Raw genomic sequence first — 72,089 nt, forward strand, 5'->3', positions numbered from 1 at the left:
CATGGGTCTTAGTTTATTGGATTTAGACTTTCATACAATTTATGAGATCAATAACAAGTATATCGATAACAGAAAATGTTTATCATTTTACAAACTGCGAGTTTTTAGGACATAAAACCCAACACGTTTAAGGCCTTAGACTTTCCAAGAGAAGCTTCATCTTCTTCCACAGTCCACTCAACTTCTGGCTTGTGCTTAATTTAACCTTTCTCATTCGTAACTTGAGGATGTGACCTCCAATAATAATGGACTTTCAGGACTTGCTATCCAAAGACTTCAGAAAGGCAAGTCATCCGTGCCCTCCAATATGCATAGTTGGTTCCATCTAGTACAGGAGTGATGGAGTTACCATGCAATTAGCGGAAGAAATCCAGAATCAATAAGCACTGTAGTTAATCAATTTTAGCAAATAAGACAACATGTTGATATAAGAAAAGAGGGATTCAGCAACATACCTTTGAAGATCTTCTTCAAACCACGAATACAGCTTTAACCTTCAATCCAAAAACTTGTAAGCCACCACTTGATTTTTCCTACTATTCTCTTGGACCTTAGATTGATTTGTGGGAATCAAAATGAGCTGAAATCTTGAAAAATTTTGGAGAGTTTATGGTTTTTCAACTCAAGCATGAAGAATACTTCTTCTACAACCTTTTTCTTAGAAAATCCAGACGCATGGCCATGTCTCAGTCAAATTAAGTTGTCCTTTATTCAGCTTAATCATGCAATTATATTGTAGCCAACAATGACAGCTCCTACTAGAGAGATTTAGTGGAATCAAGGTGTTTAAAGTGGGATAAACCCATTAAGTCATATTTTTCCATTTTTCCATTTTTCCAATTTCTATTTAATTAAAAATCAATTAAAAAATTGAATTTCTAATTTCTAATTTCAATTGATTTTTAATAAATTAATATGAAATCAAATTTCAATTTTAGAATTGCAAAATTAATTTTAACCAAAATTAATTCTAATAAAATTAATTCTAAATAATTAATTAAACTATTTAATTAACTAAATTAATTTAATATCTAATATTAAATTAATTAAACACCAATTCCATAGACATGAATCTCTATTCTTGTAATTTAATATTCAAATTGAATTTAAATATTATTCAGTTCTCCAATTTTGTTTAGTTCCATAATTAAACGTGTAATTACATCGCATATAGTTACGAATACCCTAAATAAGGATTTAAACGTTTCAAATTAAACTCATCACTCTATTCTAAGGTTTAATCCATTTGTGAGCTAGTATGGGGACCTAATGGTCCTACAAATCATGTGCTCCAACGATCCGAGATTAATTGGTTAAACTCTTTAAACTGAATTAATCAACATTCGTTACCTACCGAGTCACTCCACTAAAGCCCAGTAGTTACACTCCCCTCAATGTAGATATACTTCTGTCCACTTGATTTAATCGTAATCAGTAAGTTGACCCTTCACAGATTGTACGTAATAACAGTTGGGTCAAATGTTGTTTACCCCTGAAATTACATCTTGCTCCTTAAGTCCCACTAATTCTCTAACGACAATTAGTTTGTGATCCAATCACTAAATCGAGTCACTCTCGAGTCAATGAGAGGTTGGGGCCCTTTGCTCAAGACTTGGAATCAGTACTTAAGCAAACAACTTCTTTATTAACCTTAAAAGTGGGTAGGAGTGAATTTCATCTTGCACCCTACCTTCCCAACTATCTATCTGGTCTTACCCCTAAAATGGAAAGCTTACTGAGCCAGCGTTGTTGAGCCAATACTCACCTATGCAAATCTAAGGATAATCCCGAATAAACAAAAGTTCATAGCTAGCTCAGGATTAAGGTCGAGTTACATAGGTTATTGATTTGAAATAGTCAGTCTTAATAGTAAACTACGTTATAAATTAAGAGTGACTTATTTCTTGGTCCTGGTCTTACGCAAACTCATTAGATAGGACGCCCCTACTCGCATGTCTCCATATGAATGATCCAAGATCACATCATTTGTACTAAATACAAAGTGAGTCGCATCCGATAGTGTTAGCAGAATAAGGTACCCAGCCTTATTCATATACTATAGACCGTTTTCGCTATTTACTTGCACTTGATCCATTTTTATGTTTCCACATAAAATCTAAGTATTCATATAATAGCAATGGATCTTAGTTTATTGGAATTAATCTTTACAAGTGTAATTTACATATTCAATAATAGTTTTATTGAATAAACCTCAATAATATATTTATTGTAAATAGAATATGTTTAATATTACAAACTGCAAGTTTTAGGACATATTACCCAACAAACTCCCACTTGGACTAAAACTCCAGTGAATTTACAAATATATACAATGTTGAGTAATGAGAGAATAAATATAATAAACTAGGGTACTAGATACTCAGTATTTCTCCCACTTGCCCTAGATTTATCTATCTCGTAGTAGTCTCAGTAGGTGACCCTCGAACACTTTAGCTGGGAGGGCCTTTGTAAATGGATCAGCTAAGTTGTCTTCATGTAATTTAATTCTAATAATTAATTTTAAATAATTAATTAAATTAATTTAATATATAATATTAAATTAATTAAACACCAATTCCATAGACATGAATCTTTATTCATGTAATTTAATATTTAAATCAAATTTAGATATTATTTAATTCTCCAATTTTGTTTAATTTCATAATTAAACGTGTAATTATATCGCATATAATTACGAATTCCCTAAATTCAAATTTGAACGTTTCAAATTAAACTCATCACTCCATTATAAGGTTTAATCCGTTTATGAGTTAGTAGAGAGGCCTAATAGACCTACAGATCATGGGCTTCAACGATCTGAGATTAATTGGCTAAACTTTTTAAACCGAATTAATCAACATTTGTTAACTACCAGGTCACTCCACTAAAGCCCAGTAGTTGCACTCCCTCATTGTAGATATATTTCTGTCCACTTGATTTAACCGTAATCAGTAAGTCGACCCTTCACAGGTTGTTCGTAATAACGGCTGGGTCAAATGTTGTTTTGCCCCCGAGATTACATCTTGCTCCTTAAGTCTCATTGATCCTCTAATGAACAATTGGTTTATGATCCAATCACTAAACAGAGTCTCTCTTGGGCCAATGGAGGGTGAAGCCCCTTGTTCAAGACTTGAAATTAGTACTTAAGAGAACAACCTCTCTATTAACCCTAAAAGCGCGTAAGAGTGAATTTCGTCTTGCACCCTACATCCCTCATGAAGGAACTCTTATAAAAAAGTACCTCTGAGTGGAAACGGATTTTTCCAAAGACATTATGACAGAATTACCACATTTACATTCAAACAGACATATATGCATCATACTACAAAATTACTGGTATGCTTACAACAATTGACAACAAAGAGAAGAGATACATATCAGTTGAAGTACTATTCTCCACAGAAAGTCTCATTCTCTCCAAACGAAAAGGTGCTCTCGCTCTCACTGGAACGTCAAGCAATCGTTCACCAACACCTGGTCGTCTACTCTCGAATGGCCTCCACACGAACAGAACAAAGATGGGGATGATACCACCACTTAGAACCCTTAGTATTCTCGGTGTGAGAATCCAAAGAGTAGGCTCTGTTGGGATTTGGTAGAGGGGAGGAGGATATAAAGATTATATACAACAATCAAAGCAAGTGGGAGAAGGGCAGGGTCTATCGTATAGACCGTGCTTGATTGTTTAGAAGAAGTACACGATCGTGTAGGAAAAAGGCAGCGATCGTCTTGACAATCGTTTAGTAAATGCTCGATACTAGGTGATCGTTTAGGAAAACGGCGCATGTGTATATGATCATGAAGCAACTTTAAGCTATCATATAGTCTCTCGGTTAGCTAAGCGATGGGCAGTCACACTATGCCCGAGCGAATTACGTGATCTCTTGCAAAATGAAAACGATTTTCATTTTATTATTTAGTTATGAAAACTGAATCAAACTTCCCACTAACACACGGTTACGGAGAAAACGGCGACTAATTATCCTATAATTGTACAATTAATAATAATATTATATTCATTAACCTATAGTTTAATATCATATATAAACCATAGTATTTTCTCCTCCACTAGATATAAATCATATTTATATCCATTTTCGTTCATATCTCATACATAAAGTCAATCATATCATATATAATTAACTAGTTCAATCATATCATATATAATCGAACTCCCTCTAGTCAATTTGAACATTTCAAACTGACCCAAAAACTGATTCTCAACTTGAATCCATTAAGCTACCAAGGGGACCTTATGGACCTATGGCTTGAAGCTCTAACGATACATGAATAGCTGACTAAACTCTTTAGGCACGATATCCACCATCTGTTAACTGCCAAACATTCCATTAAAGACCGACAACTAAACTCTCTTTACCACACATATATTTCTGTGTCCATCAGATATAACCAATCAACAGTACGATAATCCTTCATAGATGCTAGTAAGTACAGTTGGGCCAATTTACCATTTTGCCCCTGTAGTACATCTAACTCCTTAAGAACCACTAATCCCTCAAATGAACAATACACATAGTCCTACTATGAGTGGACACCTCTCGGGCCTTGAGAAGGTGTATGGTGCTACATCATTCAAGCCCCGGTATCAGCCCTTAAGAGAGCAATCTGTCTACTTAAACCTGCTTCAGGGAAGAGTGAATTCCATCTTATGTAGTTAAGTTCCCAACTCCCAAATCAGACGAATCCCCAAAGTGGTAGGTTTGAGTCGGTGACCTGGCCACTCGCACACATGCAAATCAAAGGACCACCCTCAAAGGCAAGAGTTTTCAACTCACTCAGGATTGAGGTCATCTTACCTATGGTCATTCTAGTGAAGTGAAGTCTCTGTCATGAATGACGTTATATAACAAGACGTTAACACTTCGTGGTCAGGTCTTATACAAACTTTTTATATAGGATGCCCCCACTTGCACGTTCCTACATGAATGATCAGGATTAGACCAGGGAACGATCAGGATCAGACCATTTATAGCAAGTCATAACACTTGTAACTATTCTACAAAGCAGGCCGCATCCGTAGCGTTACCAGGATAATGTTTTCCTCCTATATCCATATACTACAAACCATTTTGGTTATCACTTAAGACATGATCCACTTGTATGTCTCCACATACATGCTTAAGTTATATAATGACAACCAGAGATTTTAGTGTACTGGTTTGTGGTAAAGCAAACAAAACATCCAATGTTCAAAGATAATAAGTGAAGAAAATATCATAACTTATACATCACAAGCGTTCATACAAAACTGTGTTTACAAACTACAAGACACGAGAGTTTAGGGCATCATTCCCAACACCCAAACTATCTACCCGGTCTTACCACTGAATTGAGAGGCTTATTAGGCCAGTACTGTTAAGTCAACCCTCACCTATAAAAATCTAAAGATAATCCCGAATAAACAGGAGTTCATAGTTAGCTCAGGATTAAGGTCGAGTTACCTAGGTCATCGATTTGAAATAGTCAGTCTTAAACAGTAAACAACGTTATGAAGTAAGAGTGACTTATTTCTTGGTCTTGGTCTTACACAAACTCATTGGATAGGATGATCCCACTCACATGTCTCCACATGAACGATTCAAGATCACATCGTTTGTACTAAATACAAAGTGAACCATATCCGATAGTGTTACCAGAATAAGGTACCCAACCTTATTCATATATTATAGACCGTTTTGGAAATTTACTTGAACTTGATCCATTTTTATGTTTCCACATAAAGTCCAAGTATTCACATAATAACCATGGATCTTAGTTTATTGGATTTAGTCTTTACAAGTGCAATTTACATATTCAATAACAGTTTTACTGAATAAACCTCAATAATATCTTTATTGTAAATAGAATATGTTTAATATTACAAATTGTGAGTTTTGGGACATACAACCTAACAAGGACCGCGTGAGATAGAAACTTTTTCTTTTATTCCTTCCATGAAAACAAGACAGGATCACAACATCAAAGATAATGGTGACTTGCTCCGATACCAATTGAAATAATGGAAGGTAGATATTTTACTACAAGTTAAATGTTGCGAGCAACGTTATAGTGTTCCACAGGACAAAAAATAAATATATAGAACAATAAATTAAGACTAGAGATTGGTATCCCAGTTGGTGTAAATCATCTACGTCTGGGGGCAGTGCCCAGGAAAGATAACTTCACTAGTATCAAAAGGAAGTGATTACAATGCAATACTTATCTATAATAGATGCACGATTACAATTACACTCGTACAGCTTCTGTCATTAAACTAATCACTTAGATTTTCCCTAGGTGAGAGAATCATTCTCTTGTTATCTTAGGCTCCCCATAAGAAGTATTATCAGTGAAGTAAATCTTATACTCCCCTAAGATCAAGACTCCCTCTCTATGAGACTTGAGCTCCCCCTCAAGTTCAGACATATCTTTCCTCTCAAGAATAAAGTCCCCCTTGCTCGAATGGCTTAGGTTTTCCCTAAGCTAGAGAATTTCTTCTCAATAAAACTCATTACCGTCGATGTGAGGAACAAAAACTATATCTCTCAGAAACTCAATTCTTCCAATACAATGTAAGAATGACAAAAGCACAAATCATTCTATCAATTTTAAGCTTCACACATAACAAAAGTGGTGGCCACCTGAAGGACTAAATGTCCCATTTAAATATGCACAGTGGAAAGACAAAGAGCAATCCTAACTTCCATAGTAGTCGCATACTAAAAAGGAAAAGATATGATAGAAAATAATCAACTAGGAAACCACCAATGCAGAGACAATTTCTAAAACATCTGAAAAGCTTAAATAAATATTGCCAACTACATGAAATCAAACAAACCTCTTTCAAGGGTGAATTCTCACTCTACACATGCTCTTACGGGGTAGGGATGGCCTATATCTAAGGTTCTTTAGAGGAACTTTTATTCTTGAAGAAATTCTAGATGAAACGAGTGAGATCTCTTTCTAGGAGTGAAGAATGATGACTCTAGAGGCTTCCAACCCTTTATATAATCCAAAGAGGTCGAAGGGTGATGAAAAATCATGCTCTGAACAACTTTTAATCAATTTCGACATTGAAAAATGGCTGTGGACGAAAAACTAGTGAGCACAAACAACTGGGCACGATATGGAAAATTAGGGTTGAAATTTTTAAAAGTGATTACTCACACTCTATGATTGTCTCACACAAAGTCCTATGACATTCATAGACAAAAGTAAAACAATGTAAAGTAAATCAAAAGGTAAACAGGCCAAGGTTGGTAACTCAATTCGGTGATAAAACACCTACGTCTGGGGGGCAGAGTACCCAAGAAAGATAATCCACTAATATATGAATGTCAAACGATTACAACGTTGTATTTTTCTGTAAATTAACAATAATTACAAAGACACATGTTTAGCCCAATTCGTTGTGCACCTAGGCTCCCTTAGATGTGAGACTTCATCTCTTGAACTTAGGCTCCCCCTAAGTATGTGAATATTAGTGTCGAAACACCTAGGCTCCCTTTAAGTGTGTGAAACTCCCTCTCACGAGATGATATCATTCCTTCTACTTATGAACTCCCTTCACATGTGAACTTAGACTCCCTTTAAATAATGAGAACTCATTGCTCGATTAATAACACCTTAGGCTTTTCTTAAGGCTTGAGAAATCCTTCTTAATGAACAAAGTCTTAGGCCCCCTTTAAGATAGATCAACCTTCGTGGATTGTAGCAAGTGTTGGATCGTATCATCACACAGTGAAAGTGACAAGGATCGATAAGTACTCTAATTCATTAATTTTGGCAGAAACGAAAGCATGATTTAGGAGAAATAAATGGGTTTCAAGTCATACCTTTGTAGAACTTCTTCAAAGTATGCCTTTTGACAAGCATTCGCCGCAGTAGGTCGAGTGGACCAAAAACCTATTAATAGATAAGAACACATTCCAACCAATTCCCAAAAAATATAAATTTGGATTAAATTCGATCTAGTAACTAATCCCAACATTGACGTATTGAACAAACTCATATACGCAAAAAATCTCAAATATCCTTGATCATGAGACATATAATTGTCACTATAAATAAGAACCATAATTTCAACAGTCGTGATTAATATCGACATAATTCAAGTAAGTGGATCGATCAAGTAGCCCAACTCTAAAGAAAAATTATTATTGATAGTCCAAGACCATACATATTGATAGATATAACTACTATTTATTTGATCAATAGACAGATAAACTGCGAAAATCATCACTATACTTAACAATAAAATACTCGAAAAAGACCACATACGTCGAAGGTTTTTGGTTGCCATCAGAAAAAGTAGAAGTCCCACTAGTGCTTTTTCAACTCTCTCAAAATGGAATCTATTCTAAACATATATGCCATGGTTCCTTACTTCGACAGGGTACAAATATCTAAATTTTCTATTTTTAGATACTTTTTCAGACCTATTGCTGCTACTAAGTAGCAGCCAAAAATTTGTATCATAGTAACAACAAAAAATTTGTATCCATTTTTCATGATATTATGCATGGATCAGGTATATCATGGCGAATTCTTCAGAAACAATTGTGTCTTCCACAATGAAATCTGATAAATGAGATTTCGAGTAAGTATTTACATAATCTTCTTCTGTTCGAAGAAATGATTCACGAAATAATGAGTCACCATTGATATCGACACATTTGAGATCGCCAAATGTTCGGGAGTTCCTCTATTCAATCCTTTTTCTTCTCCTTGTTGTTGTATATCTCGTTCGTACACATCTTCTCTTTGTTTCTCGAGCCTATAGTGAGTATAGACAGAGTTCGAAAAGGTCAAATCTTTGATGTTTCCATCATACATGATTAAGTTGCGAAAACTTCTGGATAGGTATCCCACATCGTGAATCCAGCTGCAAATCTCTCCGAATCTTATTGTAGACCACCTCAAGATCTTCCCTATAATCCTATTGGTGTTCTAGATTGATTTGTGGGACTCAAAATAAACTGGAATCAAGGGAACTTGGAGAGGTACAACAGCAACCCACTTGAAGAACTCCTTCTTCAACCCGAATTTTTAGCAAAATTCTATCGGTTGTATTGTCTCAAATTCACTCCATTCTCTTCAATATATTGCAGACCATCATGCAATGAGAATGGCTGCATGAGATGCAGCTCATGCTTGTAGTAAATTAAGACTAAGATGGTGGGTTATGGGCGAGTTACTTGAAGATGATGATGGAAAATGCCAAATTCTATTTTGTGTTTTTCTTCTTTTTTTCAACTTTTCAAATTCGATTTCAAAAAATCAATTTGTTTTATAAAATTGAAAGTATTATTAATTTTACAAAATTAATTTCACAAATTAATTTTCTTAATAAAATTAATAAGTAATCGATCTTTGGAACATGTATGAAATTAATTTGTTTGTTTTTAGATTTTGGAGGGGTTTGATTTAGAAGTTTATTTAAATTTATGTATTTTAACTTTTAATGACTCGTTTAATTGTATTTGCATTTCTTATTTTGCGTAAAAATTGAAAAGAAAGAGCATTGCATGGGGGGAGGAAGATGAGAGAATGAAATAAATGAATATATTAAATAATCTCGAGCTAAATAAGGTACGTTGGCCATTACTTCTCTCTTAGGGGGTGTTTGGCTCACCAACATAAGTTGAGTTGTGTTGGTATAATATACCAACTTATTGTTTGACCCACCAACTTTTAATATTGGTGGAGTTGAGTTAGTATATTTTACTAACTCACCCCAACTTACCCCAACTGTCCCTTCTTTCCATGTTTTCAATGACTCCACCCATCGACCACTGTCACACTACAAGAAATAACTCCAGGCTCCATCAACTACCTCCGATGACAACTCTGATGACCAACTCCAGGCTCTGACAACCACCTTCGATGAAAACTCCAGCAACCAACTCTAGGCTTTGACAACCACCTCCGATGACAATTCCGACAACAAAATTCGGACTCCGACAATCACCTCCAATGACAGCTCCGGTGACCAACTTTGAGCTTCAACAACCTTCGCGACCAACTCTGACAACCAATTATAGCCGCCAACAACCACCTCTGGTGATCCAACTTCGACGACCATCTTCGCGCTACCAACTCCGACGAACAATTGGCTCCGACAACAAACTCCAATGACCAACTCCGACAACCACCTTTGTAGGCTCCGACAACCACCTTCGACTACAAACTTTGATGAAAATCACCTTCGATGATCACCTTTGAGCAAGTAACTTCGACGACCAACTCGAGACTTAGACACCACCTTCGATGACAAACTCCGAAAACCGACTCTAATAGCACCTTCATGTGACTAACTTCAAGATCCAACAGTCACCTCTAACTACAATCTCCAGTGAAAAATCATCTTCAATGATCAACTTCGACGACCACTTTTGCTCGACCAACTCCGGGATTCGAAAGCCACCTCCGATGACAAACTTCAACAACCAACTCCAATACACCTTCATGTGACCAACTTCAGACACTGACAACCATCTCTGACTACAAACTCCAATAAAAATTATCTTCGATAATCAACTTCAACAACCACTTCCAATTACTATAGGACTGATGACTGTTAAAATATGTTGTAGGGTTGTTGATTATATAAAAAATATTATTTTGTCTACATTAAGTGCAATATTTATATGTAATTAATTCATATATCAAATGAGTGTTAATAATATTTGGACGAAAAGTATGTATGTAGTTGAAATGTATGTAACATATAACAAAAAAAAACCATAAAATGAAAAACCTTCCTGAAACTTTTTCAGCAAGAATTAGTGAAAAATAGAAACTTGTTTTCTGATGATCTTTCAAATTTAGAGGAAATGAAAGTGAAACTGTTGAAGAAATATGGTGACATTCCATTGGCTATTACGATGGTGGAGGAGATCTAATTATAAAAGTTCATGATATAGTAAAAATACAAAGCAACAATAGAAAGATGAAGAAAAAAAAGAAGATGATAATGAAATTCATGGAGAAAAATTAGCTAAGATCTAGTTTTTCATTTTATTTAACCATATTTCTACAATAAATGTAATGAATTAATTGTTGTTCATTGCCCAAAAAAGAAAGAAAGAAAGAAAGAAAGAAAGAAAGAAAGAAAGAAAGAAAAGTTTTAAGAATTAAAAGAAAAAATTTTGATCCATATTTTATTCAAACAAAGATTAGTAGAATTATTGAATAAAAAAGTTTCAAAATAAAAATAGTAATTATAAAAGCACATTATTTAGAGTTAAAAAACTGCATCAGATATCCAAATATATGAACTCAACCCTGCACCCCAAACACAGACATATGAACTTAGACCAAATAACTCAACACTCCGAACACAGGCATATGAATTTCATAGATATATGAACTTCACGTACATATGAATTTCAGACATTCTATCTCAACTAAGCGCCCCAAACAACCCATTGATTTCATAGATTATGGGATCAAATTTTTTGTTTTATTTAATTTTTCTTTATATTTTAAAGAATTTAATTGCAATATATTTAGATATGAAGACCCACCTCAATAAAATTGATTTCATTTCATAAATTACACGATATCACTATATTTGTTTTACTTAACTTTAATTCTTTCAAATTTTCTTTTATCTAATTGCATTGTATTTTATAATAACACAACTTTTTAAAATTAATTTGATTTCATAGAATATATGATTTCCAACATATTTGTGTTGCCCAATTATAACTTTTTTAGATTTTTTTTTTAATCTTATTGCATTGTATTTACATATAATAACTCACTTTAATAAAACTCATTTGATTTCATAGAATGCTTGATCTCCAACAATTTGTTTTTCCACATCTTCATTCTTTCTAGGAAAAATTATATTAAATGACAAAAATGCTGAAAATATTTATAAATACTAGCAAAATATATCACAGCCTATCTACGATAGACTACGATGAGCTAGTGTATGTGTCTTTCATGACACAGATACACACATATAGTCTATCGCGATTTATTGCATATAGACAATGAAATTTTACTATATTTGTAAATATTTTGGTTCATTTTTCTATATTTGAAAACAATCAATTTTTTAAATTTATTTTATATAATTGCATTGTATTTAAATATAAAAACTCACTCCATAAAATATGCAACTAAAATTTTGAATTTTAGACAATATGAAATAGATTGGAGGATAACTATACGGTTTCAAATATATTTTTATATTAAAAGAACCTTGCAAAAGAGAAAAAACCGATAAAATTTGGGAAAAATATAAAAAGTATATATATATATATATATATATATATTTTGAAAGAGCACTTGAATGTAAAATAATAAAAAGTTATACGAACATGTGCAACACACATAGTTATCAACTAGCTAGTATCATACAAATTTGGGGAAATATAAAAATAGCACTTGCTATATATATATTGAAAGAGCACTTGAACGTAAGATAATAAAATTGGGAATTACCATTTTTGTCGGTAAGTTATTTTATTTTTATTGAAAAGTATTCATGCCACATAATTAAATAAGGTGGGAAGTTCTTCTATAGGAAAAAAAAGTGAAAAATTCACTATTGATTAAGAGGAAAAACAAAGTTAAAAAAGAAAAAGGAAAAGGAAAAATCAATGGCGTCGCCCGGACTCGAACCGGAGACCTTCAGTGTGTTAGACTGACGTGATAACCAACTACACCACGACACCAGATGTTGAATCGGATCTCTAATAATTAATATGATCATATAATGAGAAAGTCGGATACTTTTCGTAACCCACCTTGCAAAACTACTTCTTATCTTCATCTTCAGTGGGAAAATCGTTTATCAGAGCGGAGCAGAAATGTTCGATTCCCCGTCCCTTCAATGCCGTTTCGTCACGATTTGGCCGTCAGTGCAACACTGTTGCCATTACAATTCTCCCAATTCGACAAAATTCCGGCCACCCCATTTCAGTTTCTCTCTTGTCCATGGCTCTGGACCAATGGGGTTTCCTGTTTTCGCCATGAAGAGGTCTGGGAAAGGCGGCATGTCCCTCACTGAGCAGAGTAATTCCGACATTGAGTTCGATGATTTTTTCGATGAGGATGAGGATGATTTCCAGGACGAGGATGAAGATGAGATTCTTTTGCCGTTGAAGAATACGAGAGAGTGGCATGGGGCGAGGCCTCGTGGGTTTGGAGAAGGGAAGGCGTATGATACTTCGATTGAAGACAAATTGCTACAAGAAATGGAGCAGAGTAGGGAAGCTCAGGCTGCAAATATCAATAAGCTCAATAATCAGTCTACTTCTGAGCCCAAGTCTAGTAGAAATGCCGTAGAGAAAGCAGGTCAGTCTCAATCTCTCTCAATTTTGTAACTCTTTATTCTCTAATTCTACAACCTGCTGCGGGATTGAAATGTTTATTATTGTTTACCTCGTAGTTTATTTTTTGGTAACTTAATTTTTGTGAGTACACATTTGCCCAGATAGATTAAAAGTGGAAATATCACACCATTGTGGAGATATGTGAAATCAATGGTCTCATACCTATGGTTTGAAGTTGTGATATTTTCGGATTCCAAATAAAATTAAGAGTCTTGTTGATGAATCTCTAGTTCGGACAAAAAGTGCTTGAGATGTAGCAAGCTTTATCTAATCAAGTGGATTTGGTAGGACTATATCTTTGTTTGAGAGGAGGAGATTCTACAATGTGATTCAAGGTAGTATTTTATCTGGCTTTGCTCTAGGCCTTGATTAGAGCAAACTTTCGTTGGTGGTTAGGGAGTGGAATGGATAAGGGGAGAATTTTTAGGTGCAAACAAAGTTCCTAGGGAAGGGAGAGATTCATAGTATATATGTAAGGACAATCATCTCTATTAGTTTGAGACCTCTTGAGTTGTTCCAAAATCAAATCTGAGAGAGTTTATGTCTAAAATAGACAATATCATATCATTGTGGAGATGTGTCGAGGGTTTATTGTCTTTATGTAAGAGAATGGTGCCAGAACTTAACTTGGGACTTGGGAGAGTTGATAAAATTTTGTGACGTTGGTGAACTTCATAGTCACCAAGGAAGAAGCATACGATTGTCCCAATCTAATCAAAATCTTGAGACATCACGTGTGCCCACTGATGGGCAGCAGGGTATTCTTGGTGTAGTAGTTGGATGATAAAGGCCATGTGGAATGGTACTCTGCCCTTTATAACTCGAAGTTTCCCTAGCTAGCTAAAATGTTTATGGGCTATGACACTTGTTCATTGAGATACAATTTGCCCCCAAAAAGTTGTTTTGCTCTACTGGTGAATGTGCAGAATCCCTCGAAAGTGCGTCCAATGCTGTTATTGTACAAGTAAATAAGCCAATTTTCTTGCTTCATATGTGCCCCAACGCCTATCCTTGATTTCTTGCACTCTGTCATCAATGGTTTATGAAAGTTAGTCTATGCTAAAATTGAGGTTCAATCATGGCCGGTTTAGGTGTTGTAATGTCAAATCAGCTTCCTTTTTCCAGCCAAATCGATTTATTTTGAATTGCGGTTCTACTTTACCTAGTTAAACAAGGAACCTTTATAGTTCTTTGAAATCTTGAGGTTGACCAATTCAAAACATAGCTTAGAAGGGTTTTCTTGCACCTCTTGTTGAAACATTGGGAAAAATCTCCCATACCGCAAGAATGAGCAGAAAAATAATAGAGAAATTAAAAGAAAGCAATAAAACTGGAAACACAAGATTTAACGTGAAAAAACTCCAAACTGGAAAGAAACCACGTGCCAGAAAAATCTCTCATCGACCCTAATTACAAAAGCATTTTCTCAAACCTAATTACAAAAGCGTTTTCTCAACACATTATACAACTCATAAGGTCGTTTTATAGTGCTTGGAGCCCCATGACTTGCTTGAACTTTTTAGATGTAGGACAGCTACGCTAATGTTTTGCCAAAACCTAAAGATGATTTGGTCTGGGCTGGGTACTCAAATGTTGTTGTTGGCTGTGCAAGAAACACATTTCTTCACATTAGCATAAAAGTTATGCACTAATAAGTCTTCTAACCCCAAGCATAGATGGTCCATGTGCTACTCCAAATTTTTTATGGAGATCAAGTTATATCATCAAAGAACTATAAATCTAAGAATTAGCAATGTAAAATCTGCTGGAAGTCTCTAATTTCAATAAGAATCATGTTTTGTGTAACACTAATCTCATTAATGCACAAAATTGACCATTGTAATTCTACCAAAACCCACAAATTAAAAAAAGATAAAAACAATTACAGTGTTATTATTATTAAATTTTTTGAAATCCTATTAATTGTACACCAGACGTCTTATGATTTTCTGGGGACACATGAGTGATGAAAATATTTTTATTGGCAATTCCACTAAAGAAAACCTACAAAGAGATAAGAATTATAACACTTTTTCAAGTTTAAGGTAATGATGACAATACTTTTTTAAGTTGAGAATATAGATTGCAACAATTGTCCAAGTTTGAGGTGCAATTCTATTGAATTGGAAGTCTAGGATAAATTGATATATATTGCAAAGTTCGTTGTGTAGAAGTTGATTTTTCCCATAAATAGAAATACCACAAATCACAGAATTACACTCTATTTATAACCCTGCAATAATAATGAAAAAGAGAATTTCTTCTGATCACGTCCTGTCTGAATTTTAGCCACACTGATGTATGAAATCCACTCTAGACTTGTAAAAGGCTTAATTATTAATGAACGTTAGTCATTCTAATTCTTCTACTTGTTTATTCTTTCTAATTTGATCTAACTTGAGTATCATGCATTTCTTCATCTCCAGAGATTGTTAGTACTGGAGTTCGTGTACGCATTGTCAACCTTCCTAAAAAAAAGAACATTCACAGAGACCTGATCGTGGCTTTTAAAGGGTTTCCTGGAATAATCAATATAACTCCTGCAGTCATTGGAAACAAAAAGACTAGGGATCCAATCTGCAAGGGTTTTGCATTTGTTGATTGCAAGTCTGAAGGAGATGCCTTAAGGTATGTTTATGGACGAGAAGAAATTATAGAACCAATAGAAATTTAGTTCTAATCTTTTTCATAAGCGTTAGCTTCGAAATACCAGACTTATTTAGTAAAAAAAAAAAAAGGTAGCACAGCAGCAATAAAATTGGTGAAGTACATTTTAATTCAAAACTCTTGAATGGTTTTTGTCTGATTATTCTTTCACTGTCATTTTTTGGTATTAGAAACATTTCATTGATAATGAGAAAACCCAACACCAAAATGTGATCATAGTAAAAGTCTCCAATTGGAGATTAAATAAGATAAGCTGAAGTGAGGAAATGGGTGCTTAGTTTTACGCTAAAAAAAGAAGAAAAAAGGAAGAAAAGCAGTAGAAACTAAAAAGAACTAAATCCATAAAACGATCAAAAGAGGAAAACGAGCCTTTGAAAAGATGGCTATTACACTCGCCCCAAAGATTCCAGAAGAAAGTCTGGAAAAGAGCCTACCAAATCGCCTTCTTTGTACCACCAAAAGGATGAATGACCAGTAATGATGCAAGAATATCAAAAATATTCTTGGAGCATGGAAATGACCACCCAGCTTCAAAAATAATTTGCTTGAAAAGAGATGCAACGAAACAATGCATAAAAGGATGAGCTGGTGTCTCAGCATTTTGCTGACACGTGGCACCAATAAGGATAAAGGTGCATGAAAGGCATTCTTCTTTCACTATTGAGGGGGTTTTTATATTTTCTTGAAGAAAAGTAGGGGAAAGACATTAAGTCAGTCGATGTTTAGTAGATTTCCTTCATAGGCAAATTGCTAGTAAGACTGAGGTTTCAATCCAATGGTAACTAACTTATAAAGACACCTTTAATAACCTATGGGAAGCCATCTCTCTTTGCCTTCCAGAGTTTTGTTCTGTCCTCACCTTTTAAGTAAGAATGGCGGTAGAGTCTGGATTCTGGTAAAGATCTTTTTGGCTTTGTTTTGGACCTCTCTCTTTACAGTTCTACTTCTTTGATGTCTGCCTCTATCTAAAATTTTTACATCTTTTCTTGTCTCTTGTTCAGAAGTTGGAACAAACTCCTTTGGATTTCAGTTCCGTAGGGCTCTCCTTGATTGAAAGATTAAAGAGTCGGTTTCTTTTGTCTTTAGTTCAACCATTGGTTCTTTTACCTAGGTATAGAGACCTACGTTTGTGTGCCTCTCTCTATACTTTGTTATTTTAGCTTCTTCATGGAAGTTAGTTTCCATTATTGAAATAAAAATGTGTTAGCTATTTACATCTGTGCATTCTGAGATCATCAAGTGTTAGCCATATAAATTTGTACATTTTGAGACCATCAGATCTTTTCATTTCTTGGCATCATCTTTATGAATGGTTTCTAGGTCTCATCTAAAACATGGCAACATTTCATGCATGCATAAGCCTTGATAAATTGGTAAAAGAGTGACATTCATTTTCTTCAGTCTTTTGCAGGCATTTTCTGGACGATATCTTACGTTTGGAAGGGTTCAAAAGCAAATAAAATGTGAAATAATGAACCGAAAAACTTTGAGTTCAACTCGCAAAAGTTCAGTGGGTAGTACGAATCATTCTCAATTAAATATTCTTGAGGAGGAAGCAGAACGGTTTGTTGACATAGACGTGGATTTAGCCGGTGAATTCATGAGAACAAGGATCGAGGATATTGAAGACAGTCTGCCATATGTCAGTGAATTACATTCGGATGGTGAAGATGACAATGGTGTAGAATCAAGAACAGAGTCCAAAATTCAGTCACCATCCCAAGAGGAAGTAAATAAAATTCATGAACGGGAAGAAATTCTTGCTCAAGAAAGAGAGGAAGTTGATAGGGAAATTTCACCCATCAAAGGGAAAACTAAGGTTTCAAAGAAGAAGCAACCTAAGGAAAAAGGAGAGAAGAAATCATTGAAAGAAATTCCAGGATCTGCCAAAAGGTCTTTGCTGCTTCAAGTGATTATTTAGAACATGGTTTTACATTCTACGCTTTGAAAAAGCTAACAAAATCTGCTTTTTATGTTAATGAATAATGCAGGTTAAGGATAAAGGAGAAGGCTGTCTTAACTGACGTGTACTCAAGATATGGAAATAAATCAGCTTTGGTTTCAAAAGAAGGGAACTAAAGGGAGTGGATAATCTCTGAAATTAAGAACGTAAGAACTTGAACCCAAAAAACTCAGATGAAATGTGATTGAAATGCATACACTTCATTTTCTGGGTGGTGATTATACAAATCAAATTTGTTCAGTTAGAGGGCCCTTTTATGGATTTTGTGATACATAATTCTTGGCCCTTCTATCAAGGGTATTGCCATTTCAAGTCAAATTCCTGCCAAAAAAAATAAATGAGAATTATGTTGTTGAAATAGTTGGAATCAGCTATACTATAGAAAGTAATTTGGAGTTGATAACAGTAGAGAGTTTTTTCAAGTTCATGGTTGTGTTGGGATAATGGGTGCCTTTGGTACATATTTTTAGCATTTTTGCCTCTTACAAAATTAAGGTGTTATTGTTCTATAACATATTGCAGATTAGTATGTTAGACATTACAAATCTTTTATTACTCTCAAAATGGGGAAAAAAAAGAAGAGAGAGTATAACTATCAAATATGGTATTCTCACGGACATCTTGACTAATCTTACGAGACAATCTGTCTGATTTTACAATATTTGGGTGTCAAGGAAACCCATAGGATATTGAATCCTAGGTAGGTGATCATCATGGATTGAACCCTGATCCTTTAGACCTTTGGCATTTTTTTCTATGTTCTCACTACCATTAGGCCAATCCATGATGGTTTACATTAAATGATTGTTCATCCTCTTGCATATCTTAAATTTTTTTTTATGAAAATAAGAATGTAATCTAACAAAAATTCAAGAGAGAGAGAGATAATTGAAACTCAAAATAAAACAATATATAAACAAAAGAACAAAAAGAAATTAAGAAAATCACATAACTCAAATTCAAAATTTATCCATTTGCATTCTTTTGTATTAAGCTCTTTTTACTTTTAATAAGATTAAGTTCTGTTTCCAATTAAATGTTTTTTTTTTCCAATTTCTTTCGACAAACCCTTTTGAAATTTTAGTCCAGTTTCAAGAAACTAAAGTTGAGTTATAAACTTCATCCTATGATTTTTTTTTTTTAAAAAATTCTCTTATAATTTAAAAGTTTGAATTTATGCCTATAGTTAAAACATGTTACCATGCGAATCATCTCTAGTGATTTATCAAACTATAGAGCTTTTAGAATCATATTTAAATTCTAACCTTTTTTCCAAACCAAATTTGTAATTTAACAAAAAAAAAAAAAAAAAAAGAAAAAAAAAATTTCAAAACACTATATCCAAAAAAATAAATAAAAAAGATAAACCAAGAAAAAGAAAAAAAAGTTATTATTATTAATCCAACGAGGGTTGCTAACTTTTATTTATATAAATCATGTAAAAAAGGGAAATTACACCGACATTAAAACTTTCTTGGCATAGGAAACGAAAAAAAAAACCAACACAACTTCTGTGTCAATTTCTTAAACACAAAGGAGGTGAAGATCAAACCCTAAATTAAAGCTCGAGTGATAAATCAAGTTCATGGCTTTCTTCCACATGGTCCATCTTCAACACCGGTAGCTGGAACAATTCAAACACGGTATTGAAATTGTTCCATCTTCTTCAAATCTTCTCATTGATTCAGTTGCATTATTTATGGCGGATGACAATCAAAACCCACTGTTGTGAGCTTAAATTCCTCCATCTTTAGCCCTTTCAAATGCCAATAATTTTGAAATGTTATTATTATTACTATTCACCACCATTCGCCTGGAAGCCCAAACACTATCTACTCCGCTATGAAACTGTAGCACGGGAGACTTGAGCCACCAATACGATGGTTTATGAATCATTGAATCCATTCATATACCAAGCGACGATCCGTAGATTGAATGAGGCAAGAGGGCAGACTATGGACTATAGTACGATGATAAGTACGGTGGCCTGACCACTCTCGAGTTCCATTCCTTGGCGCCGCTTGGCCATGGCTCTTTTCTTGTTTGTGTGCATTTTGTTTGCCTCCTAGGGCTTGGGAGGTGGAAAGTTCCCTCTTGCAAAATTTGCATGAAAAAACCCTAGATTTTGAATTTGAAGATAATTCATTATTTGTATGACCTTGAAAAGAAGAAGAATCCACCATCACCGCCCCCCCGGCCGCCGGTACTATCCTCTTGGAGTTCAATATCTCCGGCGTGCCGTTGCTGGAATTCTCAATATTATATTGTTAGAAAGCTTGAGATCCAACAACAACAGTGAGTTCGAACTCCTGTGACTGCCGATCACCAGCGTTGATTTCAGTGGCGACAACCATCTCCATCTTCATCGTCATCGGTCCGCTATCGGATGTGGCGGAGATACTAGAAGCTTCAGAAGTGCAATTTTGATGATCTCTTCCAATTTCAGCCATAGCCAACCAAAAAATAAAATAAAAAGCTTCAAACAAAAGTTTTTTTCGTCTTCTTCTTTGTTTCTCTCAAACTTGTGAAAGAAAATTGAAATAGAGAGTCAGAAAGCTGAAAGAGGAGAGAAAAATTGCAGAGGCAGGCATTGATATGGCCGAGGAAGGTAACTTTCTTCTTCCTTTTCTTTTCAATATATTGATTTGCTTTCTTTAGCTTTTCCAATGCTTATTGTACAGAATGAATGAATGGTATTTATACATCAAAAGATTATATAAAATGACAAATGGGATGAATCTATTATCAAAATTTTTTTTCCTTTTGGTGTGCAGGGCAGGCGACCGTTGTACCAGAATTGGTTGGGGAGAGAGAGATGCCATGGTGGCTGCAGCGTCAGCTCCACGTTGGCTGGCTTCACTTGCTGTTGGAGCCATTGTGTCATCCTTGTCATCCCCTCAAGCGAGAGGTTAACTATGTTAGGCCGAGCTTGCTGCAAAGATATGAAAAGGTTTGAATTGGAAGTGCTTTGGAGAGGCAGTCAGCAAGCTGCTCTGTGGATGGAACATACCGCACACAGAGTTGGTCACTTAGGACAAGATCTCGAATGAAATGCACATCAATTTCGATGTGCTTAGCTGAGCATGGAAGACAGAATTGACGGCCAATGCACCTGCTCCCATATTATCGCACCAAAGAATAGGAATGCCGGTTGGGGAGAAGCCAATTTCAATGAGAAGGTTGCGCACCCATATGATCTCAGTAGCAGCATGAGCAAGGGCTCTGTACTCGGATTCTGTGCTTGAGCGTGCCACAATTGCTTGTTTCTTAGAGGACCCTGAGATGAGGGTGGAGCCAAGGTAAAGGCAGTATGCTGCAGTAGACTTTCGATCATCAAGGCTTCAGCCCAATCAGCATCAGAATAAGCTGAGATGGTAAGGTGCGGATCAGAATTGATGGTTAGACCAAGCTGAGTTGTTCCAGCTAGGTAGTGAAGAACTTGTTTGACAGCTGACCAATGCACATCAGTGGGAGCTTGGAGAAATTGGCTTAACTTATTGACAATGAAGGCTATGTTTGGTCGGGTATTGGTGAGGTACTGAAAAGCACCAACTGTGCTTTGATAGAGAAAAGGGCCAGGAAGGGGTTTGCCTGTATTGAGTGACAACAGAGTGCCAGGGGCAGCAGGGGTTAGATAAGGCTTCACGTGTTGAAGGTTTAGCTTGGCTAACAGATCAGTGATGTACTGAGTTTGATGGAGGTGAAGGCCAAATGGCGTATAGTGTATTTGAATACCAAGGAATTTACTGAGTATGCCTAGGTCTTTAAGGGAGAATTGTTTATTGAAGGTTGATACAAGATAATCAATGTGAGCTGGATCACTACCTGTAAGAATCAGATCATCCACATAGACAAGGAGCATGGTAATTGTGGATGAGGTGTGCATATAGTATAGAGAGGTGTCAAGTGAACTTACTTTGAAGCCGGTTTGACCGAGGAAACCTTTGAGTTCATCATTCCAAGCTCGAGGAGCTTGTTTAAGGCCATAGATAGATCGATTGAGCTTGCAAACATAGTGAGGGTGAGTTGTACTTTCAAAACCAGAAGGTTGAGACATGTAGACTGTCTCCTTTAGTGTGCCATTGAGGAAAACATTGTTAAAGTCTATTTGACGAAGTGGCCAACGATTTGATACTGCCCGTGTAAGGATAATTCTAATAGTAGAGGCCTCGACAACAGGGTTGAAAGTGTCGAAGTAATCAAATCCAGGGTGTTGGTGAAAGCCTTTGGCAACAAGGCGTGCTTTGTACCGCTGAATAGACCCTTGTGCATCACGTTTTAAGCGGTAAACCCATTTTCATCCAACAACAGTGGTAGCAGATGTATGTGGGACTAATGTCCAAGTGTTTGTGCGCTGCAGAGCTGCAAGTTCTTCAACCATCGCTGCTCTCCATTGTGGAACTGACAAGGCTTGAGAGACAGTGTATGGTTCAGTTTGAGTAGGTTCAGTGACAAGCTCGGCAGTCCAGGCCTTTGGCTTGAAGACACCAGCCTTCCCTCTAGTGATCATAGGGTGATTGCCTATTAAGGGCTGGGTAGGAGGTGGTAAGTATTGTAATGGGGACGATGGGGAAGGATTTGTTAGAGGTGGGTCTGTAGGAGGATTAGGAGAATGATGTAAGGCCCGAGGTGATAATATTGGGGGAGAGCTTGCAGGAGGTAAGCAAGGACTGAAGTATGGGGTGGTTGGAGTCAACAAGGGATCAGGGCAGTTATGTGGGGTCTGAGATGGACAAAGAGAGTTGGTGACAGGTGAATGACAGGAGGAGGGCAAATTTATAGATGGTTGAGGGAACCAAGTAGTGATTTGGGGGAGCTGGGGTGGAAGAGCTTGAGGACTGGACATTTGCAAAGCCAGTTTGAAAGGGAAAATCTTCTTCATTGAATATCACATGGCTGAAAGAGGATCGTTTTTAGCTTGTCAAAAGCTAAAGAGCCCTGATACCGAGTCTGAAAGAGGAGAGAAAAATTGAGGCAGGCACTGATATGGTTGAGGATGGTAACTTTCTTCTTCCTTTTCTTTTCAATATATTGATTTGCTTTCTTTAGCTTTTTCAATGCTTATTGTACAGAATGAATGAATGGTATTTATACATCAAAAGATTATATAAAACAACAAATGGGAGAAATTTATTACCAACAATTTTTGTCCTTTTGGTGTGCAGGTGAAGGGGCAGGCGACTGTTGTACCAGAATTGGTTGGGAGAGAGAGACGCCATGGTGGCTGCAATGTCAGCTCCACGTTGGCTGGCTTCACATGCTGTTGGAGCCACTATGTCATCTTTGTCATAGAGGAATTGAGTTTTATATTTCTGGTTGAAATTAATGCAATGAGATTTGCAATTAAGAAAAGAAATCTCGAATCGAAGTTATTACCATGCAAATTATAAAAGAAGGTATGTTTTTTAAACTATCATTTATTTATTTTTTTTGTTCTCCAAAAGCCATGTAGTTGACATGAATTATTATTATTTGAAACTTTCAAACTCTTTTTTTTGAGATTTTCAAAAGTAGAAAAATAAGGAAAGCTATTTACATAAATAAAATATAATCTTCTTTGATAGACATTGATAGAAGTCTATCGTTGATACAAGTCTACCAATATCTATCAGTTTTTTTTTTTATATTACTGTAAATAATTTGACATTTTTTTCTACTTATCAAAATTTTCCTAATAATAATTCAAAATTAAGATAAACATGGTAGGATCTGCGACTAAAGAAAAAGATTCATGAGTTTGATCTGAAAAAGGCATAAGATAAAAAACCATCTCATCTCATTGATTAAACTTTCCTAAAATGATCATGGGAGATTTTTATTTATATTTATTTTTTAGTTTGAAAGTTCTGTATTTATGTTCCTTTATTAAATATTATTAGGTTAAAAATTACTTTTAATCCCTAAACTTTCATAAAAGTATTGGTTTGGTCCCTAAATTTTCTACTTGTGTATGTTTACTACTTAGACCAGTATGGTGAGTAGGTTAATGTGAGAACTAATGTTTAATTGTAGGGAAGAGGGCGAAGAGTTAGAAGAAATGTCTAAGTTTGGAAGCTTGACTCTCGGGTGAAGCTAGAAATTGGCTAAGTATTGCTAGTGTGTAGCTATGAGTTGCCTTTGTACTAGGCATTGGAGGTGAGCCATGGGCGTTGGCCTTACTTACTTGTTGAGGTTAGTTGGGCTCTTAAGGAAGCTAAGTGCGGCCGAGTGAGGAGAAGCTATGTGTTGGGATGTGCACGCCAAGAGGAGCCATGTTGAGCGCAAGCAACCCTATGCGTGGACAAAGCATGCGGTAACCAAGTCTTGGGAGGTTAGTATGCGTGCGACAGGAGGATGTTAAACGTTGCCAAAGAGAGTGTGCACGGTTGATGGGGTTGTGGCATTGGCTCGGGACTAGGCGTTCAGCCTAGCACACGCACGTGAGGAGAAGCGATGGCAAGGCTGTGCGTTGTGGTGTAGCGTGGACAAGGCCTTAGAGATTAGCATGCAATGGGGGTTGCGACAAGACAATCCTCGAGCGTTAAAGCAAGCAGTGGCTTGGGCGATGGTTGGGTGTGCGATGACCAAGCTTGGCATGTGATGAGTAGAACTTGCGTAGATCAGGCTTTGCAAAGCTGAATGGGCTAGAGTTGTGATGATGATTGAAGCCAAGAGGAGGCCAAGGCACAAAGCATATACGTTGGAGTAGGTTTGCGTGAGAACTATGGTGTGTGTTGAACCTAGTTGAAGGCATGCGTTGATAGTAGATGAAGTAGTCAGTCTTAAACCACTGATTAGGGGCACCAACTGTCCTAATCTCCTAAACTAAACCCACTTAAGGTGGAGGTGTCATGATAAGCATTTATGATAAACGGTGGGGGGTAGTATAAAAGGGAGGATGGACTTCAAAAGGTCAATTTGAACAATTCCTCAGTGCAAATTGAGAGTTCTTGTTGTCGTTGGAAAGCTCTATGAGTCTAGTTTCAGAAAAAGTGTTTTCGGATGAAGATCTCATTAGAATAAGGCTAGAGAAGGACGAAAATGACAAGAGGTTCAGTTCGCAGGTGAATCTGGGCCATCGATGAATAATTGAGACTCCAGGTCAAACAACAAGAAGTTTTAAGCTGAAATTTTAAGGTAAGCTTCCTAAAACAATTTTAAACAAGTTTTTAGAAGGAAATTTCTTGAGATGAGCTTTAGAATTTGAGTTACTAATGAAGTAAGTCGAATATGGAATTCTATGAACAAGAAGGTAGCTGCTTGGGTTAAGCTGGCAGCTCACAGTAGGCGCACGTGCAGACGAAGTGTTGAGCACCCCTATGCCTTTAACTTGATGTTTGAGCTGAGAAGGCTTGCTTTAAAGACTAGGATGCATAGATGCTTATGTGAATGGCCATGTGCGGCTGAAGGAACACTTAGAGCAAGTGTTGGTTGCATAGTGAGAATGCGTTTGTGAGGTGTGTTGCCCGTATAGCAAGAACCTAAATCTCAAGGAAATTTCTAAGTGCTTGACCTATAGCCAGGTATGCATTTGAGTGAAGGTCTTCTTGGGAAGGGTAAACGCAAGCTTAATTAAGAGTTAGTCTCAAAAGGGAAACCATTGTTAGTAGTTAAATATATGTTGTTGTGTCCATAGGATTGACACCATTGCTAGAAGCATATCAACTTTTAAGGAGTAGCCCTAAAGTTGTGAGTGACTAAGTGTTTATTATGTTTTTAAGAATCCATGATTGTAAGAAAGATTATTCTCATGCTAACTATTTTACAAAGTAGTTTTTCCAAGCAAACTATGAGTTTATGTTTTCCAAACGCATTCCATGTACAAAAGAATGTTGTAAAACTATTTATGTGTGTTCATATGCACAAAGCATACGTTAGAGCCTTTAAAGACATGTTACTATGCGTTTAGGTATACATGCTTTAAAGAGTAAGTCTTAATATGACTAATGTTACTTCAGGCTCGATACTGAAGGACTTGGAGAAGGTATCCGAGCTATCAATACCTAAGGTATGATGGTACTTAGTTATAACCACGTGCACGTAGGTAATTAGACGTTGAGAGATTGAGCAAAAGGGTTCTCTCTAGACTAAGGCTCGACGTTCGGATTTAACCATAGCAGGGTTACTCTCAACTAAGGATCAGTTTAATGTTTTATGATGACAACTTTACATGTTTAGTGCTTAGAAGATTTACATTTCAGTACAAGGTTACTGTAAAGACTTATGTTTCAGTATGATCTCTTTATTGAGACTTAAGCATGAGAACCTGTTTTCTTTCTTAAGTCACTCACTGGTCTAGTAACTCACCCAATTTTTAAAATTTTTTCTTTCCTCAGGTAGCGATTAAATCCCCGAAGATAGCTCTGCATCTGCTTTGCCACATAAAGTCATGAGTTCTAGTAATCTGTCAGCTAGGTGGTTACTGTAAATAGTTGTATACATGTTGTTGCATATAGGGACTGAGTTTGGGGGTTGGGACTTATGAGACTTGTGTTGTAAATTCTATAAATGTTTTGTATTTAATGATTAATGTTTGTTTGGCCATAGTGGCAGACCACTGTGTATGAGATTGCATGTTGTTATCAGATTACTTAAATAGGTTTAGTAGGCAGTAAGTGTCATAAAAGGTTGATAACTGCTGCAGTCATTGCTTGGGCTAAGAGAGTAGTCTAAAAGGGGGTATGATATATTATTTTTAAAATTTTCTTCAAAAATCATATTATACCATGTGTTAATAAATGATTTTATTTTTAGTTTTTGGGAATTAATTAAAAAAAATATTAGAGAGATCTTAAATAAGAATGGAGGATTTGAATGATATCACAAACATTATTATCATAATTAAACCTTACCATGCACAAAAATTTGAACCATTTTTTGAACTTTCAAATTGAAAGAGGGAAGTTAAGGAAAAAAAAAAAAAACTAAAATCTTTTCATAATTATTATCATCATCATAACTAGATTGCGTTCCATTAAAATTTTCTGTGCCTTTCATACACACACATATATTAGTAGTCACTATTTTCGAATAGAAGAAAGTTGATCAAAATATTTACAAATATAACAAAATTTTATTGTCTATCTGCGTTAGAAAGTGATAGACTACTATCTGTGTCTATGATGACATAGATAGACATAGATAGTAGTCTATCGTTGTCTATGTAGTTTATCACAGATAGACTGTGATATTTTGCTATTATTTGTAAATATTTGTATTAATTTTTATCATTTAAAATAATCTCTCTTTCCAAATATTTGATGGTAATTAATGCTTCTAGTTTGAGTGGATCATATATATGAAATAAAATGCATAAGATATTGTTACAATAAAATATGAAGGCAAAAATGACCTCCACGTTATAAAGTTCAGATTAAGAGATCAAATTGAAGATGAACTATATACTAAAATGACTTAAATTTAGTTCTCAAAATCACATAACTTCATCAAGATTACAATAATCTCGTAACAATAAATGACCAAGATGATCAATTAAATAGATTATTAGTTGACAAATTTTGAAACAAATCATGCAATTTATTTAGTTTTGATAAGGGAATAGATGATACAAATAAACATTACCATACTAAAAAATTATACGAAAATGTGTAATACACGTGGTTATCAACTAGCTAGTACCATACAAATTTGAGAAAAATATAAATAGACTATATATATATTCATTCTGAAAGAGCACTTGAATGTAAAATAATAAAATTGGGAATTGCCATTTTTGTCACAAGTTTTTAATTTTTATTGAAAAGTGTTCATGCCACATAATTAAATAAGGTGGGAAGTTCTTCTAAAGGAAAAAAAAAGTGAAAAATTCACTATTGATTAAGAGGAAAAACAAAGTTAAAAAAGAAAAAAAGAGGAAAAATTTGGAAAGAAAAATCATGGCGTCGCCTAGACTCGAGCCAGAGACCTTCAGTCACCAGATGTTCAATCGGATCTCTAATAATTAATATGATCATGTAATGAGAAAGTCAGATACTTTTCGTAACCCACCTTGCAAAACTGCCTATCTTCATCTTCAGTGGGAAAATCATTTATCAGAGCGGAGTAGAAATGTTCGATTCCCCGTCCCTTCAATGCCGTTTTGTCACGATTTGGCCGTCAGTGCAACACTGTTGCCATTACAATTCTCCCAATTCGACAAAATTCCGACCACCCCATTTCAGTTTCTCTCTTGTCCATGGCTCTGGACCAATGGGGTTTCCTGTTTTCGCCATGAAGAGGTCTGGGAAAGATGGCATTTCCGTCACTGAGCAGAGTAATTCCGACATTGAGTTCGATGATTTTTTCGATGAGGATGAGGATGATTTCCAGAACGAGGATGAAGATGATATTCTTTTGCCATTGAAGAATATGAGAGAGTGGCATCCGACGAGGCCTCGTGGGTTTGGAGGGGGGAAGGCGTATGATACTTCGATTGAAGATAAATTGCTACAAGAAATACAGCAGAGCAGGGAAGCTCAGGCTGCAAATATCAGTAAGCTTCGTGCAGGGGCATTTTGGTCCTTTCACGTCCATTTGAAGCCTGATTATTCAAATTAGCTTCTAATGGTTCCAAATTAGCTCTTAATTACTTCAAATTAACTTCAAATAACTCGTAACAACCGATTCCACCTCCAAGATATTCAATACCTACAAAATCACTATAAAAACACATTAAACATAGTAATGACCTAGAATTAAGAAGAGGATAATAACAAATTTTTGGTGCTATCATTGTTTACAAGTCCAAATAGATGTCTTAAGGTATGCTTTTAGATGAGTAGAATTATAGAACCAAACAATTTATTCATAATTTTTTTCCTAAGCATTTTTCTTATAAGAAACAAACAAGTATATTTCAACAAAGAACAAAAGAGAACAACCTAAAGGCAACCCCCAAAACACTATTGAATAAGAGCCTTTAAATTGTTAAAAATCATGGTTTAGGGATTTTTTTTCTTTTGACCTCTCTCTTTACAGTTCTACTTCTTTGATCTCTACCTCTATCTAAAATTTTTATAGCTCTTCTCGTCTCTTGTTAACAAATTGAAACAAACTCCTTTTGATTTCAGTTTTGTAGGGCTCTCCTTGATTGAAAGATTAAAGAGTCAGTTTCTTTGTCTTTCGTTCAGCCATTGGTTCTTTCACCTAGGTACATAGACCTACGTTTGTGTGCCTATCTCTATACTTTGTTATTTTATCTTCTTCATGAAAGTTAGTTTCCATTATTAAAATAAAAATGTGTTAGCTATTTACATCTGTGCATTCTGAGATCATCGAGTGTTAGCCATATAAATTTGTATATTCTGATACCATCAAATCTTTACATGTCTTGGCATCACCTTTATGAATGGTTTCTAGGTTTCATTTAAAATAAGGAAAACTATTTACATAAATGGCAAAATTTAATCTTCTTTGATAGAGATCGATAGAAGTCTATCAGTGATAGAAACTGATAAAAGGCTATCATTGATACTGTGATAGACGCTGATAGAAGTCTATCAATATCAATTAGTATGTTTTTTTTGTTATTTATGTAAATAGTTGAACATTTTTTCTATTTATAAAAATTTTCCTAATAATAATCCAAAATTAAGATCAACATGGTAGAATTTACCACTAAAGAAAAAGATTCATGAGTTTGATCTGAAAAAAGGCATAAAATAAAACACCATCTCATCTCATTGATTAAACTTGTAACAACTCAAGTTGTATACAAACATTATAGGAAATTAAATAATGAATGTTTAATTAAAGTTCAAGATTAAATCTAGTTATTAGTAAACAAATTCTAAGTTTAAGCCACTAAGTTTAAAATTTGGCCTATAAATCTTATTGATCATTAAATAAATAACAAACATAATATTGATTTGAAAATTAAGCAAATATCCAGGAAAAAAAACTAGAAAATAAAATAATGATAATATAAGAATATTTTGAAGAAAATGGAAAATAATAATAATAATAATAATAATAATAATAAAAAAAAAATAAAAAAAATAAAAAAAATAAAATATAGAAAGTTTAAGATAATAATGATATTCTTTTTTAAAAAAGAGATAAATATAAAAGAAGTTAAACATTAAAAAAGAGAAAAAAAGATAAATATAAAACAATATAAACATAAAAAATAAAAAAATTAGAAAAAAAAAGAAGATAAACATTAAAAAAAAAGATAAATATAAAAGAAAGAAAAAAAGAAAAAGATAAACATAAAAAAGAAGATAAATATATTTTTTTAAAAAAAGAGAAAAGATAAATATAAAAGAAAATAAACATTAAAAAAAAAAGAAAAAGATAAATATAACAGAAGATAAACATAAAAAAAGAAGGAGATAAATATAAAAAAGATAATATATATATAAAAGATAAATATAAAAGAAGATAAACATTACAAAAAAAATAAAAAAATAAACATAAATATAAAAGAAGATAAATATAAAAAAAAGATAATATAAAAGAAAATAAACAAAAAAGAATGAAAAAATGAGAAGATAAATATATATATATATATATATATATATATATATATATATATATATATATATATATATATAACTTCTACCGTCTAATTAAACATTCAATATGGTTTCTCCCTAGGTCGATAGGACAAACTACTATTCATTATAGACAATGAATTGCAAGCCTAACTAACCTATTGCTTCCTTTGAGATTAATCTATAATTAAATGTCACATATTACAGGTGATCTTTAAGCAATCAAATCGCACAACAAATTATTGGTCATCAGTCAATAATAAAGTCATGCCATTCATAAATGTAAAACTTGGATTGAAACCCATAAACAAGTTAGTATACATCACAAAGTCAGAATCTCCCAAAATATCATTGTGTTCCTCCAAAATCCTAAGTTAAGAAATTAAAATCTTACCTTCCCATGAAGGATGAGAAGCTACAATCTGGCATCTGGTCGATTAATTACTAAATGAACACCCAAAGAAGAAAGTGGAAGAGAGAAGAGATGGGAAAATCGGTTGGAAGCCTGAGTGTGGGTGATTCTCGTGCCCTAAAACTGAAAAGAACGCTATATACTGTAGTCAAAGCGTTGCAATGTTGTGAGGCCTCGTATGCGCCCGTCAATAATCGGAGCGTTGCAACGTTTCGTCCAGGGGTATTTTCATCATTTCACATCCTTTTGAAGTCTGATTGCTCAAATTAGCTCCTAATTGTTCCAAATCAACCCAAACAGCTCGTAACGACTGATTCCACCTCCAAGATGCTCAATACCTACAAAATCACTAAATAAACACATTAGACATAATAAAGACCTAGAATTAAGAAGAGAAAAATAGTACATATTTGGTGCTATCATTGATTGCAAGTTTGAAGGGGATGCCTTAAGGTATGTTTTTAGATGAGAAGAAATTATAGAACCAAACGAAATTTATTTATAATTTTTTTTATAAAAAAAACGAACAAGTATATTTCAACAAAGAACAAAAGAGAACAACCTAAAGGCAACCCCCAAAACACTATTGGATAAGAGCCTTTAAATTGTTAAAAATTATGGTTTAGAGATTTTTTTCTTTTGACCTCTCTCTTTACAGTTCTACTTCTTTGATCTCTACCTCTATCTAAAATTTTTATAGCTCTTCTCGTCTCTTGTTCACAAATTGAAACATACTCCTTTTGATTTCAGTTTTGTAGGGCTCTCCTTGAATGAAAGATTAAAGAGTCAGTTTCTTTGTCTTTCGTTCAACCATTGGTTCTTTCACCTAGGTACATAGACCTACGTTTGTGTGCCTCTCTCTATACCTTGTTATTTTATCTTCTTCATGAAAGTTAGTTTCCATTATTAAAATAAAAATGTGTTAGCTATTTACATCTGTGCATTCTGAGATCATCGAGTGTTAGCCATATAAATTTGTATATTCTGATACTATCAAATCTGTACATGTCTTGGCATCAATCTTTATGATTGGTTTCTAGGTTTCATTAAAACGTGGCAACATATCACGTATCCATAATCCTTGACAAATTGGTAAAGAGAGTGACATTCATTTCTTCTTCAGTTTTCTACATGATATCTTACGTTTGGAAGGGTTTAGAAGCAAACAAAATATGAAATAATGAATCGAAAAACTTCGAGTTTAGCTCGCGAAAGTTCAGTGGGTAATAGGACTCATTCTCAACTAAACATTCTTGAGGAGGAAGTAGAGCAGTTTGCTGACATAGATGTGGATTTAGCCGGTGAATTCATGAGATTAAGGATCAAAGATATTGAAGACAATCTGACTTATGTCAGTGAATTACATTCGGATGATGAAGATGATAATGGTGTAGAATCAAGAATAGAGTCCAAAATTCAGTCACCATCCTAGAAGGAAGTAAATGAAACTCATGAACTAAAAGAAGTTCTTCCTCAAGGAAGAGAGGAAGTTGATAGGGAAATTTCACGTATCAAAGGGAAAACAAAGGTTTCAAAGAAGAAGCAACCTAAGTAAAAAGGAGAGAAGAAATCATCGATAGAAATTCCAGATCTGCCAAGAGGTCTGTGCTATTTCAAGTGAATATTTAGAACATGGTTTTACATTTTACGCTTTGAAAAAACTAACAAAAACTGCTTTTTATGTTAATGAATAATGCTGGTTAAGGATAAAGGAGAAGGCTGTCTTAACTGACGTGTACTCAATATATGGAAATAAATTAGCTTGGGTTTCAAAAGAAGGGAACTAAAGGGAGTGGATAATCTCTGGAATTAAGAACGTAAGAACTTGAACCCAAAAAACTCAGATGAAATGTGATTGAAATGCATACACTTCATTTTCTGGGTGGTGATTATACAAATCAAATTTGTTCAGTTAGAGGGCCCTTTTATGGATTTTGTGATACATAATTCTTGGCCCTTCTATCAAGTGTATTGCCATTTCAAGTCAAATTCCTGCCAAAAATGAGAATTATGTTGTTGAAATAGTTGGAATCATTTATACTTCACGAAAGGTTTTGTATAGAAAGTAATTTGGAGTTGATAATAGTAGAGAGTTTTTTTAAGTTCATTGGCTGAGCTGTGTTGGGATAATTGATAGAAAGTACAAGCATGCAACGGAAGAAATCAGAATCAATAAACATTCTAATTATATTTAATTTGAGTTGAATAGCATGCATGAAAATTAATTTCAAGGAGGGTTTCATGAACACAATACTTTTGTAAATCTCAACAATACCAACTCCTCTCCTTGAATTGGATCTCCAAATGCACAGTAGACCACCAAAAGGATCTTCTTTACTATCCTCTAACTCAGATTGTGTGATGGAAACACTGAATTGAGATCAATTAGGTTGAGATGAAAGAGGGTTTGGGAGAGATTTTGAGGATTTGAGAAAATCCATTTGCATAAATGATTCAAAATAGCAAATTGAAGTATTTATCAACCTAATTCATGCAAGCACTTAGTTAATCAGCTAATTGACACTTCAATTAGCATTAAGTGAGTGCGCTAGGTGTTAGTTAGTGGATTAATCAAACAAATTTTGGATTATTCCACTAACTCTTCCAATTTCCAATTTTTTGTATTTTCTTTCTCATTTTGCAATTTTCATTTAATTTTAACCAAAATCAAATTTAGTTAAAATTCAAATTCAAATTTGATTTTTTTTTAAAAAATGATTTTTTTTATTTAAATAATTAATTAAACAAATTTAATTAATTAATTAAATAATAATTTAATATCAAATATTAAATTAATAAAACACATAATTTATACATGAATCTTGCTCATGTAAATCAATATTTAAATCTTTTAATCTCTCCAATTACGTTCAATTTTGAGAAATTTAACATTTTAATTCAAATATAATTAATCAAACCCTAAATTGAATTTGAACACTTCAAATTCAAAACCCTAATTTCAATTTTAAACATTTCAAATCCGCTCAATTCACTAATTCAATATATAGTTTTACGAGCTAGTAGAGGAATCTTATGAACCTACAGATCATGAGCTCCAATGATCATGATATTAATTGACTAAACTCTTTAGACTGAATTAATCAATATTCGTTAACTATCGAGACACACCACTATAGTTCAATAGTTGCACTCACCTCATTGTAGGTATATTTCTGTCCACTTTAACCATATTCAGTAAGTCGATCCTTCACAAGTTGTTCGTATTTACAGCTAGGTCAAAATTATCATTTTACCTTGTAAATACATCTTGCTCCTTTAGCTCCCACTGGTCCTCCATTGAACAATTGGTTTATAGTCCAACTAATAAACCATAACCCCCTCGTCCATGAGAGGGTGGGACCCCATTGTTCAAGACCAGGAATCAGTACTTAAGAGAACAACCTATCTATTAACCTTAAATTGGGTAGGAGTGAATTTCATCTTGCAGAACCATGTCCTCAGCTATCTATCCAGTCTTATCTCCAAAATGGGAGGCTTATTGAGTAGTGCTATTGAACTACTCTCACCTATATAGATCAAAGGATAATGCCGAATAAACAAGAGTTCATAGTTAGCTCAGGATTAAGATCGTATTACCCTAGGTCATCAAATTTGAAATAGTCAGTTTTAACAGTAAACAACCGTTATAAAGAAAAATGACTATTTTGAGGTCTGGTCTTATGCAAATATCCTTTACATAAGATGTTGGGGTTGATGCCCTAAATCTCGCAGGGTCTTGTAGTTTGTAAACACTTGTATGAACAAACATTCTATGATTTATAATATATGATATTTTATTAACATTGTCTATGAAATATATGATATTTTAGTTGCATTAACCACAAACCAATAACTAAGATCCATGGTTTTCATTGTAAATTAAACATGTATGTAGAGACATACAAGTGGATCATGTTTAAGTGATAACCTAAATGGTCTGTAGTATATGGATAAGGTTGAAGGAAATCAGACACGAGGATTTCCATGAGCAGTGGAATGACCGTTCCAAATTCCATTCAAAATTGAACGTTAACTATTACAGTCAAGAAACGAAAACTTACAGGTTATGCACAATACAAAATTACAACATGTTTTACAATGAGATCAAGGGATAACAAATATATACCCTTGAAGATTCATTCTTCAAACTCCCTTGATCACTAACGCTCGTTCAGTCTCTAAGACAGCAACACACGAACACTCGAACACAACGACCACAACACAGCACGATTAATAGCAACCACCATACGAACAACGCGAACACAGAACGGGCCTCCAAAACCTCGAACTCCGTCGAGTTGAGTGAGGACACCACCACAATGGTTACCTTGGTATTCTCGGTGTGAGAATCTATAAGTGTGGGCTCTGTGTAGACTTGGTTAGAGGAAGAGACCGAAGGAGTAACAATCGTGTAGACGATTGAGCAAGTGGGAGATGAGAAGAGTCTATCGTATATAACATATGCTCAATCGTGTAGAAGAAGGCAATCTATCGTATAGAAAAAGCCCTGCGATCGTTTAACTACGACTAGTTGAGTGAACTATCGTATAGTAACACTCTACGATCGTTTAGTCTCTCTTTCAGCTATCGTTGAGTGAAACCAATTCACTTGACAACATTCCGTGAGTTCTTTCCGAGAATAGCAACTCTACTAAATTTAGGAAAATATTTTTCCTTTTATCTCACGGTTACCATAAAACCACCAATAACCTCCCACTCAATTCGTTAATAGAGAAAAAGAGATAATTATCTAATAATTAACATGATTATAAATATATATGATAACCAACTTACCATATTATATTTATAACCTATAGTTTTAATATTTTATCTCATGAAACATATAAACCATAGTTCTTTTTCTATTTTATAGTACTTAATGTAAATCAAATTTACATTAATCCTCCAATTGATGTATCTCATATATCACACCGATCATATCATATATAATCGAATTTCCTCTAGTCAATTTGAACATTTCAAATCAACACCAAGAACTAATTCTCAATTTGAATCTATTGAGCTATTAAGGGACCTTATGGACCTGTAGCTTGAAGCTCTAACGGTACGTGAATAACTAACTAAACTCTTTAGTCTCGGAATCCACCATCCGTTAACTACCGGACACTCTACTAAAGACCGACAACTGCACTTTCTTTACCACAGATATATTTTTTGTTCATATCAACCATTCAACAGTGCGATAACCGTTCACAAATCGCTCGTAAGTACAACTGGGTCAATTAACCGTTGTGCCCCTGTAATTACATCTAACTCCTTAAGTACCACTGATCCCTCTAATGAACATAAGTCGTAGTCCTACAATGAATGAGTCCTCTCTTCCAAAGAGAAGATGTGGCCATTATGTTTAAGACTCAGAATCAGCCCTAAAGGGAGCAATCTATCTACTTACCCCTGCTTCGGGAAAAGAGTGTATTCCACCTTATGTAACTGAGTTCCCAACTCCGAAATCGGACAAATCCCCATAAAGGTAGGCTTGTTGACTTGGCAATCTGGCCACTTTCACCCATACTAATCAAAGGACCGCCCTCAAAGGCAGAAGTTCCCAAAACACTCAAGATTGAGGTCATGTCACCTATGGTCATTAAGGTGAGATGTAAGTCTCAAGTATCAATGACGTTATATAAAGAGACGAATCATCTTGTGCTTCGGTCTTATACAAACTCTTTGTATAAGACACCTCCGCTCGTATGTCTCCACATGAATGGCCAGGATCTACCATCTGTAGTAGTTTACAACACTTGTAAACCACTACAAAGCTGGCTATATCTGTAATGTCACAAAGATTAGGTATCCCTCCTTAATCCTTATACTACAGACCTTTTTAGGTTATCACTTAAGGCATGATCCACTTGTCTATCTTATATACATGCTTAAGTTTACGTACAATAACCATGGAGCTTTGTTTATTGGATATGAGTAAATGCCAAATAAAATAACTCTTATTTTATTCGTAACAATGTATACAATTTACAAACTACGAAACTCCCAGAGAATTAGGACACCAATCCCAACAAAGGCTTGGTACCTTATCCTGGTGACACTACGAGTGTGGTTCGCTTTGTAGGTATTACAAATGTTGTAAAGTGCTATAAATGATCTGATCCTGATCATTCATGTATTAGACATATGAACGGGAATATTCTATACAAAGGAGTTTGTATAAGACTGGACCACGAAATGTTTAGTCTCGTTTTATAACGCCGTTCATAATTGAGACTTTCATTTCACTAGATGACCATAGGTAACATGACCTTAATCTTAAGTGAGTTGTGAACTTCTACCTATGAGGGTGGTCCTTTGATTTGCATGGGTGAGAGTGACTAGATCGCCGACTAAAAAATCCTACCATTTTGGGGATTCGTCTGATTGAGGAGCTAGGAACTCATCTACACAAGATTGAATTCACTCCTTCCTCGAAGCATGGGTAAGTAGATAAATTGCTCCTTTAAGGGCTAATTCCAGTTCTTGAACAATGTGGTGCCACACTCTCTTTTGGCCCGAGAGGAGTTTAATCATAATGGGTCTATGATCTATTGTTCATTAGAAGAATCAGTGATACTTAAAGAGTTAGATGTAACTATAGGGGTAAAACTAGGGGTGGTCATTCAAACCGCAAAAACCAAACCATTTCTAAAAACTGAACCTAACCGAACCGAAAACTCATGAAACCGACAAATTCGATTCGGCTCGGTTTCACTTTCAAAAACTGAATTTGAAACCAAACCGAACCATTTTAACTAATATATATATATATATTTATTTATTTATTTATATATTTAAAAAAAAGTAAAACCGAATTTAAATCCGAATCGCTTTTAATTTAAAAAACAAAACCGAACCAAACCGAACCATTTTTAATTAAAAAAAGAATATAACATGGATTTTTTAAAAATGCCAAAATCGAATTTGAAACCGAACCGAACCGCATATATGCGGTTTGGTTCGGTTTAAACCAATAAATCGGTTCGGTTATGTTTGACCACCAAATTGAATCGAACCGAACTATTTCCACCTCTAGGAAAAACTGTAATTTGACCCAACTGTAATTACGAGCGATGGGTGAAGGGTCATCGTACTGTTGATTGGTTATATCCAATGGACACGGAAATATATATTTGTAGTATGAAGAGTTTAATTGTCGTTCTTTGGTGGAGTGTCCGACAGTTAACGGATGGTGGATAAAGTGATTAAAGAGTTTAGTCAGTTATTCACGTACCGTTGGAGCTTCAAGCTACAGGTCCATAAGGTCCGCTTGGTAGCTCAATGGATTTAAGTTGAGAATCAGTTTTTGGATTAGTTTGAAATGTTCAAATTAATAAGAGGGAATTTGATTATATATGATATAATTAAATTAATTCAATTATATATGATATAATTGATATAATGTATATGATACATTATTATTTATTTGGAGGAACTAATATTTTAATATGATTCAAATATATTTTTTATGAATAAGATTCATAGTTATTAAATTTAATATAAATATGATTTATATCAAATGCCACAAAATAGAGAAAAAGAACTATGGTTTATATATTATATATGATGCAATATTAAAACCATAGGTTATAAATATAATATGATAAGTTAGTTATCATATTTATTTATATTTATTAATTATTTCATAATTAAATTCTTTTTCTCCATAATCACCTTTAGTGGGTAGTTATTTAGTTTTATGCCAAATTGGGATAAATATAATTGTTTTAGTTATACCAAAGACTAGTGAACGAGTGACAAGGCATTAACAATCGAGTTACTATATGATCACTTGAGAGACTAAACGATCGAGTAGGATGTCTATGCGATAGACTCGTGCGACTACACGATAGTGTTATTCCTTTCTCGATCGTCTCCCTTATCCACACCAAACTTTCCCTCTAGCCAAAATTAGCCAAAGCCCACCACTCTTGAATTCTCACATTGAAAATACCAAGGTCACCAAGTGGTAGTGTCCGAGGTTCGAGGATCGAGTTGCTGCTTGTTGGTTGTTCGAGAGGAGTGTTTGTGACTTGTTCGAAGCATTCTTGAACAAGTTAGATCGAGGGATTACTTGAAGAACAGTTCTTCAAAGGTATAGTCTCTTGATCATTTGTTTTATTTAGATAGCATTCTATAATTTGAGATCTATGCATAATCTATTCTTGTATGACTACAAACGTATATGTTCATTCACAATAGGATTTGGACGATCCGCTTCCGCTCAAAGGTTCTCTGTAAATGGAGTTCCTTCAATTAGTTTCAGAGCAATGTTGTGTTCTTATTTCCAAATTCCATTTTTTGTATTGAACTTCGTTTACAGTTTAATGTGTTTTAAGTTTCTACAATGTGTTTAAGTGTTAAATGTTTGTGGATGTTGTTGATGGATAATTTCGGGATAGTTGTCTCTGTTTAATGCTTTAGTTATACTTTTACAAAAGTTAATTGTAAGGGCCCTGCTTTTTTGGGCATAATATCTTACAATCGAGTCTGTATTCATTTGTGATTTTGAGTCATTCGTGAAGAAGCTTTAGACGCAAAGAGTTACAGTTCGCTTCGATGGAGAAGACGAAATGGTGGTCGCATCGTGTAGCTATAACTAGACGATCGTTTAGATTTGGCTATGCATTCGTGTTGAATTGTTCTACTCGATCGTGTAGTATTTGCTAAATGATCACATAGTTAATGCTACGCGATCGTGTAAAGTGTTTACTTGATCGTGTTGCGTTGGCTGCATGATCGCATAGACGATTAAGGGTAAACGATCGCATAGTATTTGATACTCGACACAAGGCATGCATGATAAACGATCGTGTAGGCTTTTACGTTCATCACATTGTCAGTAGCTCCACGAATCGCAAGGTATACAATACTCGGCGCTTGCTACTTGATCGTGTAGACTATCATGCTCCTCGCATAGTTGTTAGCTACACGATTGCATGAGGGGGTTACACATACGTAGAATTGTTAAGGATGCTACTCGATCGTTTATACTATCATGCTCCTCGCATGCGTTACTCGAAGTGCGCTGCACGATTGCATAGACTTTCATGATCATCGCATAGTCCCAAGCCACGCGATCATTGCTAAACGATCGTTTACACTCGACGTGCGTTTCTCAACGATCAAAGGATTTGCTACACAACCAAGTGACAAGGCTTCAAGGCGGGCAGTTCAAGACCCGGTTCACAAATTTGAACCGGTTGACTCCAACTTTTGTAATAGTTTAGCATTTGTTTTCCGATTTTGAGACAAATTATCCCGGTCCATAAACTTTTATTAAATGTGCATAAGATGTATGTTTATCTTATATGCCATAATGTATGCCATATAGTTTAAAACCTACCATAGGTTATGCAATTTTTCATGCATCATTTTTAAATTATAAGTGTTATAATATATTAGTATGCATGATTAAATTACACTTAAAGCATGCTCATGCATCCTATAATATAAGAGTTTTAACATATGCATGCATTATAGCATCTCCATGCATCATCTATATTATAAATGTTATAATATAAGGTTGTATGTTAGCATGGAATGTATGCTTAGTTCATTACTTTGTTATATAAAAATTATATATTAGTAATAAATGAACATTGCATGAAGCATGACACTTAGGTTTATTTATAAAAGTTATAAATACCTTGTGAATGTCTAGCTTAGCAATGTGAATGATTTTAGTTGTTTCATTTTTTTATAAAAGTTATAATTAATGAAACTAGAATTAAAAACAATAATAAAGAGTTGCATGCATACCTTAGGCTTTAATCATATTTTAAAAGAGTTTTAAAATTTGATTGAGACAGACCTAAGATCACATTTCTGATGAGATTAGAAACCTAAGTTTAATCTTTTAATTCAATTTAATAGGATTAAATTGACTAATAAAAGATTAAGTATGTAATAAATGTATCTATAAGGGAACTTTTGGCTAAGACTGGTTTTGGCTAGACTGGGGTACTTAAGTCGATGGAAACATCGCACCCCTACCTGAGAACCTACCTGGAAAGGTGAATTAAATAGATTTGTTACATGCATGCAAATTTGATGAGAGTTTGTTAAAGTGTTTAATAAGGCTTGAATTAAACTTGTTTAATCATCAAAAGCAAGTGTTGTTTTTAAACAAATTAAACAAACCACTTAGTTAAAATCAGTATTTAGATTTTCTAAGTTAACGAAACCCTAGGTAGAACATTTAGTGCGAGGTAATTGGGGTATATGGTACTTCACTTTACCTCTACAAGTTTCCCCCTAAAAAGTTCACACCGTGAGATCTATCCTAGGCTTCGAGGCACCACTAGAGTGTCCCCCTACGGGTGACATTTGGGTAGGTCAATAACAAGGTGAATGGAGAGAATATTCATAGTAAGTGGGAGCAGGATGTGTGATAACATATTCCTTGATCTCTCTCATTAGGTTGGATAAAGTTTTAGTGCATCGCCTCGAGGCACCCTGGGAGTGTCGCCCTAGAGGATGACTATTTTGCACAACTCTTTATTTGATCTCCAACAATTGATAGGGTTGCTTTAGTCTTTTGTCTTAATCGACTTTTCCCTAATGTCGGCTCATTAGGGCAGGACTTTAGTGCCTAAAATCTGGAGTGTCCCCCTATGGGTGGCATTTAGGTAGGTCAATAATAAGGTAAATGGAGAGAATGTTCATAGTAAGTGGGAGCGGGACGTGTGACAACATATCCCTTCGTCTCTCTCATTAGGTTGGATAAAGTTTTAGTGCATTGCCTCGAGGCACCCTGGGAGTGTCCCCCTAGAGGATGACTTTTTTGCACAATTCTTTATTTGATCTCCTGCAATTGATAGGGTTGCTTTAGTCTCTTGTCCTAATCGACTTTTCCCTAAGGTCGGCTCATTAGGGTGGGACTTTAGGGCCTAAAATGAAGGGGTTACACATACATAGAATTGTTAAGGATGCTAACAAATTCTGGACCGAACAATGGTGACTGTTAGATTCAGTTACAAGGAGTTGTTTCTATCTAATGGTTGAGATTGTCTCATTTCAGTGAAGGGGCACTTGATCACCCTACAGTGAATTTTGTCCTATCTCATTAGAGCATCATTGCAAAATAGATATCACTTAGGGTACAATAGAACTATTTTGCTAAAACTTAATTGGTTCTAAAAGTGGTTTAATGCAAATAGACTTATTAAGTTTGTTTTTTTTTTTTCCAGCAATTTTAATATGGCTACTGCTACTTTATCATTACTTGTCGTCGACCAACTGACTGGCAACCACGTTCGAGGTTATGTCATTTCCATATCTGGAGTTGCCTCACACATGTGCTTGAGGATAATCTTACGAAATTGAAACCACGTTCGAGGTTATGCTTATTTGTAGGCTACCCCAAAGGGACGCGAGGGGGCTATTTTTATGATCCTAAAGAAAACAAATTGTTTGTATCCATGAATGCTACTTTTCTTGAGGAGGATCATATAAGGGAGCACAGACCTAAAAGCAAAATCATGCTGAATGAGCTTTTCAAAGAAACTACTGAATCTTCAACAGGAGTAGTTGAAAAGCCTACTCAACAAGAGTGGTTGATATAGTTTCATCTAATAGGTCAAATTCACCTCAAGTGTTGAGGGAACCTCGATGTAGTCGGAGGGTTACGAACCCACTATTTGCGATATGGGTCTAACTTAAATCCTGGCTAAGGTAGCTGATGGCGAGGTTGAGGATCCACTGTCTTATAAGAAGGCAATGGAGAATGTTGACAGAGATGAATGGGTCAAAGCCATGGATCTCGAAATGGAGTCTATATATTACAATTCAGTTTGGGATCTTATAGATCAACTTGATGGGGTTAAACCTATAGGTTCTAAATGGATCTACAAGAGGAAACCGGGTGCTGATGGGAAGGTGCAAACCTTCGAGGCTAGATTGGTGGCAAAGGGTTATACCCAGGTAGAGGGGGTCGACTATGAGGAGACTTTCTCGCCTGTTGCGATGTTGAAGCCTATCTGCATCTTCCTATCCATTGCCTCATATTATGACTATGAGATATGGCAAATGGATGTCAAGAGTGCTTTTCTGAATGAAAATCTTGAGGAGACCATTTATATGGTGCAACCTGAGTGATTCATAGTCCAAGGTCAAGAGCAAAAGGTTTACAAGTTGAATCGGTCCATTTATGGACTTAAACAGGCATCTCGATCTTGGAATATAAGGTTTTATACTACAATCAAATCTTATGGCTTTGATCAGAACGTTGATGAACCTTGTGTTTACAAGAAGATCATCAACAGTTGAGTAGTTTTCCTAGTGTTGTATGTGAAGGATAGAAAATATGAGGATTTCCATGAGCAGCGAAATGATTGTTGCAAATTCCATTCGTATTTGAACATATACAATTACAATCAAGAAATGGAAACTTAAAGGTTATGCACAATACAAAATTATAACATGTTTTACATAAGATGAAGGGATAGAATTATATATCTTTGAAGACTCATCTTCAATTTCCCTTAATCGCGAACGTTCGTGAAAACTCCAAGATTGGAACTCACAAACGCTTGAACACAGTGACCGCAATACAACACGATCACAACGACCACCACACGAACACTGCGAATTGAACGAACGGCCTCCAAAACCTCGACCTTAGTCAAGTTGAGTAAGACACCACCACAATGGCTACCTCATTATTCTCGGTCTGAGAATCTAGAAGTGTGGGCTCTGTGTGGACTTGGTTTCAGGAAGAGACTGGAGGAATAACAATCGTGTAAACGATTGAGCAAGTGGGAGATGACAGAAATCTATCATACAGATGAATGCCTAATCGTTTAACAAATGCTCCACGATCGTATAGCAAAAGCTCCGCAATCGTTTAACTATTGTCCAGCTGAGTGAGCTATCGTATAGTGTCACTTGAAAGCGATTCCGTGAGTATATCCCAGAATACAAACTCTCACAACAACTACTAAATTTAGGAAAAACATTTTTCCTTTTATCTCACGGTTACCATAAAACCACCAATAACCTCCCACTCAATTGGATATTAGAGAAAAAGAGATAATTATCCAATAATTAATATTATTGTAAATATATATGATAACCAACTTACCATATTATATTTATAACCTATAGTTTTAATATTTTATCTCATGAAACATATAAACCATAGTTCCTTTTCTATTTTATGGTACTTAATGTAAATCACGTTTACATTAATACTCCACTTGATGTATTTCATACATCACATCGATCATATCATATATAATCGAATTTCCTCTAGTCAATTTGAACATTTCAAATCAACACCAAGAACTAATTCTCAACTTGAATCCATTGAGCTACCAAGGGGACCTTATGGACCTGTAGGTCGAAGCTCTAATGGTACGTGAATAACTGACTAAACTCTTTAGTCACGAGATTCACCATCTGTTAAGTACCAGACACTTTACTAAAGATCGAAAACTGAACTATCTTTACCACAAATATATTTTGTGTCCATATCAACCGATCAACAGTGTGATAACCCTTCACATGTCGCTCATAAGTACAACTGGGCCAATTAACCGTTATGTCCCTGTAGTTGCATCTAACTTCTTAAGTACCACTGATCCCTCTAATGAACATAAGTCATAGTCCTATTATGACTGAGTCCTCTCTTCCAAAGAGAAGTTGTGTTCACTATGTTCAAGACCCAGAATGAGACCTTAAGGGAGCAATCTATCTACTTACCCCTACTTCGGGGAAGAAGTGAATTCCATCTTATGTAACTGAGTTTCTAGCTCCCAAATACTTCAAATCCCCAAAAAGGTAGGCATGTTGAGTTGGCAGTATTGCCACTCTCACCATACTAATAAAAAAACTACTCTCAAAGCCAGGAGTTCTAAATAAACTCAAGATTGAGGTCACGTCACTTATGGTCGTTTAGGTGAGATGTGAGTATCAAGTATCAACGACGTTATATAAAGAGACTAGTCATCTCGTGGTCTGGTCTTATACAAACTCTTTGTATAGGACACCCCCGCCCGCATGTCTTTATATGAATGGTCAGGATCTACCATCTGCAATAGTTCACAACACTTGCAAACCTTTACAAAGCGGCCATATCCATAGTATCACTAGGATCAGTCATCCCTCCTTAATCCTTATACTACAGACCTATTTAGGTTATCACTTAAGGTATGATCCATTTGTATATCTCATATACATGCTTTAGTTTACATACAATAGCCAAGGAGCTTTGTTTATTGGATATGAGTAAATGCCAAATAAAATAACTCTTAGTTTATTCATAACAATGTGTACATATTATAAACTATGAGACTCTGGGTAAATTAGGACACCAATCCCAACAATCTCCCACTTGTTCTAATTCCTCGGGAGACTAATGTACAATACAAGATAAAGACAAGTACAATATACAATAAACTAGGTCATACTCTATACCCCAGTATCATCTCCCACTTGCCCTAGAAAAGATGTTGCATGTCCCACACACCTAGACTCCCAAGGTGACCCTCGAACACTTTAGCCGTGGGAGCCTTTGTAAATGGATCAGCAACGTTGTGCTCCGACACAATCTTCGTGATTATCACAACACCGCAATGCACAATCTCCCTGATCAAGTGATATTTTCGTCCTATATGCTTGCCCCGACGATGAGTCCGAGGCTCCTTCGAATTTGTCACAGCCCCACTGTTATCACAAAAAAGAATGATTGGCAAATCCATATTTTGAACAACTTCCAAATCTGTAAGGAATTTCTTCAGCCAAACAGCTTCCTTAGCTGCTTCACAAGCGGCTACGTATTCGGCTTCAATAGTGGAGTCTACGATGCATCCTTGCATGATGCTTCGCCACACTATAACCTCTCCATTCCGAGTGAACATTGACCTCGATGTTGATTTACGAGAATCTCTATTGGTCTAAAAGTCAGAGTCTGTGTATCCTTTAAGGACCAGATCCTTATCTCCATACACGAGCATGTAGTCCCTCATTCTCCGAAAATACTTGAGGATCGTCTCGACCGCCGTCCAACGATCAAATGCTGGATTGGACTGATAACGACTGACAATCCCTACTACATAGCAAATGTTGGGTCTTGTACACAACATTGCATACATTAAGCTTCCTACAGCTGATGCATAGGGAATCCATCTCATCTTCTCAACCCCTTGAGGTGTCTTAGAACATTGATCCTTAGACAAAATGATTCAATGCCCAAAGAGTAACAAACCCCTCTTGGAATCCTGCATCCTATACCTGGTCAACATTTGATTGATGTACGATGTCTGAGACAAGGCTAACCTCTTGTTCTTACGATCTCGAATGATTAGATCCCTAAAACATACTGTGCCTCACCCAAATCTTTCATTTGGAACTGGGTAGCTAGCCATTCCTTAATGTCAGTCAGAAACCCTACATCATTCCCAATGAGTAGGATATCATCCACATATAGTACCAGGCAAGCTACTAAACTATTGATGATTTTCTTGTAAACCCAATGCTCATCAACGTTTTAATCAAAGCTAAACGATTTGGGTGCATTTTCCAAGATCTAAATGCTTGTTTCAGCCCATAAATGGACCTATTAAGCTTGCAAACTCTTTGCTCTTGATCTGGAACTACGAACCCTTCTGGTTGAGCCATGTAGATAGTCTCCTCAAGATTACCATTAAGAAAGGCAGTCTTGACGTCCATTTTTCGTATCTCATAATCATAAAATGTGGCTATGGACAAGAGTATCCTTATAGACTTGAGCATGACAACATGTGAGAAAGTTTCCTCATAGTCCACTCCTTCAACCTGGGTATAATCCTTTGCCACGAGTCTAGCCTTAAAGGTTTGCACTTTTCCATCTACACCTCGCTTTCACTTATAGATCCACTTGCACCCTATAGGTCTTACCCCATTAGGCTGATTCACAAGCTTCTAGACTTGATTGATGTACATAGCCTCCATCTCCTGGTTCATGGTTTTAATCCACTCATCCTTGTCAACATCCTCCATTGCTTGCTTAAAAGGCAATGGATCCTCGACCCCATCATTAGAAATGACATTCTGGCTTTAGTCAAACCCATGTAGCAATCCGGTGAGTTCATAACCCTCCTACTACGTCGAGGCAGTCTCAACTCTTGAGCTGGTTGACTAGGTGTACCGACATCAACAACTCTTTTTGACCTATCGGCCTGTTCAACAACTCTTGTTGAACCCTCAGTAGTCTCAGTTTCACTAGAAATCTCACGTAAAACAAGTTTACTTCGTGGTTTATGATCCCAGATGTGGTCTTCTTCCAAGAAGATAGCATTCTGAGAAACAAACACTTTGTTCTCACTCAAATCATAGAAGTATCCACCCCTCATTTCCTTGGGGTAGTCTACAAGGAGGCAAATTTTCGAACGCAGTTCCAACTTCTTCAGGTTAGTCATCAGCATGTGGGCCAGACTCCCCCAAATCCTGAAGTAGCGTAAACTACCTTTACGGCCTTTCCACAACTCCAAAGGTGTTTCAGAAAGACTTTTCGAGGGAACGTTGTTCAGAATGTAGCATGTAGTCTCCACTACAAAATCCTGAAACGAGTAGATGAGCATAACTCATCATAGGCCAAACCATGTCCAACAAGGTTTTGTTTCTCCTTTCTGATACACCATTCTGCTGAGGTGTACTTGGGGCCGAAAGTTGGGACATAATTCCAGTTCTATCATATAGTTCTGGAATTGGAGGTCTATATACTCTACACCATGATCAGATCGTAGTGTTTTTATCTTCTTACTTAACAAGTTTTCAACTTCAGTCTTATGCTTCTTGAACTTGTCAAGGGCTTCAGACTTACGTTGCATTAGGTAGAGATACCCGTACCTTGAATAATCATTAATGAAAGAGATGAAATATTCATACCCACCTCGAGCCCTAACACTCATCGGACCACAGAGGTTAGAATGTACAAGCTCCAAGGCTTCCTTGTCTCTGTAACATTTTCCAGTAAAAGGTCGTTTGGTCATCTTGCCTTCGAGGCATGATTCACACATCGACAAGGAGTTTTCTTCTAAACTCTTTAGAAGTCCACATTTCACCAACTGCTAAATCCTATCAAGGTTGATGTGACCTAACCTTGGATGCCAAAGATGGGCATTTTCCTTAGGAGAAACTTTTGGTGTTTTAGTTGTTGTTGCCATACTGAACATTTTAGTATTAAACAAGGCTTTTATGACTAACGGCCTTAGTACATATAAGTTACTTTCCATTGAACCAAAACCAATTTCCATTCCATTCTTGAAAATAAACACTTTATTCTCAAACAAGGAGATGATATATCCTTGTTCAATGAGACAAGAAACTGAGATTAAGTTCCTCTCTATATGAGGAACTATGAAAACATTAACCAGTAACAAATATCGTTTCTTGTCCAAAAATAACTTCAGCCTGCCTATAGCAACAACTGAAACAACTCATCAGTTCCTTCTCGAAGAGTCAATTCTCCCTGTGGCAACGTTTTCCAGGAACTAAATCCTTGGTAAGAAGAATTGAAGTGATTAGTAGCACCCGAATCAAGGATCTAGGCAGAATCATCATTCTCTACCAAACATGTCTCCAAGACCAATAAATCACATCCTTCTCTTATGAAGAGTAGTGGGATAAGTATTATAACCTAAATAAGCTCGAAGTTCAATGTCAAAGAACACTTCTTGACTATGAACCTCAACAGAGTCAGCAACACTTGCTTTCTCTTCCTAGAGTTTAACTTGGGAACTGACACTACTGGTTTTGTCATCCATCCCTCTATGCTCGAAAAGTAAGAACTGACATTCAAACAAATCTTGCAATGATTCCATGATCTCACATGCAATGACCATGTTTTCAACCCTTTTGGCCAAACATCAGGTATGCTAGCCAATATTTGAAGTCAGGTCAATAAATTAGCCTTCATGTACACCTCATATGCATTACGAACACTTTGCGGTGCATCAGGGGATGGGACTTGAGGACATTCCTCAACCATGAAAAATTCGAGGTCGTTTACCAAGAAATACATTTTACAAGACTCTTTCAACTGTATGTAACCAGTCAAATTAGAGGCATTAAATGAAAAATCAAACATGTTGCTGAAAATAAAACTCATTGACCTATGTTAGGTTTTAAATAAATACCCATTGAAAAGACATACAACATCCAATATGGTTTAGCAAAACTAACATGAACCCCATGTGACATCTAGCTTCGCAATGACGCTAAAAAAGTTTAGGACAAAAGTCGTCGAAGAGTGGTCAATTTATCCCTCCTTTGAATTGAGACATTCTTAACCAGTCATTAATACCAGAACAACTCTTGCTCCTATAACGACTGACCATCATTGATTTGGTCAAGAAATCATTAACTTACTTAACAATTTCCCGGAAGTATGACCCGCCATTTTAGGCCCTAGAGTTCTGTCCCAAGCAACCAATCCGAAGGGAAAACTTTGATTGGGGCAAAAACTAAAGTCACCCTATACATTTCTAGAGTTTACCTTTATATTGACCAACTGCACAAAACCCATCCGAAGGGGGAAGCTCCCAGGGTGCCACGAGGGAGTATAGAATGATCTCACGGTGCAAACCAATGACAGAAACTGCAGGACGTTTTGACACACATCCTTCACCCACTTACTATAAACACTCTGCCGTGCACCTTGATATTGACTCATGCAAACACCATCTGAAAGGGCATGCTCTTAGGGCACCACGAGGCCAAGCATTAGCATTCAAGTAGAAACGTGAGTGGAATCATTGACATATAAGATACATCTCTTCCTCCCATTGAGCATTTTATAACCTAGGGTTTAGTTTACTTAAAAAAAACACGACTAAGAATTTTAACTAAGTGACCTTTTAGGTTTGCCCAAGAGTAACTTTTACCTTGGATAGTTTAACAACTTTTGATCATCATCCATTAAACTGTTTAACGGAGTCTTTGGCCAACTGTCGTATGCTTGTAGAAAATCTATCTAATTCACCTTTCCAGATAGGTTCGTCAGCTTAAGTACCCCAGCCTAGACAGGACCCACCTTAGACAAAAGGTCCCTTATAGATAGATTTAATACAATTTTAATCTTTTATGCCAATCAATTTAAGCATATTAAACCGATTTAGAAGATTAAACTAGGTTACTAATCTCATTAGAACCTTGAACTTAGGTTTATCTCAATCAATTTTAAAACCCTTTTAAAAACATGAATTTTTCAAAGTCCGCATGCAACTCGTTCTTATCGATTTTAGTTCTAATTTAAATTATAACGCTTATAATAGAAACAACCAAAACCATCCACAATGCAAAGCAAACACATACAAGGAATTCATAACGCTTATAAACAACCTAAGTGTCATGCTTCATCCATTGTTCATTCGTTGCTACGTTTTATATAACACATACAAAACAGCAACGAACAATGCAAAACATGCTTCCATTCACCAAGCAAATTTGTCTCATTAAAATGACAATCAGAAAATCGTGCAGTAAATACTTCATCCGCCAGGGGTTCAAGATATTTAATAATTTATAGGGAATCATATCCAACATATATTCCTAACCTCCTTTGAGGACCCATCTTAGTACGTTGTGGTGGAGCAATTGGAATATATACTGCACACCAAAAAATTCTCAGATGGGAAATATTTCGCTCATGACCATAAGCTAAATGTAATGACAAGTACTTATGATAAGCTATTGGCCTAATGCGTACAAGTGACGCTGCATGCAAAATAGCATGTTCCCATACAGATCAAGGAGGCTTAGCTCTCATAAGTAATGGTCTTGCAATTAATTGCAAATGTTTTATAAATGATTCTGCTAAACCATTTTGTGTATGAACATGAGCTATAAGATATTCAATACTTATCCTAATTGACATACATTATCAAAAGCTTGAGATGTAAATTCACCATCATTATCAAGACAAATGGACTTAATTTTATAATAAAAAAAAATTGTGCTCTTAACTTAATTATTTGAGCAAGTAATCTTGCAAATGCAAGATTTAGACTTGATAATAAACACACGTGTGACCATCTACTGGATGCATTTATTAGTACCATAAAATATCCAAATGGTCAACTTGGTGGGTTAATAAGTCCACATATATCACCATGAATTCATTCTTAAAATGCGACGATCCAGTCCTCACTTTAGTTGGTGATGGTCTAATTATTAATTTTCCTTGAGATTAAGTCTCACATGATAATTCATTAGATTGAAAAATTTTATGGTTCTTCAATGAGTGTCCATTTGAATTCTCAATTAATTCTCCTCATAATTATAGATCCCAGATGACCCAATCGATCATGCTAAATTGTAAATCTGTTTGGATTCATGAACCTTAGGTTCATTGTTACATATGATTCAATTACTCGTATATGAGTATAATATAATCCCCAAGATAAAGCAGACAACTCTTCCAATATACATTTTTCATTTGAGACAGTTGATATGATATATAGATATTCCACATTATTCTAACTATCAGTCCCAATGTGATAACCATTGCAACATATATCTTTAAAACTTAGAAGATTTCTAGTTCATTAGATTGAAAAATCTTCTGGTTCTTCAATGGGTGTCCATTTGAATTCTCAATTAATTCTCCTCATCATTATAGATCATGGATAACCCAATCGGTCATACTAAATTGTAAATATATCCGGATTCATGAACTTCGGGTTCATTGTTGCATATGTTTCAATTACTCATATATGAGTATAATATAATCCCCAAGATAAAGCAGACAACTCTTCCAATATATGTTTTTCATTTGAGACAGTGGATATGATAGATAGATATTCCATATTATTTTTACTATCAGTTTCAAAGTCATAACCATTGCAACATTTATCTTTAAAACTTAGAAGATTTCTCTTTGATTGACTATAGAACAATGCATTGTCAATTGTAATTTTGTTCATCTAGGCAAAATAATATTTGTTTTTCCAAAAAATTCGATGAAGTTTGCAGAACCTGATATTTTATTTACTTTTGCTTTCAACATTGTCAATTTGCAAAGTATTTTTTATTTGTAAGTATTGTGTGTGTAGTTGCACTGTCTGCCAGACATTGATCTTCTTTGCTCATTTTTTAAACACCCAACATATGAAAATGATCCATATTTCTTCATTAAAAGAAAATAATTACAATAAAAAGAACAACAGTTAAAATATACAAAAGTTACTAAAAAACATGAAAATAGATAAGAAAACAACAACATTAAGTCTAGATATTCTCAAAGCCAAAAGAAACACGTGATGTTCCACCAATTGTGTCAATCTTCTCTTCAGGAGATTCAAAAAAGTCCGCCACATCCAAATTTGTCATGTGAGATGGGTCAAATACGTCATTATCCTAGTATGTAAAAATTTCTTCTTTTCTTTTTTTTCCTACAAGGAGGCTTGATAGAGGTCAACTAAGTGTTTTAACGTATGACAGGTACGTGACGAATGTCCAGTCATTTCGCATCGGAAGCATTTATTTTCAACACTTTTTGAACTTTTATCTTGTGGAGCTTTTTCTTATTTTGCATGGTTCTTTTGAAATTTGAATGATTAGAACACCACCATGAAAATAATAATTATTTCTTCCTCTACCAATGTCATGACCTCAACCACGACCATGACCACGACCTCGACTACGATTATTAACATTCATAGCATTCACTTTAGGGAATGATGTTGTTCCAGTTGGTTGGGATTCATGGTTCTTCATCAACAACTCGTTATTTTGTTCGACCACGAGAAGACATGAAGTTAGTTTAGAATATTGTTTAAAATCTTTATCTCGATATTGCTACTATAGAAGTATATTTGAGACATGAAATGTAGAAAATGTCTTGCTACTATAGAAGCATATTCGAGACATGAAATGTAGAAAATGTCTTCTCTAACATATCAACTTCAATAATTTTCTCTCCGCATAACAACAATTTTGAACTGATTTTAAATAATGCGGAGTTGTAATCACTTACTGATTTGCAAATCTTGTAGCTTCAAGTGCATCCACTCAAAATGAGCAGTAACTGTTTTTTGATGATCATACCTCTCCTTCAATTTTTTTCACAAGATACGAGGATCTTTTATTGTAAGATACTCCATTTTCAATCCTTCATAGAGATGGTGACGAAGGAAAATCATAACTTTTGCTTTGTCCTAACTAGATGTTGTATTTCCTTCTTTAATATTCTCCCTAAGATTCATAACATCCAAGTGGATTTCGGCATCAAGTACCCATGATAAATAATTATTGCTGTTAATATCAAGGGCGACAAATTTATTTTTATGAGATTTTTTATGGCAACACTATCATAAATTATTGTACTTATGTTAGACATTTAATAGATATTGAATATGAAAAATAACATTAAATTTATTAATTATAACGAATATGGAAAAACCGACATATCTTTAGGACCTACATTTAGCGGAGAAAATGACAGGAGCTCGTGCTGATAACGTGTTGTGAAATTGAGGAGCACGACGGGAACACGGATATAGAGAAAATATAATATAATAATATATTTATATAATAATATTAAATATATATAATATAATATAAAATAAAATAGCAAAAAAAACTAAAATTATAAAATTGGATAATATGAAGATTACTAAAATTTTGAATGTAAAATAATAAAAAGTTATGCGAACATATGCAACACACATAGTTATCAACCAGCTAGTATCATACAAATTTGGGGAAATATAAAAATAGCACTTGCTATATATATATGTGTGTGTGTGTGTATATATATATTTTGAAAGAGCACTTGAACGTAAGATAATAAAATTGGTAATTACCATTTTTGTCGCTAAGTTTTTTTATTTTTATTGAAAAGTGTTCATGCCACATAATTAAATAAGGTGGGAAGTTCTTCTAAAGGAAAAAAAGTGAAAAATTCACTATTGATTAAGAGGAAAAACAAAGTTAAAAAAGAAAAAGAGGAAAAATTTGGAAAGAAAAATCAATGGCGTCGCCCGGACTTGAACCGGAGACCTTCAGTGTGTTAGACTAACGTGATAACCAACTACACCACGACACCAGATGTTAAATCGGATCTCTAATAATTTTAATATGATCATGTAATGAGAAAGTCAGATACTTTTCGTAACCCACCTTGCAAAACTGCCTCTTATCTTCATCTTCAGTGGGAAAATCGTTTATCAGAGCGGAGCAGAAATGTTCGATTCCTTGTCCCTTCAATGCTGTTTCGTCACGATTTGGCCGTCAGTGCAACCCTGCTGCCATTACAATTCTTCCCTTTATAAGTCCAAGTTTCCCTAGCTAGCTAAAATCTTTATGGTTTATGACACTATTGTTCTGTTGAGGTTCAATCATGGTCGGTTTGGTGTTGTAATATCAAATCAGCTTCCTTATTCCAGCCAAATCGATTAGTTAAACTTAAACAAGGAACCCTTTTAGTTCTTTGAAGGCTTTTCTAGCACCTCTTGCTAGAAATGATTTTGTCTGGGCTGAGTGCTCAAATTTTGGTTGCATGAGAACACATTTCTTCACATTAGCATAAAATTTTTGCACCGGTAAGTCTTCTAACCTCAAGCATAGATGGGTCATGTGCGACTCCAAATTTTTGCTGGAGATCAAGATAGACCATCAAAGAAACCAAGACTATAAATTTAAGAAATAGCAATGTAAAGTCTCCAGGAACTCTCTAGGTTCAATTAGAATCATGTTTTGCACAAAAAAACTAAATCGCATTAATGCACAAATCAACCGTTGTAACTCAACCAAGACGACAAAAAATAAAAACAATTCTAGTGTTAAGGCAGGGATCGCGACAAGGTTTAAGGTGCAATTCTATCAAATTGAAAATTTAGGGTAAATTGATATATATTGTAAGTTCATTGTGTAAAAGTTAATTTGTTCAAAACATAGAAATACTACAAGTCATAGTATTAGACTAATTATAACCCTGCAATAATAATGAAAAAGAGAATTTCTTGGTTTTTAGCCACTGTTGTATGAAATCCAATCTAGACTTGTATAATGCTTAATTGTTAATGAACTTTTGTCATCCTAATTGATCTAACCTTGAGTATCATACATTTCTTTAGCTCTAGAAATTGTTAGTACTGGAGTCGTGTATGCATTGTCAACCTTCCTAGAAAAAAGAACATTCACAGAGACCTGATCGTGGCTTTTAAATGGTTTCCTGGAATAATCAATATAACTCCTGCAGTCATAGGAAACAAAAAGACTAGGGATCCAATCTGCAAGGGTTTTACAATTGTTGATTGATAGCTCGGTGTTTATCGTCGTCCATAAACCCTTGCTAGTCAAATAAAATTTATAAATCACCGACTGCTAACTGGTAGTACAAGCAGCTAACGGGGGGGGGGGGTTGTGGATCGATAATTGAAAGTGCGTGCGATAGCTCTTAGAAAGAGCTATTATTCTAGCTTAATTCTGGCTCATTATTGAATTTTATGTGTTTATTTCTCCTATTTTGTAGGTATTGAGCAACGAAGAGGTAGAATTGAGTATTTGAAGCAGACCGGGATTAATTTGAAGCAATTTGGAGTTGATTTGAGCATCCGGGCTTCAAAGGAATCAAAAAGGCCAAAACGCCTCTGCCAGAGCGTCACAACGCTCTTGAGTTGCTTAGGTTCAACGCTAACCTGACGCTTAGAGGGAATAGCCTGAAGTGCAGGCCAGCGTTGCAACGTTGCCTCGAGCGTCACAACGCTCCGAATGTTAACATCGCCACTATTGCAACGCCGTTTGACACTTGAACTCCAATGCTGAAGGACAGAATACTCAGCGTTGCGATGCTACGAAGTTTGACGTATGGAGAGCGAAGCGCGTGCGCAAGTGAGCGTTGGGCCTAGCATTGGACTTCTTCCTTGATGCTTCTGATTGATTGCTTCAGCGTTGCAACGCTGCCTCGTTTTCTATAAATTCATCTCTTCGCATATTAAGATCGCATATGTAAAGTTTAGACTTTTTTTTTGACAAAATGCATGTATGTCCTAATATAATCTTTTCCAAATATATCATGCAATAAGATACGGCTTTCCGGCTTGTAGCATGTCTCAACAATCGAACCCTTTCGTAATGCAATTCAATTTTAACGTATATGTCACTAAAAAGGAAGAGTTTTAAGTTGAATTAGGGCTAATTTGGTTTAATATCAAATTTGGCTAATTGGACTACTAGATTTTCTAATAGGTTGAGGGGTTGACAATTGATGCCTAATGAAAAAAATTGCATAAGAAACTCTCTCTTGCTCTAGAAATTAGATAGACTCCTATTCTAGATTACATTTACCTTTTTATTTTTAATTTCACGCATATATCTCTTCCACACAAAACCCCTCATTTACCACTTTAGTTAGAAAATTAACTGAACGAAACAAATCGTGCTTCCCTGTGGATCGACTCAGACTTACCACTATTGCTACAATTCAGTAGTAATAGAAGTAGTTCGGTATTTAAAAATTTTCTTTTGATCAAGTTTGAAGCTTATTGACTACGTAAGTTTTGGGCCTGTCAAAAATGACATCGTTGTTGGGGAAGCCATGGACGTTTAGTTAGTTAAATTTCTAGTTAGAGTATTCTTTTGCTTTTGATTTGTTTTCCTTTTGTGTCAGTGTTTTAAACATGGACAGATATCATTAACAAGGATGGAGACAATCGAGTGGAGCATCTCGACTTATTGACGAGGTTCTGACCTCTAAGGTAAACTTGCTGAGTTAACTTCTTTGATTAGTCAGTTGGTTGCAGGTAAGCCGTAGCATGTGCGAGCATGTAGGACTGATCACCCTGAGCAAGCATGGCCAAGTCTGCAGTGGAGCTCTATACCACGATACTACGCCATGGGAGGGTATCCTAGTTATATGGATGACGGTTTTCATCGGCCTAGATGGGAGGAGTCCTATGACTATGGAAACCTAGGATGGGACCAGTTCCACTTTGATTCACATCCTGCCACATCCGACATAACGATGCATGCTCACACCGCTGACTCAGGTATGTTATTACAAGATGTGATTAGTCAATTTACTATTAACAATATTGTTTTTGAGCAGGAGATTCGCAACCTCCAGGAGAGCTTTAGTCTTCAAACTGAGGTTGGAGCTGATCTTCAGAGTTTGAGAGACTTAATCATTCAATCTTCTGATTTAGTTGAGAGAGGATGGGAACTCGGCTTGTTACACATATCTTATGACATCATCGAGGGTGCAGCGATGAGGTAATCTATGTCGATATAAAGGATGAGTTGGAGGATAGCAAGTCATGTTTAGGATCAGTTTGTGAGGACTATCAGTACAGGAATTTTGGGCTTTAATGTCGGTTGGAAAAAGTGAAATTTGATGTCTAATGTGGATTTTTTTTTATTTAAAAAAGTGGATCTTTAATGTCGGTTTTAAACTGACAATGTAGGTGTACCTTTAATGTTGGTTTTAAATCGACATTAAAGATCCGCTTAATTTTTCCTCACACTTTCTATTTTCCCCCATTTATTTTTTCATATCCCGCTTCATTCTCCCCTCTATTTTCTTTTTCCTCTCATTCTCACACTTTCACTCACTCACAACCCACACGAAACCCACGAATGCAGGAATTCTTCATCTTTGGCAGCTTTTTAGGCAACTTTTCAGACCTATACCTCTGATGGCTCATACTCTCTATCTCCGAAAGCTCGTCCTCTCGTCCTCTCTATCTCCATCGTCGACTTCTTCTAGCGCGAGCTTTGTACCACCTCCGTCAAGATCTGAGAGATCGACTCCTTCCAGCATCCTCAAGCTTTATTTCATGTTTGTTCCAGATCTAGAAGTTGTTCTCTTCACACATTTCAGGTCAAACAAAAAGTTGAAGAAGAAATTGAGAGAAAAGCTAGCCGAATCATTGATTTCATTAGTCGCTGGAAAAAACTCCAACGGTGATGTTTCTGAGAAAAGCTAGATTCTAGTGGTTTCAAAATTAATTGGTTTAGTTTTACTCATTACACATGGATAATTGGTTTAGGTGGGTAGGTAATTGGTTTCGTTATCTCGTTTTTGTTACTTTAGGTATTTGTTTTACACAGTCCTCAAATTTGTTTGAGGTTAGGGATTCTAGTGGTATGTGTTTAGTGTTATGTGGATTTCTCAGCTTATCATTGTTGCTTTTGTTGAAATGCCTTGAATCTGTTTGCTGGCGCTTCAAACAACCTAGTACGGGGGGCTGGTGGGGGTTAGTTGGTGATCTTGGTTTGCATCATGACCAAGCTATTGTATATTGTGATAGTTTGAGTGCAATATGCCTAGCCAAGGATCAAGTTCATCACGAGAGAACTAAGAGGTGAACAGAGAGTTAAAGTGATGAAAATTGGTACTGCTGATAACCCTGCTGATATGTTCACCAAACCGGTTCCACAAGGCAAGTTCCAACATTGTTTGGACTTGTTGAATGTTTTGAATTGTTAGTGGTCCCCTTTGTGGGACACTTTGAGGCATGGGGGAGAAGCCTGGGTACATCTGGCGATATTGATTTATGTTGCATTTGGTACATCTGTTATCTGGGAGAGAATTAAAGTCAGGGTGGAGATTTGTTGAAATGCCTTGAATCTGTTTGCTGGTGCTTCAAACAACCTATTCAAATTTTGTATTCAGCATATTTATTTATTTGTAGTTATTTACGATTTTGACCTTAGGGTTTAGAGCAGTGCGATATATAAACTCTCTAACTTAGAGGCGCCGTTCTTGATGTAATTCTGAAAACATTTTCTCAAATAATATTGTTCTCCTTTTGCCCATGGACGTAACTAACAAAATGTTAGTGAACCACGTATATCTGTGTGTCGATTTTTCCTACTCTACGTTCCTTTTTGTGTTCTTTAATTGTCGATTTCGCAACAGCTTTGTTCATGCTTGGCAATTTTTTATGTCTACTTACTGCTTTAGCCATGATGATTGAAGGATGAAAAATAGTGCATAGGTGAAAGATAAGCAAAAAAAAAAAAAAAAAAAAAAAGAAGAAAGAAAGAAAGGAAAAAGAAAAAAGAAAAAAAAAAGAAAAGGAAAATCATATTCATAATTTACTTGGCTGCAAGATGGTTGAAGTTGTTTTCCCCTCTTAATACTCGTGGGATAGTACTATTAGTACATAACTATATTGTTCCTCTGTATTTAAGCCTCGTGGGTATGGAAAATGCTTATACATCAAATGTAAGACTAGGTTTTTACGGATTGTAAAATCTAATTGCAATACATACATCAAATAGTTTTTCTTATTTTTCTATTTTTTAAAATCCCCATTTATTTAATTTATTTTTAATCTTTTATGTTTTTTGATTGGTTAGGTGTATGATTCTCCTCACCTGCAAGTACTAGTTGGTGGAAAAAGATGGAAACAGCTAAATGCTAAGTCAATTGTCCAACTTCTTCACAGTTTTAATGCTCCCATTGGTTAGATTGTATTTCTGTAGGTTATTGCCTCTAAATATTTTTGCATACTGCATGTGATACTGGAATTGGGTATTTTTTTAGTTCTCAATTGACATTAGTGTTATACGAACACGTGCAACACACATAGTTATCAACTAGCTAGTATCATACAAATTTGGGAAAATATAAAAATAACACTTGCTATATATATATATATATATATATATGTATATATATATATTTTGAAAGAGAACTTGAACGTAAGATAATAAAATTGGGAATTACCATTTTTGTCACTAAGTTTTTTAATTTTTATTGAAAAGTGTTCATGCCACATAATTAAATAAGGTGGGAAGTTCTTCTAAAGGAAAAAAAAAGTGAAAAATTCACTATTGATTAAGAGGAAAAACAAAGTTAAAAAAGAAAAAAAGAGGAAAAATTTGGAAAGAAAAATCATGGCGTCGCCCGAACTGGAACCAAAGACCTTCAGTGTGTTAGACTGACGTGATAACCAACTACACCACGACACCAGATGTTGAATCAGATCTCTAATAATTAATATGATCATGTAATGAGAAAGTCAGATACTTTTCGTAACCCACCTTGCAAAACTGCCTCTTATCTTCATCTTCAGTGGGAAAATCGTTTATCAGAGCGGAGCAGAAATGTTCGATTCCCCGTCCCTTCAATGTCGTTTTGTCACGATTTGGCCATCAGTGCAACACTGTTGCCATTACAATTCTCCCAATTCGACAAAATTCCGACCACCCAATTTCAGTTTCTCTCTTGTCCATGGCTCTGGACCAATGAGGTTTCCTGTTTTCGCCATGAAGAGGTCTAGGAAAGGCGGCATTTCCCTCACTGAGCAGAGTAATTCTGACATTGAGTTCGATGATTTTTTCGATGAGGATGAGGATGATTTCCAGGACGAGGATGAGATGATATTCTTTTGCCGTTGAAGAATATGAGAGAGTGGCATCCGGCGAGGCCTTGTGGGTTTGGAGAAGGGAAGGCGTATGATATTTCGATTGAAGATAAATTGCTACAAGAAATATAGCAGAGCAGGGAAGCTCAGGCTGCAAATAACAGTAAGCTTCGTGCAGGGGCATTTTGGTCCTTCCACGTCCATTTGAAGCCTGATTATTCAAATTAGCTCCTAATGGTTTCAAATTAGCTCTTAATTGCTTCAAATTAACTCCAAATAACTCGTAACAACCGATTCCACCTCCAAGATATTCAATACCTACAAAATCACTAAATAAACACATTAAACATAGTAATGACCTAGAATTAAGAAGAGGAAAATAAAAAAATTTTGGTGCTATCATTGTTTACAAGTCCAAATAGATGTCTTAAGGTATGCTTTTAGATGAGTAGAATTATAGAACCAAACAATTTATTCATAATTTTTTTCCTAAGCATTTTTCTTATAAGAAACAAACAAGTATATTTCAACAAAGAACAGAAGAGAACAACCTAAAGGCTACCCCCAAAACACTATTGAATAAGAGCCTTTAAATTGTTAAAAATCATGGTTTACGGATTTTTTTTCTTTTGACCTCTCTCTTTACAGTTCTACTTATTTGATCTCTACCTCTATCTAAAATTTTTATAGCTCTTCTCGTCTCTTGTTAACAAATTGAAACAAACTCCTTTTGATTTCAATTTTGTAGGGCTCTCCTTGATTGAAAGATTAAAGAGTCAGTTTCTTTGTCTTTCGTTCAACCATTGGTTCTTTCACCTAGGTACATAGACCTACGTTTGTGTGCCTATCTCTATACTTTGTTATTTTATCTTCTTCATGAAAGTTAGTTTCCATTATTAAAATAAAAATGTGTTAGCTATTTACATCTGTGCATTCTGAGATCATCGAGTGTTAGCCATATAAATTTGTATATTCTGATACCATCAAATCTTTACATGTCTTGGCATCACCTTTATGAATGGTTTCTAGGTTTCATTTAAAATAAGGAAAACTATTTACATAAAATGACAAAATTTAATCTTCTTTGATAGAGATCGATAGAAGTCTATCAGTGATAGAAACTGATAAAAGACTATCATTAATATTGTGATAGACGCTGATAGAAGTCTATCAATATCAATTAGTATGTTTTTTTTGTTATTTATGTAAATAGTTGAACATTTTTTCTATTTATAAAAATTTTCCTAATAATAATCCAAAATTAAGATCAACATGGTAGGCTATCTATCCAGTCTTATCTCCAAAATGGGAGGCTTATTGAGTAGTGTTATTGAACTACTCTCACCTATGTAGATCAAAGGACAATGCCGAATAAACAAGAGTTCATAGTTAGCTCAGGATTAAGATCGTATTACCCTAGGTCATAATATTTGAAATAGTCAGTTTTAACAGTAAACAACCGTTATAAAGAAAAATGACTATTTTGAGGTCTGGTCTTATGCAAATATCATTTACATAAGATGTTGGGGTTGATGCCCTAAATCTCGTAGGGTCTTGTAGTTTGTAAACACTTGTATGAACAAACATTCTATGATTTATAATATATGATATTTTATTCACATTGTCTATGAAATATATGATATTTTAGTTGCATTAACCACAAACCAATAACTAAGATCCATGGTTTTCATTGTAAATTAAACATGTATGTAGAGACATACAAGTGAATCATGTTTAAGTGATAACCTAAATGGTCTGTAGTATATGGATAAGGTTGAAGGAAATCAGACACGAGGATTTCCATGAGCAGTGGAATGACCGTTCCAAATTCCATTCGAAATTGAACGTTAACTATTACAGTCAAGAAACGAAAACTTACAGGTCATGCACAATACAAAATTACAGCATGTTTTACAATGAGATCAAGGGATAACAAATATATACCCTTGAAGATTCATTCTTCAAACTCCCTCGATCATGAATGCTCGTCCAGTCTCTAAGACAGCAACACACAAACGCTCGAACACAACGACCACAACACAGCACGATTAAAAGCAACCACCACACGAACAACGCGAACATAGAACGGGCCTCCAAAACCTCGAACTCCGTCGAGTTGAGTGAGGACACCACCACAATGGTTACCTTGGTATTCTCGGTGTGAAAATCTAGAAGTGTGGGCTTTGTGTAGACTTGGTTAGAGGAAGAGACCGAAGGAGTAATAATCGTGTAGACGATTGAGCAAGTGGGAGATGAGAAGAGTCTATCGTATATAACAAATGCTCAATCGTGTAGAAGAAGGCAATCTATCGTATAGAAAAAGCCCTGCGATCGTTTAGCTACGACCAGTTGAGTGAACTATCGTATAGTAACACTCTACGATCGTTTAGTCTCTCTTTCAACTATCGTTGAGTGAAAACAATTCACTTGACAACATTCCGTGAGTTCTTTCCGAGAATAGCAACTCTACTAAATTTAGGAAAACATTTTTCCTTTTATCTCACGGTTACCATAAAACCACCAATAACCTCCCACTCAATTAGTTAATAGAGAAAAAGAGATAATTATCTAATAATTAACATGATTATAAATATATATGATAACCAACTTACCATATTATATTTATAACCTATAGTTTTAATATTTTATCTCATGAAACATATAAACCATAGTTCTTTTTCTATTTTATAGTACTTAATGTAAATCAAATTTACATTAATCCTCCAATTGATGTATCTCATATATCACACCAATCATATCATATATAATCGAATTTCCTCTAGTCAATTTGAACATTTCAAATCAACACCAAGAACTAATTCTCAATTTGAATCTATTGAGCTACCAAGGGACCTTATGGACCTGTAGCTCGAAGCTCTAACGGTACGTGAATAACTAACTAAACTCTTTAGTCTCGAAATCCACCATCCGTTAACTATCGGACACTCCACTAAAGACCGACAACTGCACTTTCTTTAACACATATATTTTTTGTTCATATCAACCATTCAACAGTGCGATAACCGTTCACAAATCGCTCGTAAGTACAACTGGGTCAATTAATCGTTGTGCCCCTGTAATTACATCTAACTCCTTAAGTACCACTGATCTCTCTAATGAACATAAGTCATAGTCCTACTATGAATGAGTCCTCTCTTCCAAAGAGAAGATGTGGCCATTATGTTCAAGACTCAGAATCATCCCTAAAGGGAGCAATCTATCTACTTACCCCTGCTTCGGGAAAAGAGTGTATTCAACCTTATGTAACTGAGTTCCCAACTCTGAAATCGGACAAATCCCCAGAAAGGTAGGCTTGTTGAGTTGGCAATCTGGCCACTCTCACCCATACTAATCAAAGGACCGCCCTCAAAGGCAGGAGTTCCCAAAATACTCAAGATTGAGGTCATGTCACATATGGTCGTTAAGATGAGATGTAAGTCTCAAGTATCAACGACGTTATATAAAGAGACGAATCATCTTATGGTTCGGTCTTATACAAACTCTTTGTATAGGACACCCCGGCTCGTATGTCTCCACATGAATGGCCAGGATCTACCATCTGTAGTAGTTTACAACACTTGTAAACCTCTACAAAGCTGGCTATATCTGTAATGTCACAAAGATTAAGTATCCCTCCTTAATCCTTATACTACAGACCTTTTTAGGTTATCACTTAAGGCATGATCCACTGGTATATCTCATATACATGCTTAAGTTTACGTACAATAACCATGGAGCTTTGTTTATTGGATATGAGTAAATGCCAAATAAAATAACTCTTATTTTATTCGTAACAATGTATACAATTTACAAACTACGAAACTCTTGGAGAATTAGGACACCAATCCCAACAAAGGCTTGGTACCTTATCCTGGTGACACTACGAGTGTGGTCCGCTTTGTAGGTATTAAAAATGTTGTAAAGTGCTATAAATGATATGATCCTGATCATTCATGTATTAGACATACGAACGGGAATATTCTATACAAAGGAGTTTGTATAAGACCGGACCACGAAATGTTTAGTCTCGTTTTATAACGCCGTTCATAATTGAGACTTTCATTTCACTAGATGACCATAGGTAACATGACCTTAATCTTAAGTGAGTTGTGAACTTCTACCTATGAGGGTGGTCCTTTGATTTGCATGGGTGAGAGTGACCAGATCGCCGACTCAAAAATCCTACCATTTTGGGGATTCGTCTGATTGAGGAGCTAGGAACTCATATACACAAGATTGAATTCACTCCTTCCTCGAAGCATGGGTAAGTAGATAAATTGCTCCCTTAAGGGCTAATTCCAGTTCTTGAACAATGTGGTGCCACACTCTCTTTTGGCCCGAGAGGAGTTTAACCATAGTGGGACTATGATCTATTGTTCATTAGAAGAATCAGTGATACTTAAGGAGTTAGATGTAACTATAGGGGTAAAACTAGGGGTGGTCATTCAAACCACAAAAACCAAACCGTTTCTAAAAACTAAACCTAACCGAACCGAAAACTCAGTGAAACCGAAAAATTCGATTCAGTTCGGTTTCACTTTCGAAAACTGAATTTGAAACCGAACCGAACCATTTTAACTAATATATATATATATATATATATTTATTTATTTATTTATATATTTAAAAAAAAGCAAAATCGAATTTAAAACCGAACCGCTTTTAATTTAAAGAACAAAACCGAACTGAACCGAACCATTTTTAATTAAAAAAAGAATATAACATGGATTTTTTAAAAATGCCAAAATCGAATTTGAAACCGAACCGAACCACATATATGCGGTTTGGTTCGATTCGATTCGGTTTAAACCAATAAATCGGTTCGGTTCTGTTTGACCACCAAATTGAACCGAATCGAACTGTTTCCACCTCTAGGTAAAACGGTAATTTGAGCCAACTGTAATTACGAGCGATGTGTGAAAGGTCATTGTACTTTTGATTGGTTATATCCAATGGACATGGAAATATATATTTGTAGTATGAAGAGTTTAATTGTCGTTCTTTGGTGGAGTGTCCGACAGTTAACGGATGGTGGATAAAGTGATTAAAGAGTTTAGTCAGTTATTCACGTACCGTTGGAGCTTCAAGCTACAGGTCCATAAGGTTTGCTTGGTAGCTTAATGGATTTAAGTTGAGAATCAGTTTTTGGGTTAGTTTGAAATGTTCAAATTAATAAGAGGGAATTTGATTATATATGATATAATTAAATTAATTCAATTATATATGATATATTTAAATTAATTAAATTATATATGATATAATTGATATAATGTATATGATACATTATTGTTTATTTGGAGGAACTAATATTTTAATATGATTCAAATATATTTTTTATGAATAAGATTCATAGTTATTAAATTTAATATAAATATGATTTATGTCAAATGCCACAAAATAGAGAAAAAGAACTACGGTTTATATATTATATATGATGCAATATTAAAACCATAGGTTATAAATATAATATGATAAGTTAGTCATCATATTTATTTATATTTATTAATTATTTCATAATTAAATTCTTTTTCTCCATAACCACCTTTAGTGGGTAGTTATTTAGTTTTATGCCAAATTGGGATAAATATAATTGTTTTAGTTATACCAAAGACTAGTGAACGAGTGACAAGGCATTAGAAATTGAGTTACTATATGATCATTTGAGAGACTAAACGATCGAGTAGGATGTCCATGCGATAGACTCGTGCGACTACACGATAGTGTTATTCCTTTCTCGATCGTCTCCCTTATCCACACCAAACTTTCCCTCTAGCCAAAATTAGCCAGAGCCCACCACTCTTGAATTCTTACATCGAGAATGCCAAGGTCACCAAGTGGTAGTGTCCGAGGTTCGAGGATCGAGTTGCTGCTTGTTGGTTGTTCGAGAGGAGTGTTTGTGACTTGTTCAAAGCATTCTTGAACAAGTTAGATCGAGGGATTACTTGAAGAACGATTCTTGAACGGTATAGTCTCTTGATCATTTGTTTTATTTAGATAGCATGTTGTAATTTGAGATCTATGCATAATATATTCTTGTATGACTATAAACGTATATGTTCATTCACAATAGGATTTGGACGATCCGCTTCCGCTCAAAGGTTCTCTGTAAATGGAGTTCCTTCAATTAGTTTCAGAGCAATGTTGTGTTCTGATTTCCAAATTCCATTTGCTGTATTGAATTTCGTTTACAGTTTGATGTGTTTTAAGTTTCTACAATGTGTTTAAGTGTTAAATGTTTGTGGATGTTGTTGATGGATAATTTCGGGATAGTTGTCTCTGTTTAATGCTTTAGTTATACTTTTACAAAAGTTAATTGTAAGGGCCCTGCTTTTTTGGGCATAATATCTTACAATCGAGTCTGTATTCATTTGTGATTTTGAGTCATTCGTGAAGAAGCTTTAGACGCAAAGAGTTACAGTTCGCTTCGATGGAGAAGACGAAATGGTGGTCGCATCGTGTAGCTATAACTAGACGATCGTTTAGATTTGTTTATGCATTCGTGTAGAATTGTTCTACTCGATCGTGTAGTATTTGCTAAATGATCACATAGTTAATGCTACGGGATCGTGTAAAGTGTTTACTTGATCGTGTTGCGTTGGCTGCATGATCGCATAGACGATTAAGGGTAAACGATCGCATAGTATTTGATACTCGACACAAGGCATGCATGATAAACGATCGTGTAGGCTTTTACGTTCATCACATTGTCAGTAGCTCCACGAATCGCAAGCTATACAATACTCGGCGCTTGCTACTCGATCGTGTAGACTATCATGCTCCTCGCATAGTTGTTAGCTACACGATTGCATGAGGGGGATACACATACGTAGAATTGTTAAGGATGCTACTCGATCGTGTATACTATCATGCTCCTCGCATGCGTTACTTGAAGTGCGCTGCACGATTGCATGGACTTTCATGCTCATCGCATAGTCCCAAGCCACGCGATCATTGCTAAACGATCGTTTACACTCGACGTGCGTTTCTCAACGATCAAAGGATTTGCTACACAACCAAGTGACAAGGCTTCAAGAGGGGCGGTTCAAGACCCGGTTCACACATTTGAACCGGTTGACTTCAACTTTTGTAATAGTTTAGCATTTGTTTTCCGATTTTGAGACAAATTATCCCGGTCCATAAACTTTTATTAAATGTGCATAAGATGTATGTTTATCTTATATGCCATAATGTATGTCATATAGTTTAAAACCTACCATAGGTTATGCAATTTTTCATGCATCATTTTTAAATTATAAGTGTTATAATATATTAGTATGCATGATTAAATTACACTTAAAGCATGCTCATGCATCCTATAATATAAGAGTTTTAATATATGCATGCATTATAGCATCTCCATGCATCATCTATATTATAAATGTTATAATATAAGGTTGTATGTTAGCATGGAATGTATGCTTAGTTCATTACTTTGTTATATAAAAATTATATATTAGTAATAAATGAACATTGCATGAAGCATGACACTTAGGTTTATTTATAAAAGTTATAAATACCTTGTGAATGTCTAGCTTAGCAATGTGAATGATTTTAGTTGTTTCATTTTTTTATAAAAGTTATAATTAATGAAACTAGAATTAAAAACAATAATAAAGAGTTGCATGCATACCTTAGGCTTTAATCATATTTTAAAAGAGTTTTAAAATTTGATTGAGACAGACTTAAGATCACATTTCTGATGAGATTAGAAACCTAAGTTTAATCTTTTAATTCAATTTAATAGGATTAAATTGACTAATAAAAGATTAAGTATGTAATAAATGTATCTAGAAGGGAACTTTTGGCTAAGACTGGTTTTGGCAAGACTGGGGTACTTAAGTCGATGGAAACATCGCACCCCTACCTGAGAACCTACTTGGAAAGGTGAATTAAATAGATTTGTTACATGCATGCAAATTTGATGAGTTTGTTAAAGTGTTTAATAAGGCTTGAATTAAACTTGTTTAATCATCAAAAGCAAGTGTTGTTTTTAAACAAATTAAACAAACCACTTAGTTAAAATCAGTATTTAGATTTTCTAAGTTAACGAAACCTAGGTAGAACATTTAGTGCGAGGTAATTGGGGTATATGGTACTTCACTTTACCTCTACAAGTTTCCCCCTAAAAAGTTCACACCGTGAGATCTATCCTAGGCTTCGAGGCACCACTAGAGTGTCCCCCTACGGGTGACATTTGGGTAGGTCAATAACAAGGTGAATGGAGAGAATATTCATAGTAAGTGGGAGCAGGACGTGTGATAACATATCCCTTGGTCTCTCTCATTAGGTTGGATAAAGTTTTAGTGCATCGCCTCGAGGCACCCTGGGAGTGTCACCCTAGAGGATGACTATTTTGCACAACTCTTTATTTGATCTCCAGCAATTGATAGGGTTGCTTTAGTCTTTTGTCTTAATTGACTTTTCCCTAATGTCGGCTCATTAGGGCGGGACTTTAGGGCCTAAAATCTGGAGTGTCCCCCTATGGGTGGCATTTGGGTAGGTCAATAATAAGGTGAATGGAGAGAATGTTCATAGTATGTGGGAGCGGGACGTGTGACAACATATCCCTTCGTCTCTCTCATTAGGTTGGATAACGTTTTAGTGCATTGCCTCGAGGCACCCTGGGAGTGTCCCCCTAGAGGATGACTGTTTTGCACAACTCTTTATTTGATCTCCTGCAATTGATAGGGTTGCTTTAGTCTCTTGTCCTAATCGACTTTTCCCTACGGTCGACTCATTAGGGTGGGACTTTAGGGCCTAAAATGAATGGGTTACACATACATAGAATTGTTAAGGATGCTAACAAATTCTAGACCGAACAATGGTGACTGTTAGATTCAGTTACAAGGAGTTGTTTCTATCTAATGGTTGAGATTGTCTCATTTTAGTGAAGGGGCACTTGATCACCCTATGGTGACTTTTGTCCTATCTCACTAGAGCATCATTGCAAAATAGATATCACTTAGGGTACAATAGAACTATTTTGCTAAAAGTTAATTGGTTCTAAAAGTGGTTTAATGCAAATAGACTTATTAAGTTTGTTTTTTTTTTTCCAGCAATTTTAATATGGCTACTGCTACTTTATCATTACTTGTCGTCGACAAACTGACTGGCAAAAATTACGCTAGTTGGAAGAATACTATTAATACGATTTTGATCATCGATGACCTGAGGTTCATCCTTATGGAGTAGTGTCCTCCTATTCCAGCTCCTAATGCTGCTCGAAATGTTCGAGACGTGTATGAGCGTTGGACACGGGTGAACGAAAAGGCCCGAGCGTATATCTTGGCCAACCTTAACGACGTTTTGGCCAAGAAGCATGAATCCATGATCACTGCACACGAGATCATGGAGTCCTTGAGGGGAATGATCAGAGAACCATCTGCCCAGCTTAGGCACGACACTCTGAAGTACATTTTCAACTCACGTATGAAGGAAGGAACATCTATTCGGGAATGTGTTCTCAATATGATGGTCCACTTCAATGTGGCGGAGATGAATGAATCGAGCAGCGATGAGGCTAGCCAGGTTAGCATTATTCTGGAGTCATTACTAGAAAGCTTCCTTCAATTTGTAAGGAACGTTGTTCTGAACAGGGTTGATTACAACCTTATAACTCTACTCAATGAGTTACAGACTTTCCAATATTTGTTGAAAAGCAAGGTGAAGAAGGTTGGTGAGGCAACTGTTGCCTCATCTTCCAAAAAGTTCCATAAAGGTTCGACCTTTGGAACTAAGTCTGCACTTTCTACTTCCAACACTAGAAAGTGGAAGAAGAAGAAGGGTGGTAAGGGGAAGACACTTGCTAACCCACAACCTGCTGCTCCAAGGGGTAGGCAACCAATGCGAGTTGACAAAAGAAAGTGTTTCCATTGCAACCAGGATGAGCACTAGAAGCGGAACTGGCCACGTTATTTGGCTGAGAAGAAAATACGATTTACTGGTCTTTGAAACTTGTTTAGTGGAGAATGATGATTCTGCTGGATTATTGACTCTGAGACCACTAATCATGTTTGTTCTTCATTTCAGGGAATTAGTTCCTAGTGGCAGCTTGGTGCTAGTGAGATGACGATGGGAGTTGAAACTAGGTACGTCGTCTCAGCTGTGGCAGTGGAAGGTCTCTAGTTGACTTTATATAATAGGTTTATCATTTTGAATGATGTGTATGTAGTTCTCGAGTTAAGAGGAACTTAATTTCTGTAAATTCGTTGCTTGAATGTAAATATCAAATACATTTTTCAGCTATGAAGAACAAACACAGATATGGTTATACGATACAGATACGATCGGGTATGAAGATTCATCAATTTATAAAAAACTAAGATACAGATACGTCTAAGAATGCATAATTTTTTATATATATTTTTTAATATATAAATTTCTAAAAAATGAGGATACTAATACATTGAAGATACATTTTTTTTTTCTTTAAAAAAATCTAGGATATAGATAAATTTAGCATACAAGTTAATAACAATAGCATAAAATAGAATACGAACACTAAAATACAATACAAAAAAAAAAAAAAAAAGAAGCAACATTTAAGATGTTGAAGTACAACAGTTAATAAAATGTAATAGAAAAGTGACTCATATTGCAAAGAAGAAGAAGAAGAAGATTAGAGGGAGAAGTATGAAGATAAACGAAGAACTTCTTCATTGAATTATTGAAGATATCCAAATAGTTTATATTCTGGTGGACTTTGTGGGGACTCAAATGTGAAGATGGAGATTAGATGTTTCTAATCTAGGGTTTGATCCATTATTTATTTGTTTTTTCCTTTTAGTTTTGGACTCGAGTATTGAGCTTTGTAAAAAGGTTGCCTAGTTTTAGATTAGGAATGATTAGATGAGTTACTTGTTTTTTTTCTTTAAAAAAAGTATGCGTAGAAATAGATACATCAAATCATGTGTCAGAACGTATCTGGGAAGTATATGGAAGTATCGGTATCTAATACGTGTTTGATACAGATTCTTTGCCTCATATAAAGTATCTGTGCTTCATAGTTTTTCAGTAAATAAAGTGTTTATTTCGAAAAATGGTATTGATGTATGTTCAGCTCAACTGGAAAATAATTTGTATGTGCTAAGACCATTAGCAACAGATTCCCTCCATAACATAGAGATGTTTAAAACTACCATAACTCAAAATAAGCGACTTAAAATTTCTCCTAAAGAAAACGCTCAACTTTGGCACCTACGTTTAGACACATTAATCTCAATAGGATTAAGAGGTTGGTGAAGAATGGACTTCTAAACGAGTTAGAAGAAAATTCCTTACCTGTGTGTGAGTCATGCTTTAAAGGAAAAATGACTAAAAGACCTTTTACTGGAAAAAGGTTATAGGGCCAAAGAGCCTCTAGAGCTAGTGCATTCAGACCTTTGTGGTCCGATGAATGTACGAGCTAGGGGAGGCTACGAATACTTCATCACTTTTACTGACGATTATTTGTGGTATGAGTACGTTTATTTAATGCAACATAAGTTTGAGTGCTATGAAAAGTTCAAAGAGTTCAAGGCTAAAGTTGAAAATGCATTAAATAAAATGATTAAAATGCTTCAATCTTATTAAGGTGGAGAGTTTTTGGATTCTGAGTTCCAGAATTATATGATAGAACATGGAATAGTTTCCCAACTCTTAGCACCTGGTACACCTCAGCAGAATGGTGTATCAGAGAGGAGAAGTCGAATCCTGTTGGATATGGTTCGGTCGATGATGAGTTATGCTTTCTTACTTGGCTCATTTTTGTTGGGTTTTATGTTCTAAAACTCGTAGTTTATAGAAAGATAAACATATTCTATAGTTAATAAACTTATTATTGATTTTATAAATTGTATACATAAAAGTCTAAATCCAATAAATTAAGACCCATGACTATTACATGAATACTTGAACTTTATGTGGAGACATAAAAGTGGATAA

At 35.3% G+C, this 72,089-nt stretch overlaps 1 protein-coding gene, 2 non-coding genes and 1 pseudogene across 3 annotated transcripts; 2 read left to right on the top strand and 2 right to left on the bottom strand.

Annotated features, from left to right (window-relative positions):
- Window positions 1-12,615: 12,615 nt before the first annotated feature.
- On the bottom strand, window positions 12,616-12,689 carry TRNAV-AAC (transfer RNA valine (anticodon AAC)). Its single transcript has one exon. It is a non-coding gene; the product is annotated as a tRNA-Val (tRNA).
- A 70-nt stretch (window positions 12,690-12,759) lies between these two features.
- On the top strand, window positions 12,760-18,337 carry LOC120079826 (uncharacterized). Its single transcript, XM_039034242.2, has 4 exons — window positions 12,760-13,311; window positions 15,776-15,977; window positions 17,418-17,909; window positions 18,008-18,337. Exons 1-4 carry the CDS (start codon window positions 12,825-12,827, stop codon window positions 18,093-18,095), a joined length of 1,269 nt encoding a protein of 422 aa, XP_038890170.2. The 5' UTR covers window positions 12,760-12,824; the 3' UTR covers window positions 18,096-18,337.
- A 13,638-nt stretch (window positions 18,338-31,975) lies between these two features.
- On the top strand, window positions 31,976-32,852 carry LOC150035486 (uncharacterized; annotated as a pseudogene).
- Window positions 32,853-53,825: 20,973 nt separating this feature from the next.
- Window positions 53,826-53,899, bottom strand: TRNAV-AAC (transfer RNA valine (anticodon AAC)). Its single transcript has one exon. It is a non-coding gene; the product is annotated as a tRNA-Val (tRNA).
- Window positions 53,900-72,089: the final 18,190 nt, after the last annotated feature.

Source organism: Benincasa hispida, chromosome 6 (genome assembly GCF_027475165.1).
Source record: "Benincasa hispida cultivar pf3 chromosome 6, pf3_genome.v1.1, whole genome shotgun sequence".
Lineage (NCBI taxonomy): Eukaryota > Viridiplantae > Streptophyta > Magnoliopsida > Cucurbitales > Cucurbitaceae > Benincasa > Benincasa hispida.

What these genes read in the sequence shown, in the direction of transcription:
- LOC120079826 (XM_039034242.2), top strand. Translation starts at nt 12,825, where the DNA reads ATGTTCGATTCCCCGTCCCTTCAATGCCGTTTCGTCACGATTTGGCCG. An exon ending in TCTGAAGGAGATGCCTTAAG is followed by an intron (nt 15,978 to 17,417) that starts GTATGTTTATGG and finishes CATTTTCTTCAG; the next exon opens with TCTTTTGCAGGCATTTTCTG. An exon ending in ATTCCAGGATCTGCCAAAAG is followed by an intron (nt 17,910 to 18,007) that starts GTCTTTGCTGCT and finishes TGAATAATGCAG; the next exon opens with GTTAAGGATAAAGGAGAAGG.